This window comes from Capsicum annuum, chromosome 9, assembly GCF_002878395.1.
Source record: "Capsicum annuum cultivar UCD-10X-F1 chromosome 9, UCD10Xv1.1, whole genome shotgun sequence".
In the NCBI taxonomy this organism is placed as follows: domain Eukaryota; kingdom Viridiplantae; phylum Streptophyta; class Magnoliopsida; order Solanales; family Solanaceae; genus Capsicum; species Capsicum annuum.
The window spans coordinates 50,918,482-50,990,570 of record NC_061119.1 but is presented as its reverse complement, the minus strand read 5'-3'; the positions used below and the strand labels follow the sequence as shown (position 1 = coordinate 50,990,570).

Sequence of the window (72,089 nt, the reverse complement as noted above, 5' to 3'; positions counted from 1 at the left end):
CAAGAAATCAAATGCAACAAGGAAAAACCAAAAACCTTACACCATAATGGCACATTCCCAACTCAAGTAGGATTATTATAAACTCTCAACCAAGTAATCACATGAATTCAACATTAAACCCACAAGATTCAAGAGTCATAACCCAAAACCTAGGAGTCTCAAAAGTAGTAATACACACAAACAACATGCTTTTACACACAAAACCCACTTGCATCATGTAATCATACATATCACCAGCAAGAACATCTCACCAAACTAATATAAAAATTAAAAATTTACTCCTAAAAGGAAAAATAATATTGGGTTCAAGGGACACCCTCGTAGAAAAAAATCAAAAAGAACAACCACGGGGTAGGTGAAGTGTGCACCTACTAGACTGACCTAACTAAACAAAAAACTAAAAAGCAAAATCATTTTGTAATTTTTTCAAATTTATCAAATTTAGGGAAAAACTAGAAAAACAATTAGAAATTAAGATCCTACAACTTCACTTTAACTGAAACATGGGAATTTTCTCACCCCACACTTAAAAATCTACTTTGTTCTCAAAGTTGAATTTAAAGGCAGAGATAGAAGTACTCCTTGAGGCCTCTAGGCCTAGCAATATCTTTAAACATCAAGAGGGTCCGATGACCCTACATTTAATCTTCGCCATGCTTCTTAACTTAGGTTTTCAGTACTCAGACTTCCCATCAACCTGTGACTCAACAAAAACAAAAAACTATGTGAAGTAAAGACTAAAATACAAAAATAAAAAAACTACCTTAACTTGGGTTGCCTCCCAAGCAGCATCTGATTTAGTGTTGCGACATGACCTAACATCACGATTAATCAAATTTATTCATCCTTTTCCTTCTACTTTGAGGCCATCTTCTCACTCTTCTTTGACCTCTTAAGTGTGAACTCTCAACGTCAACAACTTTTTCAATAATATAGTGGTCTAAAAAAGCCAAGTATCTATCCCATAGAGACTTGTGTTAAGCGCGCACACACAAGCGTACGTGGTCTCACCAAGTAATATATTGGCCGCAAAGAAAGCCAAGTATCGATCCTACATAGACTAGTGTTAAGCAACTATCCCAGACTAGTCTAACTATTAAGATTAACTCAATGCTAACATAACAACAAGATTGTTTGAGAGTAAACTAAGAGTAAATTTACAAGTATGGTAAATTAAAGGTTTTTGAAACAACAATGGAGAGAAACCTAGGGTCAAGGCACTGAGAAAAATCATACTACATTATAGAACTTTATTAGTTAGGTTATTTATCTTGGTTGTTGGTTCACGAGGTCTATACCTTGATTATAGTCTTCCGAACCTCTAATCAATTATCTAACTTAGCCTCCCAACTACATCGTTAAGCGGAGATGAGAGAACTAAGTTACATGCCTTAGTATCCATCCCTTACTTGAACCAAATAGGTCACTTAAGTATATTCCTATCCTAAGTGCAAATCATAACATCCTTCTATGAAGATTACAATCCTATTTTATTCATCCCATATTCTACTCTACCATTGATCCTTTGGGGTTCATAATAGAGTTATAACATATATTTTAAGGGTCACGACTTCTTAAAATAATGATAAAAAGGGTAAATAAACAACCAAATATGATAATCAACCAAAGATGATAATCAACCAAAACCAAATCAATTCCAAACAATAGTAATCATGTTCTTGACCTTAACCCCAAAAAGGGTGTTTAGTTGCTCATAGACGTAACAAGAATCACAATGAATGAATACATGTTAGATCCATAAACACGCTAAATTCAAGGAAGAAAAAACCTAATTTATATGTTCTACAACCTCCTTTAAAGTACCAAGGTCATCCAAGATAACAACTAAGTGTCCTATTTATATATGGACACAATTGCCGATTTTCACTTAAGGGCGTGCCACACCAATATAGCACCATATAGGCAGCATGGAAGGCCAAAAATTCAGATGATCATTGAAAATTGACATGCCAAATGTTTAAAAGGGATTGACACGGCCTTATCGCGATACCTAGGTAGCGTGGTAGGCCAAGGACATCAAAACTTCCATCTTTTATCAAGCCTTATCCATTGCTTTTATCCTTTAAGTTCAAGCTTTGTGGTGTTGTTTCCATGTAATATCCAGATTGTTAGCATAATTTTATCATAATGATCAACTTACCAATCTTCCTACAACATCAAACACCACATATTAGAGCACAAAATGCATACAATTCAAGACAATGAACAAGTAAAGGCCATAAATCAAACTAAGAATGCTAGCTTTTGTTCCTTGATTCTTAACTTGGTGTTTTGACTCCTATTTCACTATGAACATTAAATTTACATAACATAACATGTGTATGCTTATTTAAAACAAGAATTACTCATTTATCACATGATAAGTTCTCCATACTAACCTAAATAAGCCGAATAACAACACTGAGGTGCATAAATCCACCTCAGATCAGTTGCCAAATCAAGGTCTTGAGTTGAGAAATTCTTTTCAAGAGGCTTGGGTTGTCTAGAGACATATGCTATAATCCTTCCATGCTACATCAATAGACAACCAAGGCCAACTCTAGAACCATCATAATAGTCCACAAACGTATCTAAACCCTCTGGTTGAGTCAAAGTTGAAGCATAGGTTAGTCGAGTCTTCAACTCTTGAAAACTCTTCTCGCATGAATTGAACCACTAAAACTTGACTTTTTTATGTTAGTCTGGACATAGGGGAAGCAATAGAGGAAAATCCCTCAACAAACCATCCATAATAACCATCTAAACCCAAAAAACACTTGATATATGATGGAGAGATAGGTCTAGTCTAATTTCTAACTGCTTTGGTCTTTTGAGGATCAACCTGAATGCCTTTATAAAAAATAATATGGCCAAGGAAGGCTACCATCTTTAACCAAAATTTACACTTGCTAAACTTATTGAATAGTCGGTGATCATTGAGAGTCTGTAATACAAACCTCAAATGATCTTTAAGTTCATCTTCACTCCAAGAATAATTGAGGATATCATCAATAAAGAAAATGATGAACATATCCAAATACTGCTTAAATAACCTATTTAGCAAGTCCATAAAGCTGCAGGAGCACTTGTTAGTTCAATTGACATAGCAATAAATTCAAAATGACCATACCAAATTCTAAAAGTTGTCTTCAGAATATCAAATTATCTAACTCTGAGCTGATGATAGCCAAATCTAAGGAATCGACACCTTGAAATTAGTCAAATAATTTATCAATCTTAGGAATGGGATACTTAATTTTTATTGTGATTTTGTTCAACTGCTGGTAGTCAATGCACATTTAGAGAGGGCCCTCTATTTTGTGTATGAAGAGAATTGGAGCACCCAATAGAGAGATATTAGGCTTTATAAAACTCTTTTGTAGAAGATCTTTTAACTATTACTTCAAATCCTTAATCTTGGTTGCATCCATTCTATAGAGTGGAAAAAAATAGGTTGGGTATCTAGAATGAGATCTATTCCGAAGTTGATTTTCCACTTGGGGGGAACTCTAAGAAAATCTTTAGGAAATACCTGTAAATCATTAACTACTCCTTAAGAGTTGGAGTCTCAAAATTTGAATCCTTAACTCAAAAAAGATGTTATATACACCTTTGAAAATTATGTTTCTACGCTAAAGGTAAGAGACAAATTGACCTATAGGCACCGAGGTACTACCTTTCCACTCTATGACCTATTCATTTAGAAACCAAAATTGGACTATTTTGTTTGTACAATCAATAGAGGTGTTGCAAGAGTGGAGACAATCCATGCCAAGAATAACATCAAAATCTATCATGTCTAACTCTACAAGATCAATTGAGGTGACTTTCTGAGAAATTGTGAATGAGAAATTTCTACATACCCATCTAGCTATGACTGAATCACAGATTAGAGTAAAGACTAAGAAGGGTTCTGAGAGGATTTTAGGACTGACACTGAAGTTTACTACTATATAGGGAGTCATGAAGAAAAGTGTGTCTCCAAAATCTAACAATGTATAGAGATAAATATGAAAGATATGTAATATACCAATAACCACATTAGGAGAACCCTCCCGATCTTGCCCAGTCTGAAGGGCAAAGAATCTACTTTGATGTTGTCCGTTAGCTATAGTAAATGAGGCACCCTGTTGAGTCAGGAGACTTACTAGAGAAATTAAAGGGTTAGATTAACTTTGCTGACGAGTATTTCTACCCCTGGACATCTCCTTAATCTATGGACTCACTTACCATACCTAAAATAAATATCACTACCATCTATATGCTCAACCTTGTGGTTCTTACCACACTTTTTGTAAATCGAGTTAGTAAGACCATTATTACACTACCCCAGGACTTAGAGCATAGTGCTCTATCCTAATTATCTTGCCTAAACTTAGGCAGTGGAGCATTAGTAGAAGATAAGTTAAAGCCAAAGATTTCTGGTGGAACCAAGAATAATTACCACCATCTTACCTCTGTTGAGAGAAATTAAAGCTACCTATTCTGTCCCTTCTACTCTTCTTTTTCTTCTCCTTGATTTTCTCTTCTTAAATTTGTTGATAATGAACCATCAACCTGGAGATGTGCATATCATTAACCAAGATTGCAGTCCTACACTCTTTGAACACATCCTTAGAAATACCAAACATAAACATACTCATATGGGCCTTAGAATCAATAACCATTATCAGCACATACTTAGCCAGTTGAGTAAGCTTGGGAGAATACTCCTTTACACTCATGTTACCCTGCTTCAAATTAATAAAATACTAAACTTTGTCTTCCCTTAACTCAAGTGGGAAGTAACTGTCCTGGAAAGCAGTTATCAAACTCATCCCACTCTACCGATCCTGTATCCGTACTTCAACATCTTTCCATTATTTATACCAAGTGTGATCAATTATTTTTTATCAATTTAGACAAAAAGCTTTCTAGAGAAAAAACTTAGAAACTAAAACCTAATACTAACTGCAACTAATAAGGCTTTAACCACCACCGATGGGGCCACCCCACCGGAGGATTTTCCAACCCTACCATCCCAAAACAATTTTAAAAAATCAATACTAGATTATCCAAACCCCATTAACACTATAGACTAGAATCATCACGCGAATATCCTTAAACCTAAACCAATTACCTCATCAATTACCAATGTACCACCAAAACCTGTTGTTATGCTAAATAGCAAGCCTAATATTACACAGATAAAGTCAAAAGTAAAATCTTTCATCATTCTAGAGAACTTACAATATGCTATTGTAAGGAAACTTTTGTATGGAAATCAGATATCAATGAACTAAGGAAAAATATTTTGGGACAATGTAGAATAAAAAATGAATGTAAGTTGGGAGTTTTGAATTCCAGGCACATATTAATCCGGCTTACTAGTTCAAAGGATTATGCGCAGATAATATCTACTGAAACGTTCTATGTTAAAGCAAAGAAAATGTAACGGCATATGAAAACACTCAAATAGGATCCCAGATATGGAAATAATAGTTAGAGTTGCATGGATTTCATTACCAGATATACCACCAAATTTTTTTGTAAAGAAGGAAATTTTCTCTATAGCATTTGCAGTAGGGAAACCACTCAGCATGGATATCACGACGAGGAATCAAACAAGGCCGAGTTGTGCAAAAGGGAAAATTAAAGTGGATTTAGTTGCAAAACTACCACAAAGGGTGAGAATCAATGAGAAAGATGATGTAATGGGAGAGATTAAGTCAAATAAATTAAAATCCAATTATTAAATGCCCAAGTATTGTAAATAATATGGCTTACAAGGGCATGATAAGAAAAGTTGTTGGAAAATCCATTCAAAGTTATTTGAAGCAAGGAAGGAGGAAGATTACAAAGAGAAAGGAGAGGATGAGATAGAAAATTACAACAATGTAGCAGTACCTAATCAAAGAAAGGTTCTATCAGGTGGGAAAATGATTGAAAGCAACCAATACAAACACGAATGGATGATCAAAGAAGAAATAATTATAGAAAGGATAAATATAGTCATATTCAGGATAAACTTAAGTACAATAATAAAAATCGTTTTGAAGTACTTAGAGAAAAGAAGAGAGCAGAATGGATAAAAAAGGGGAAACAAAAAGAATTGTCAGTCAAGGAATGGATAAAAGATTGGGTGAACCAAAGTTTTGGCAAATAAATAGCGGAAGGAGGAGGTTGATAACATAGAAAAAATATAGAAAATTAAGGACAAGAATTTGGAGAAACAAGTATAGCAGACAACAAATCAAAAATAAATTAAGCAAATCAATAATAAAGGCGACAAGAAGGAAGATGGAGCTATAGTGATATCTAAAGTGGATAACAATGAAGAACTTGCTCTGGCTGTCTAAACTAGTGACGTGTGAATATGGGTTGATGTATGGATAAGGAGGACTTGGAGCCTAATATAGATGAGATAGCCAGGGATGGAGATTTATCTCCAAAATAGATTAATAAATTGAAGAGAATCATACAAAATAGAAGAAGACGGGCAGTGTGGGAATGTCGTTAGCTCAATCAATTTTAAGACAAATAAGAAGAACAAATACCAAAATAAATAAAGTCTAATGAATGCATTGATAGAGAATATAAGATCAGTGAACACCCAAAAAGCATTCACTAGATTAGTTAACATGCAGAAGAGATATCACTTTTGTTTTATTCATCTTATGAAATCTTTCCAAGATAGACAAGAATTTGAAATATACAATAGGAAGATAGGGTTAAAATATGTAGTATCAATGTTAATAGGAAAATATAGGATTTCGTAGATGAAAGTATAGAGTTTGATATTTAAGTGATGAAGAACAACAACTTACTCACAAGGTGTATAATCAAGGTCAGGATCTAGTGGTGGTTGTTACTCAGGTGTATGCTAATGTACTCAAGGTGAGAGACTACATTTAGGGGATCCTTATATGAGTTATCCTAATTGTACAAACTTCATGATTGGTAGGAGGAGATTTTAATATAATCACTAATGAAGAAGAAAATATAGTAGGACTCCAGTTATAGAGGAGAGGTGATGGATTTTAATTATTGCATAAATATGTGTGCAGTGGATGACAAGGACTTAAGGAAGCAAGTACACCTGATGAAATGGTAGAACTGATAAAGAATGCATCTTTAAGAGGCTAGATAGAGTACTTTTGTAATGAATTGATAAAAAGTAGATTTCCAGCATTAGAGGTGAAATATTTGGTAAGAAGTAGATCAGACCATGCTAATCTCTCATAACATCAGCACTGAGAATATAATTAACAGCTTTAGATTTTTAAACTTCTGGTTGAAAGAGGGATTATTTATAGAGGTAGTCAAGTAGCATTTGCAGATTTTGAAGAAACCTGTTTAGTCTATTTTACTATAAGATAAAGAGACTAAAAATGCACTGACTTGATAAAGAAAGGCAACTTTTGGGAACATATTTTAGTAAATAGCTACTCTAGAGGAAGTAAAAAGGTACAGGAAATTCAGTTTGAAGTAGACCCTTCAAGAGACAATAGAGAGTGGTTGTATAAATTTCAAGCTAGCATGAGTGAATATCTTTATAGGAAAGAGGACTATTGGAATCAGAAAGCAGGAGTGGAATGGCTAAAAGATGGGGAAATAAATATAAAATTCTTCTATACCATTGTTAATAGAAGAAGAAGTAGATTAAGGGTGAATAAAATCCAAACTAGGGGAAAGGAGTAGTTGGAACAACAAGATGACATTGTAGAGGTAGTAATGGAATTTTACAATAATTAAATAAAAAAGCAGAATGAGTATTCAAATTTTGAAATGTTGAATGAATTGCCTACTATAAGCAACAGTGAAGAGAGTGAAGAAATGCATGGAATTCAAAGAAAGGAGAAAGTCTGGTAGGTAGTGATGGGTTTAAATAGAAGTAGTACAGAAGAACTTAATGGTATGATAGGTTCCTTTTATCAAGATACATAGAATATAATTGGTGATGATATGTATAGAATGGTGAAAACCTTCTTTTATGGTACAGATCTATAGGTTTGTAACTCATACAGATGTAGTTCCACTTTCAAAGAAGGTGATGGTGAACAATTTTCAGACTTGAGGCTTCCTTGAGCAGTTTTATGAATAAAATTTTCTCTAGGATAATACATGAGAGGATAATATCAGTGCTTCTAAGAATAATTTCCAATGAGCAGGCTAGTTTTGTGCAAGGTGGGAGTATAGCAGAAAATGTCTTGCTAGTATAGGAGATTACCATTAAAATAAGAAAGAGTGGTAAGTCACCTAAACTTGAGACTAAACTAGGCATGATTAAAAATTATGATAGGATAGAGTGGTTGTTTCTAATAAAAGCGCTAAGAAAGATCAGATTTAGTGAAAGATTAATTGATGTGGTGTATGGACTTATGGAAAACAACGGGTACTCAATATTATTGAATGGCTAGCCTAAAATCTTTTTTAGATATTCAAGAGGTATTAAACAAGGGGATCCCCTATCTCTCACTCTCTTAATATTAGTAGCAGAGGTGATGTCCGAATCTTTAAACTACTTGATGGAGAAAAATGATTTCAAAAGATTTGGGATGCTAAAAGGAAACCCTAAAATTAATTATTTGGCATTTGTAGATGATATGATAATTTTGTGTGAATCAGAAGTAAGAATAATGCAAATAATTATCGAGATATTGGAGAGGTATGAAAGGGTGTCCTAGCAGAAGTCAACAAAGAAAAAAGTGTCATATACTTGCATCATAGTGTGTCAGGAGGGATTGTTGTAGTAGCAAAGGTAGCAACTGGTATTTTAAGGAAATATTTTTCTTTCACCTACCTAGGTTGCTCTGTTTTTTATAAAAAGAAATTGTAAAGTTACTACGACCAGATGATAGAAGGAATAAGCTCTAAATTGTAGACTTGGAAAGGAAAATTACTTTCTTATTGAGAAAGCGTAATTTTGATCAAGAATGTTATACAGAGTATACCTATTCACAGCTTATCAGTAATGAATCCTCTTATAGATATGTCAAATCAGATACAAAAAATAATGCTCAATTGTTTTGGAGTAGCTGTATTGGGGGAAGTGGTAGACATTGGACCAAATAGAGCAATTTATGTCTACTAGAGGAGAAAGGAGGTTTGAAGCTTAGGCTATTACAAGATATGTCAGTAGCCTTTTTTGTAAGCTTTGTTGGAACTTCAAAATAAAGAAATCAATTTAGAACGAGTACATTTGTAGAAAAATACTACAAGAAAATAAATTGGAACTTGGTGATGTGGAAAGTAGAAAGTGAAGGATCTCAAGTATCGAAGAAAATATTACAAGAAAGGGACTTACTAGAGCACCAGATATGGTGGAATACAAGAAATGGATTAGCTTTTCTGGCATGACAATTGGTCTTGGCTGGAAGATCTTTATACTATTAGTGGAGATGAGTTTGAAGGGGATGATTCCTATGAGACAGTCAAAGAGGCAAAAAGAGAAAGGGAGTGAGATGTAGAGATATTAGAGAATTTTCTTCCACTGGAAGTAGTAGGAAATATCCCTATCCACATGAAACCTCTAAGGGCAGAAGGGGTGATGGATAACCCATGCTGAATGTTAGACAGTAAATGAGTCTTTACAATTAGATCAGCCTGGCAGTACATCAAATATAAAGAAGAGACTAACAAAATCTACAAGCAGTTATGGATTAAAGGTGTGCCTTTCAAAATGGCATTCTTCATATGGAGACTATGGAAGCTTAAAATCCCAATGGATGATAGAGTGAGAAAGTGGGGTATTGAAGGAACATCTAAATATTAGTGTTGTGATAATCCATCACAATAGACACTAGCACATGTGCTCCTAAGGTCAACTACTGCTAATAAGATTTGGTCATACTTTTTTCCTTTGCAGCTTTAAACATTGAAGGCCTCTCAATTAATAATGTTGTGGTGGGGAGTAGAAGTAAAAAAGGAGTAAAATCATACTATAAGGCTTCGCTAAGCGTAGTAGTATAAGAATTATGGAAGAGGAGAAATAACAAAAAACATGAAGGAAAGAGGAGATTTACTTAAAGAATTATTCATAGTGTGGTTAGAATAATGCACATACTACTAAGAGTAAAGAAGCCAAATATGAGTTTCTCTGGAAACTAACCAAGAATGCTAAAGGAGTTAAGAGAAATTCAATCCTGGGGTGACAGTTACTAAATTTTATGGGAACTCCCACCCCATGGAGATTTACTATATGCAAAAGATGCTAAATTGGATAATACTACAAATATATTAGCAAAAGTAACTCAATACTGGAAGCAAGTAAACATTGCAAGTAATTAAGTTATGGTTAAGTTACTATTCAAATTGATTTGATGCTTATAATGAAGGTGTTAACAGGGAAGTGTGCATGTCCATGGCATATAGCAAACATAATAGTAGAGATTAAAGCATATCTTTAGGGTAAGCAAGTTATGATATAGCATATTCTAAGAGAAGGAAACCACTTAGTTGATTACCTAGAAAATCGAGTAATAGATATAGGTAATTGCAGCTTTTTTGAATTTTCAATGCTTGGAATCAAAGGGTAGAAATATAGTCAATAGTGACCAGCTAAAGTGTCCATATTTAAGAGTATTATCTATCAAGGGATAATTGGGTAGAAAATGCTAAAGCATAAGTTTTTTCACAAGATATATATTTGCAAAAGCCATAGAGGCATCAAAAAGAGTGAAATGATATATATCCTATTCTACTTTAGTGATAAAAAAGGACTCGACAAAATGGGAGGGTCTTAAGTCGGATTGAACTATAAGGTAGAAATGTAGAGCTTCTCATATACTCTACTCTAGGTCCACCTACAAAAAATGGATGATCAGAAAATGCTTAGAGGAGGAAGAAGCAAAGAAGAAGGATATTTACCTAGTGATGAAAGCCAATATCAACAGACGATCACCCTCAGCAAAACTAAATAAGCATAGCCATCCATCAAAGAATGCAACTGAAAAAAAACAAGTGAGAGCAGGAAAAAGGGCTACTAAATCAAATAGGGAAGGTGTACTACTTACTTTTTAAAGCTGACATATTAGCAAACAAAAAAACTATGAGGACAATATTGATAATCCATATCAAGAGAAGGTAAAGGCACTAATTGATCCTCGGCGATGACATTCTTCAGATGTTTGAGGTTTTAGGAAAGGAAAGAGTAGGGGATGCAATAGGAAATCATAACATAGTTATATGTGTAATAAAAATAGATGGGCTAGGGCTTAGTCCGTTGTGGGCCGATAGAATAGTCATGTTTTGTGATTTTTATTTTAGGCTGATTGGCTTGTGTATTTTTTTTATTGATTAATAAAAAACTCAAAACTTTCCTAAAAAAACAAGTGTGATCTACTCCTTCCAATTAATAAGCAACCAAGTCAGCACTTTAAGTTAGAGTGACACCCATGATCTTAGTAACTTTCTAACTATAATCTAGCAACTATTGTGGATCCTCTTCTTACTTAGATCCAAAGAATACTAAAGAATTCATTTGAGTGAAGTCTTGAACTCTGGCTACTGTTGTATTCACTATTGGGTTGAATGGTGCCACAATCTATTGGTTATTATGGGTAGTCATAGACTGGGATAACACAGTAAAAATAACTTTGAATTCGGCATGAAAGACTTGCTCATTCAAAGAGCCTGTTGGAGCTGGTGGTACTTGATGGTTCTCGTTCCTGTTACCATTTTCATTTCTCCTTCTGTTGGCTCTTTTAGGAGGCATTTTCTATAAAGTCATAAAGCACGAGTTAGAAGAAGATTTTAATAGAGTTCACACTCTATCGCATAATATGAACATAAAAAAGTGAAACTTTTTCTATTCATAGCCTCTCACTCATAAGTATGGCACACTTCACACCCATGAACAAGACCTACTTAACGCGACTTTTAGACACCCTATGACACTTTAAACCTGAGGCTCTGATACTAAGTTTTTCATGGCCCAAAAATACCCCTAGTCACAATACGATACTTAGATTTACAAGTGACCCCAAGCTAACTCACGACTTGACATAACACTAAGAATACTGAAATAAATGATGAAATACCGAGTAAAAACTAAATTAAAATGACATAATCATAATAAAAGCAAAATCAATATGAGTGTCAAAAATAAGATTGTTTGAAATATTCAACATGCTGAAAATTTGACTATCTGTCTGAACGCCTCTAAATACGATGAGTTGCCGAGATAAGCCCTCAGATAAATCTAACTGTTTGAAACTAAAATAATAATATAATGAAAGTAATTAAATCTAGTCCTGAGATGATGAGAACTGACTAAACTCTGTTACTGATATAGGTACAAAATCGTCTAACCGCGAGCCAGATATTGAACCTTTGAACCTATATTATAAAATAATATAGTACAACAACATTTATGATTAGTACTTTGAATATACTGAGAATATGGTATATGTACTATGTTATATAAATTGAATATGCTAATGATGACATGATAAACTAAACATGGAGCTGGAATAAGTAAACTGATACTATGACTATGTAATGAACATATAACTATATAATATGCTGCATAAATGAAATACAAGGTCATGCAAAGTATGAGTCTGAATTGTGAGAGCTACTATTAACTGGCATAATCTAATTTGAGCTAACTAGGATTCAACTGTGACCCCAGCTGAAAGGGTGTTCTTCACCTTGCCAAAGGTACGAATACTGACTGACTTGGATCCACAAAACTTATGTCCAAAAGGACTAAGGTGCCAAACCTGGTCTGACCGATGACTCTTTAGAACCTATGGTGGCGTTGTTGTTCTAGGACTTAGGGACTTCTACTAAAGTTATAGCCAAACTGGTGGGTGATATTTCATTTCTGCGTTCGCTTGGTGCTAAGTACTCCTCCCAATCGAATAACAACTGATAATTGTATGGTTAATTAAGCTAAATAACTGATAAGCTCAAAATGTTGATATCTGAGACTGAAATAATAGACACTTTATCTAGAAAGCACCCTACATCATGTAAAGTTAGAGTATTGAGTATTCATTAACATATTCATGAAATCCTAGGTCATCGAATGTTCATAACTCGCCATCTTTGAAGAATGCAACTACTCATGACAATTCTCATAAATTGAATGACAAAAGGAATTCATAACTCAAGTCCAAAATCATGAATTATATGATATGTTGAGTATTCATAATTATAAGCATGTAATGATATTAAAATTCATGGTAAACATGGGTTCATGGCTCAATTATAACAAACTAAAAGATTAAAAAAATCATGATATTCATGAACCCTAGACTCTAATGAAGGAATTAAATGGAGGAATTTTGTTTACTTCGTGACTCGATGGGTGGAAGGAAACCCAAAGATGAAATTCCATATACCTGGAGATTGAAACGACTTTGTGAAACCTTTGAATTTGAAGTCTGAAGTTGAAGAACCCTGATTTTGCCTTAGAAAAAGAAAATCGCCTCTTTCTCTATTTTTTCTCTATATGTTAACTGAATTTTGAGTTAATTAATGAGAAATTTAGGGCATTTTAATCTTATATTTTAACCTTAGAATAGCTTAAACGACATAGTTTTGGTATTAAAAGGGTGAAAAAAACCAAACAACCTCTTTGAAAATGTTATAACAGTGCAAAACAGTTTTGACTGATTGTTCAGGTGACAGACCGTCAATATGAATAATCGGTACTCGAATCATCACAAAATGACCAAGTTTTGGTTTTACTGTTTAATCCTAATGATTTTCCCTGATATGTCATCACAAGTGTGACGGTTTATCACCGAACCATCACACTCTGGCAGACAGACACCCAATGGTAAATTGAACATAACAGTTTACTCTAGTATCGGATTAATGAACGGTTAGTGATGTTGGAAATAAAATTAAAAGACCTTTTATTTGGTGAGTCTTTATCCCTAAAACTCTTAATGTGATAGGATTTATAACCGTTTGAAGTTAACTATAGAAAGATTCTTCATAAGAACTCAAGCATTAAGGAAAGTTTCAACTTGGTTGTGAGCTAGGAGTTACTTGTGGCCTTAATACTTGTCTAAATCACTTCTTATACTATCAAAATATGATGCTTGGTTCTACATGTACTTGAAGCATGACTTTAATCATAACTCAATTTTTGGGGTTTTAGAGGACGTCATGAGCTCACATAGTGTATGTCGGTTGTGAGAAACTCTCCAACAGGAAACTTATTTTTCAAAAAATGATTTTGAAATTGAGGCCATAATTTTGAAAATCCTTACAGAAGTCTTATATTTAATTAAAGGCCCAAAATCATACATTATCTTTGTCTTAGACACAAAATAATACATATTCTTTCAACTAGAGCACTAATAGTCCTTTTATTTAGTTAATTGGTGCATTTTTAGTCATCACCCTAACACCATTAATTTTTTTAACAGCGGCCAATCACCTTTCTATCACACTATTTTTTTCCTCCAAAAAAACCTCACTTGTAAAATGTTACTGACAAGGGCTTGAATCAGTTTGAGTCTTGAGATTTTCTGTGTCACTAGTCACTATGATTTAGTCATAAGGGCATAAGTTCTTGGGGATCTCTTGTGTTCATGGACTGAATGTATAACCAATGAGGGAGGAAAAAATATATTCCAATAAACACAAGAACTCCGAGATCAGCCTCTTCACCAATAGCTGGCCGACGAGGACGAACCAAGTATATTTGGGTTGCACACCATAAGCAGTATAAGGAAGGAATTACTAACATTAGCTTGCCAGAGTTGATAACTCATAACTTGAGTAGTTTCAGTGGCTTCACTCCGTAAGATAGTTGCGACCCAAAAATAATATGTTATCGACAGAACAAGCAACTGAAACGAAAGTAAAATATCATTGACTAATCCATCAGTAGACAACTGTTGATGTAAATAAAGTCATCTATCAAGCAACAACATAAAACGCAAACCATAATAACAACATTTGGATTTATTGGTGTGGGACCTTCTCCACAACCTGTGCTCAATATCCAAGTGTATTGAGGGAATATCTTTTGATTTATACACATCCTGACTTCTTTTATTCTCTATTCCTAGTTCTTTCACTCTTCATTCTGTCAAATGTCCTAATTTTTAGAAACGAGTTCTTTTGCTCTTCATTCTATCAAACGTCTTTGCATATCAGGTATGTATTTTGATCCATTTGAGTTGATTCCATCTGCTCTTTTCTTGATAAGAAGCTCCCCAAATTGATCCATTCGCTTGATTCCATCTGCTCAAACTAAATTGCAACTTTTTATTAGTATAATGCTTATTGTTTAAGCATAGGAGGTCATCACTGTTTTCTTGTTAGACAAAATATTTTGTGAAGTTAATTCGTAGACTTTGTATGTCTTACTCATTTTTATACTTAATAAAGTCAAAAAGTTGTTCATTGTTAATATTTTAGGTGGCAACCTTTTACGATTATGTTCTTATCCCAAAATATCTTCAAGTGGAACATTTCAGAAATATGACATTTAATCACCTCAAAGAGTTAAGTCGAAAGATTTTGTAGTCTATGAGCCTGAGTTACAGCATATAAAGCTTCTCTTAGCCAAAATCTTCGATGTTAATGAAAATTCTAACCAACCTCTACTGACTTGTTGAAAATTCTGAAATCACCTAACGTAGAAGTTGATGTCATCTTTGATCTCCATGAGTCTTATCAGACCATGAAATTAATAGATTGAAATAATTATTGATGAAGTGATACAGAGAAGTCTGAATTATTGATACAACGTTGATACCTCAAAGCTTATTTGATGTGTTTTTGCATTGATTCCCTTTTTTTAATGGTGCTCGTATTTACCTGATATGAAGGTGAGGAGGCTTCTGTTAAAAAAATTAACGGTGTTAAGGTTGTGTCTAAAAATGCACCACTTTTTAAACAAAAAGAACTATTAGTGCACTAGTTGAAAGAATATGTATTATTTTGTGTATAAAGCAAAAGATAATGTATGATTTTCGACTTTACTCTTATAAGTTGCCTCCGCTGCTTTTCGACAAAATAAAAATTCAGTCTCAACAATAGGAACTGAAAGAGCAAAATGAAAGTTGTGAAAAGAATCCCCGAATTCAGTAATGACAAGTGAGATTTGCTCGAGTGATTAAGCATATCCGTTAGGTTAAAGATTCTGAGTCAGATAAGTAAAAGGATTCGAGTGGGTAGAAATACTATTGATTTGGTAAAGATGGTCAAAAAAATAGAGGCAGTATGAATTCCTTCGTCTCCGTCGCTAGAATTTCAATACTAAGAATGCAATAATGAGACTCAAAAATTCCTCACTTTATAGCAATGTTACCCAAAAAACTCTCCCCAAAATCTCTCTTAAAACTTCTCAAATCTGATAAAAACCCAAACACAACACTCTCCTTACAACCTGTTTGGATGGTGGTTTCCCATGGTATGGTATGGTATGGTTACTACGGGAACCATGTTTGTTTCCATGGTTTCTTAAAAATGATGGTATGGTATGGTACTATTCCATGGTTTGATAACTATGGAATGGAGCAATTTGTTGAACCACCAATTTGGTGGTATAGCATGGTTCTCCACATTTTTTTCCAACTATGCCCTTAAATAATTTTCTTTAATCCAATTTTACCCTTTTAACTTAATATATTTTGTTTCAAAGCTTTTTTGCACTCTTGTCTTCTTTTCTGCGCCTCCTTGTACCAAGTTCTTCATCCTTCCATCTTCTTTTCTCTTCTACAATTGTTCTCTCAGGTATTTCTTTAAACTTAATTACTTATTGTTTTCTCATAAAATTTATCATATTTATTTATCAAATCTGTTGTAATCTTTTTGGAAATTTGGAAAACACGCATCAACTTATAATTTGTTCTTTGTGTCTAAATTGATATTATTATAGTAGGTGCTTTTCTTTTCAAATTGAGTTTTAAAGTTATTACTGTTTGTGCTGGTGTTGATTATCATAAGTTCAAATAGTGATGACGGCATTGTAAGGAATGTAAATTAAATTGGGTTTTAACTTCATGATTTATTGATGCCTATTCTTTATTATTAAAGCAATATTAAAGTAGCAGATGTGTTTACATTTGTTTTTTTGTGCATGTATGTTTTTTTATAACTGTGTAATCTTGTAGCTAATTTTTATTCAAATATATACGTTCTTTAATCGGTTGATGCATCTTTTTTAATTTTATTATAAATGGCTGATCAAAATAATCAAGATAGTAGTGACATATTGAGACAAGTGAGCTCATTAGCGGCATATGCTGTTGTTCAAGTTGTTATTTGGTTTTGGACGTATGTTTATGAAATTGAAAATAACCGACGTATGATCACACATGATATACGGCTTGAAAGAGAGAAAATTAGAGATGAATTATTCAGCCATCTATTTTCGACGGAACTTTGTCATAGTATACTAAAATGACCCCGTCATGTTTTGCTGGTCTGTGTGAGATTTTAGTTAGAGATGGAGGTCTTAGACCAACAGTTCAAGTTACAGTTGAACAACAAGTTGCAAAAACACTATACTTGTTAGCACATAATGTGACAAATCGTGAGCTATCTTTCATCTTTCGACGATCTGGAGAGTCGGTCAATCGATATTTTCATGTTGTTCTACGAGCTATCTTGGGATTATATGAAAAAATTATCAAACAACCTAATGGCTCCCATGTTCCTTATGAAATTAGTAGCAGTCAAAGTTCTACCCATATTTTAAGGTAAACACAATTCAACATTATTCTAATTTAATCTAATATAGAGAATGTTTACAGTATTAATTGATATTATAACATCAGGATTGTATTGGTGCAATTGATGGAACACATATACGTGTTAAAGTTTCACAACATGAAGCACCAAAATATCGTGGAAAGAAAGATTATCCAATACAAAATGTACTAGCTGTATGTACATTTGATTTAAAATTCACATATGTGTTAGCTGAGTGGGAAGGTACAACGTCTGATTCAAGAATCATGAAAGAAGCACTAAATAGTCAAGATGCACTAAAAATTCTCGACGGCAAAATATTATATATATTTATCTAGATTTAGTTATATGATTAGTATATAAGTAAATCTTTTACTTTTTATGTTTAGGAAAATTCTACCTTGTTGATGCTGGACTTATGTTGAGAAGCGGGCTTATTACACCTTATCGGGGGGAGCGATAGCACTTGAAAGAGTATTCAAGAAATAATCCACCTTGAAATTCTCGTGAATTATTTAATTTGCGACATTCTTCTTTGCGTAATGCTATAGAACGCGCATTTGGGGTTCTTAAACAGAGATTTCCTATAATTTCTAGCTCAACTGAGTCATCATATGGAATTGAAACTCAAAAGTTGATTATATTTGCATGTTGTGTCTTGCACAACTATTTAAGATGTGTAGAACCAAATGATGAGTTACTCGCTCAAGTTGATGCAGAGCTTATGAATGATGATAACACTGTGCATGAAGAACCTCCAAATTCTAGAGAAACTAACGAAAAGTTTAGGAAAGGGGAGTTGATTTGAGATGGCATAACAGCTTGATTTGAGATGGCATAACAGCTGCCATGTGGGCTAATTATCAAGATTAATTTTCTAGAAAAAAACTCAACTGATAATTTGTGTCTCATTTTTTTTGTTGATTTATTTACAACTAATTTCGAGATGCTGTTGTTTTTACTACAAACATTGTGTTTTGTTGATTTACTTTATATTATATTTTTTTATTAATTTTTATGTGTGACAATATGTTCTTTTTTCAAATTGTATGAATATTTTATCGTAATTCTATAGTGGTTGATATGGTGAAAAAGGCGAAAAAATTCACTTCAAGTGATCTAAACGTACAAGATAATTCTATATGTATTTGGACAAATGCGATGGATGACACATTAGTTGATGCCTATTGTCATGAGGATGCACTTGGGCATAGGGTTGGAGGAACTTTTACTACACACGCAATGGATAACATTGTGAAGGAGCTACGATCCAAATTTCCAAATAAAGTTATTAACAAGGAAAAAATTCATAATCGGATGAAAGCAATCAAAAGACAATTCACCAAGTTTTATGATACATTTCATCAGTCGGGAATAAGCGGATTTGCATGGGATCCTATCACGCATAAGTGAGATGCTGAACCTGAAGTATGGGCTCAACTAATTCAGGTAAAGTTTCATCCCATCATGAATAAGTATGTTATATTTATAGTCATAGTTGAATTTTTATTATTGTGGTATGATTAATTTGCAGTGGTGAAATTCTTCAATAAACATGGAAAAGTCACTTTGTTCAACATTATTTTCTTCAATAATATTTTGCACTTATAATATATAGGTTAAGCCACAAGCTGCTGAGCTAAAGAACAAATCATTTCGAAATTATGAAAAGTTGGTGATGCTATATGGAAAGGACAAAGCTACTGGAAAACATGTTGAGACTGGTTTAGATATGTTAAAAAGGAACACATCTAAGAAAATCAAGTGCTGATTCATTGACTATTGATGAGATAGATGACATGGGTTTTATAAATATTGATTCATTGGAAGACATGGAGGGACATGAACAGGGCAACCAAAGTCAAGCACCTAGAGACGTGCCTACACATACTGTCTATTCAGAAGAACCAACACATTCAAGAAATAAAAAATCTAAACATGATCATCTTGAAGGCATGACTGACATGTTGAGAGGTGGGATGGACAACTTGGCTGGTGCTATTAACCGACTTTCACCCCTTCCACCTATTTCTGAGATCGAGATATGGAATATGTTGGAGGAGCTGGATTTGGAGCCTCGTGTGAATATAAAGGCTTACATATTTCTTTGTCAAAATGCAAGTGCATGTCGCATACTGATTGGATGTCTAAGGGAACAACGCAAAAATCTTTTATTAGAAATGTTGCCAAAATTAAGTTTAGCTTTTATGTTTTTTTTTTTACTTTATGGTCCTGTGTAAGAATTAACTTTGGCCAAGTGCTACTGACCTTATATGCAAATATTGTATCTTGAATGTTGAGCCAAACATGCTCTGGTATGAATGTTGTTCTGGTATGAATGTTGCTCTCTGCATTTGATTCCTCTGGTATGAAGGCTTTGATAGCCTGTTGTAATATCTTTTTCTTTTCTTTTTAATGAAATGCTTGCATTTGAATGCCTTTCACAATCTTATGCTTCACACTGCAAGCACTCATACACAACGATGTAAATCTATAGGAAATGCAGCATCCAACATGATATTGGTTGTTAATTTACTCTTTAGTTATAGGTATGTAAAACAGGTGACCGATCATCAATTGAACTCACGCCAATATACCCAAAAGTTTCCGCAACTAACCTCAAAGATACCATGCAGCTGGTGAGTAGTGTAATTATATAGGAACAAGGGTAGCCCCACTTTTAACCCGCCCATATCCGACTCAACCCGCCCGTTTGCCACCCCTAGTAACAACCAATAGTTAAGATGTGAAACTTGCGGAAATGTGGCAGCTCTAATGTGTGTTTGATCGTTAACTCAAAAGAGAAAGACGATTGGAATTTCTCAGTTGTATACCTTAATAAAGCCCTGAATCATCATGGATAAAGACCCGAAAGCCAGAATTCTGATACTCTTCAACTTGTGTTTCTTGGATAACTCTGGTTTATTTGACGACAGATTCGTTACAACGCCATACCTCAATGGACAACAGAGAAGAGATGTCTTCGAAACAAGAAGGGATCTCCTTAAGAAATTGACAGCCTTGCAAAACCAATCGTTCAAGTTGGGGAAATGCATCGTAATCGACACATCTCCATTCTTTAATTCTCTCGATTAGTTGTAGTTTCAACAATCTAAGTTGAAGGAACTCACCATTGCTCACTTTCCATTCCTCGTTCTCAAAATGAATGAGTTGTAGTCTAAGTGCCTGAAGGTTCTGGTGTTATTGCCCTCACAGAATCTCTGTATCTAGGAGGAAGGCCTGCAAGCAAATGATTGGAGTCCTAATCATCATCTATTTATCAAATGATCTTCACTTTTGTCCGTTACATGGCTATGTTGTGATTGTAGTTGAGGATAGGTGATACAAATTCTCAAGAGCATACTTAGAGATAGTAACAAAGTCGGAATTCATTTTCTTCAATTGTTGGCTAGTTGCTCTTTTAGCTTCTATAATAAAACAAAACAAAATAGCATAAAATTGCTGGTTGTTAACTAAGCAGGTTCACAAAACATAAAAACTCTGGTTATCTAATACCAAACACAATAGTAAATTTATAACAATTAGAGATAGTTTAGTAAATTTACCTGTTATTATACAGTACCGTACCATCAATTCAAACAAAAAACCTATTATTAAATCGTAGTGAACCATACCGTCTATCCAAGCATGATATTATACTATAGTATGCTGTTATTGACATAGCTTCACAACACCCAAACTACACACACGACTCCATCACCTTCCACCACTTCCTCCGCAAACTCTCCCTCTCTTCAAACCCAAAGTTCCTCCCTCACATAACCCATATTGTAAACATGATTCAAACTCAGAAATGCATATGCTCTGAAGACGTCGCGTTGACTGTTATTAAATGTTATGCGAAGAATTCCATGGTTGATAAAGATATGGGAGTTTTTCAGAATATGAAGTATGTTTTTGGATGTGTACCTGGTGTTAGGTCATTTAATACCTTGCTTAATGCATTTGTCATTTCGAATCAGGTCAGTAGAGCGGAGTTGTTTTTCAAGTATTTTCGAACAATGGATGTGTGTCCAAATTTGGAAACTTATAATGTTTTAATTAAGCTTCATTGTTGAAGGAGGCAGTTTGATAAGGCGAAAGCATTGTTGGATTGGATGTAGGAGAGTGGGAAAATGTCTGATGTGTATAGTTATGGAACTTTCATTAATGGGCTTGCGAAGGATGGCTTTTTGGGCGAGGCATTGAAGGTGTTCGATGAAATGTTTGAGAGAGAGTTGTATCCGGATGTGACGTGTTATAATATAATAATTGATGGGTTCTTGAAAAATGGCGATTATGATAGCGGGAGGAAGATTTAGGAGCGGTTGATTAGTGGAACGAATGTTTATCTTAGCATGGTTAGTTATAATGTGATGATTAATGGTTTATGTAGATGTGGTAAGTTTAATGAAGGATTGGAACTTTGGAATAGGATGAAGAGGAATGCACAAAAAATGGACTTGTTTACATGTTGTGCGTTGATTCATGGTTTGTGTGAGTTGGGTAATGTTAATGGGGCGGAGAGGATTTTTAAGAAAATGATTGAAACGGGACTATCACCTGATGTTGTTGTGTATGGTGCTTTGCTTAATGGTTATTGTAAGGTTGGGGAGATTAAAAAGTGTTTTGAGTTGTGGGAGGTGATGGGGATAGAAGATTGTCGCAATGTTACTAGTTATAATATATTAATTAGAGGTTTGTTTGAGAATCGAATGGTGGATGAAGCGATTTCTATTTGGAAGCTTATGGGTGAGAATGGCGTTGTTGCTGATTCAACATCTTAAGGAGTTCTAATTCATGGGTTGTGTAAGAATGGGTCTCTGAACAAGGCTTTGAATGTCTTGCAAGCTGAAAATGAAGGAGAAAGATGTGTGGATTTATATGCATACTCGTCTATTGTTAAGGGGTTGTGCAGAGAAGGAAGATTGGATGAAGCAACTGCAATGCTTGATTTGATGGCTAAACAGGGATGTACACTAAGTTCTCATGTTTGCAATGCACTAATCAAAGCATCTAAAGTTCAGGAGGCACTCCGATTTTTTGGTGAAATGCATAGTCAGAATTGTTCCCCAACAGTAGTAACATATAATGTGCTTATAGATGGGTTATGCAAAGCTGAAAGATTTGGTGACGCTTATGAGCTTGTGGAGGAGATGCTGAAGAAAGGGTGGACGCCGGACATGATAACATATAGCTTGTTGGTGGATGGTCTTTGCCGAAGCAAAATGGTGGACCTGGCCCTGAAGTTGTTGAATCAAATTGTTAGCAAGGGATTGAAGCCTGATGTGACCATGGTTAACATTATAATTCATGGCCTTTGCTCTGTTGGAAAACTTGAGAACACGTTGCAGATCTTTTTGAGCATGAGCCAATGGGAATGTCTCCCGAATCTCGTCACATATAACACCCTTATGGAGGGATTTTATAAAGCTAGAGACTGCAAAAATGCTTCAGCAGTTTGGGCTCTCATTTTAAGAGGTGGGTTTCAGCCTGATATTAGTTCTTATAATATTACTCTAAAGGGGCTTGCTTCTTGCCATAGAATGTCAGATGCCATATTATTCTTTAATGATGCTCGTAAAAGGAAAATCCATCCAACTGCAGTTACATGGAATATACTTGTTAGAGCAGTTATTTGTGGCTGAACTCTAAGACGATTTTCATGGAGTACACACCTAGTGGGTTTTAGATACTAATTTTCTACCCCGAGCAGGAAATTCAACTGCAATTAGTTAAATACACTTATCTGATCTCTAAGTTCATTGGTTTCAATCCCCCACTTCAAAATTATCAGGTCCGAATCTCCTTTCTCTTGCTTTTTCAGTAACCTAGATTTGCTTTCTTGCAAATGTAATCTCACAATGTACTAAGAGAAGCATATCTTCATGGTTGCAGGCCTACCATTATTACTCTCACTATCAAGCCAAGTTTCGCGGACCTGTATATGATAGTTTTTGTTTTAAGTTATAAGTATGCTCTCTACTCACATCAGGTGAGCAGATGATTTTGCATTTTTGCGAAATGGGATATCCAATTAGAAGCACCATGCTCTGCTAATCATGTGTGGTTGATACAGGTTGAATGGTAACCTATGTGATTGAGACTCTAAAATACTGGATTTTGAAGGAATTATGCCGCCAACTCAATTCTAGCTGAGTGGTAGTGAAATCTTTCCTACCTCTCCTATCTACTGATAAGCTTGATTATGCTTTTGCTTAGTAAAGTGCTAAACTTTATTCCGTATATATTTCTGGTGCAGAAAAATGAGAGGACAGTAGAGGCGACAGGGATGTCCATGCAAAAAAGTTGGGCTGCTTATTGGGATGAGATATTCTGAAGGTTAAGTTATTGCTACTGTCCTTAGATTTCTTTTGCTAACTACATACTCCCTCCCTCCATATTAGTTGTCCACCTTACTGTAAATACTTGTGCCAAATTACTTGTCCATTTACTAAATCAAGACAAGATTAATTAAAATTTTCCCAATTTAGATTTTTCAATTACTATTTTTTGAAAGCCTAATTTAGATTTTTCAATTACTATTTTTTGAAAGCCTAAACAAGTTTATGAGTTTCAAAAGGCTTCAATTTCGAAGGAGTGGATAAAGGGCAAAGTAGTAGAACTACCCATCTTATTTATGATTTTTTAAGGAGCGTGTAAAGTGGAAAGCAGCCAACTAATATGGGGTGGAGAGAATATTTGGGTAAAAGGAACAAAAATATCATCAAAAGAATTGATTATGGGTACGGTAGAATCAAGCCTATTTCCTGCCGCGAAGGGGGGCATGGGGTTATTTGTGATTGTCATAGATAAAAACAGAGATGCTTTACATTGTGAAGATGTTTACCTTGATTGTGCCACCCTATGTGTTCTGTGCAAGTAGGAAATTTTGATCAATTGGACTTCATAATGTTTCTTTTAGACCTTGGGATTCATGAGGAAAATTGTGCTTGCACTCTGCTTCACACCCAATGAATGAATTATTGGCTTCTAAGTGAATATGTGAATGAAAAATGGAGGGAAAAGTGAAGTGATTTTTCACTTTAAGAAAAGAAAGTTCTCCCACATTGGTGGGAGAAAGGAACTTTCTTATGCTTATATTGAGAAGCATTCCTTCATGTGGATGGTGAGGTAAAAATAAGACATGCCTTGCGCCTTCGCCGTTGTCGTCGCTCGGCTTCGGCTTGGGATTTGGATTTGGAAAATGATTAATCAAGAGATTATCTTTTTGGAAAAAATTTATTCGAAACTTGAAAGTAAGTGAAGTCCAAAAATCCAATAGGAAATTTTTATCCATTTGCGGACGCAGTCACAACGCACCTCGAAGGAACGCGACCCTATGAGGCAAAAGACACATTGGTTGGGGGCGTAACTGTGTGCGCGACTTGCGTCTGCAGGTTCTAGTGCAGGTGCCGTGCAGACCATACTGGAAATTGCCAAACGCCACTTGCGGGCGTAAGTCTGGAGTGGGACCAACACAGAACCAGGCAGGTCTCGTAATGTTCTAGAAAGTTGTCTCTCTTTGTGAACCATTGCTTCTTTTTTGAAGTAACACCTTTTGGCTACAAATAACTGAATTTTTCCTAGGTAAAAGTACAAAATTTGAGTTGAAAAATATTTTCTTCTTTTTCGAAAAACCCTAGTGTGATCTTTAAATCGTTGAGTATATTCGTGGTTCAGAAAATTTGAGGTACCACTACTTTTTGAAGTGAATTATTTTATTCTGGGAGGAGATATGTCATAACTTTGGGTACTTGAGGGGAATAAATTTCTTAAGTACACACCGTGAATTAGGTGGACTTGATTCTATCATTTATGTCTTCATCTTACTTTCTTTAAATTGGTTTAATTGTTTTTCCACAAAATAGTAGAAACTTCATTTTGATAGTTCATATATATTGTTTGAACTTGTGTTTGAAGTTGTTGGAACTTCATTGTAGTTCTTGAAGTTGTTCTTGAACTTACTGTTGAAGTTCATATTGTTAAACATAGATTTTATACCCGAAAAATAACAATCTTAAGGAATTTACCGTAATATGTATTTTTGGATTTCTGGAGATTAAAACTTTTTGCTTTCTACTCTGGTTGAACTTATGGGTGTGCATCGGTCGGTTCGGTTTGGTTTTATGTGTTATTGGTTCAGTTTATCAGTTTTCGATTTTTAAATATGCAAACCCAATAACCAACCATAAGATATTTTCTTATCGGTTTTTGGTTTATCGGATTTTGGTGCTTAACGGTTCGGTTTTCGGTTTAACCAATAAGAAAATACTCATAAAATAAAAATAGTAACAACTAAAATAAAAAAATGAAATCTTAGTTGTCGCCAAAATCATACGTAATGCGTTTTAGTTTACAAGAATCTTCAAACTTGAACTGAATGTTAGTTCAGAAAAAAACTAAATCCTAATTGTTGGAAGCTACTAAATGCTTCAAGCTTTCCAATACGACAATACCTGAGCTTTGTATTGTGCCTTTGTTGCCCTGAATAGGTTAATACTTTGTGAATCTCTGAATTGTGAATAAATAGGGTGTGTGTGTGTGTGTATATATATATATATATAAATTTTTATATATATAACACAGATTGGAGTAAAACAATAACTTAGTGTATCCTTATTGGGTTATCGGTTTAACCGATAACCCAATAAGCTAAACCGATAACCCAATAAGCTAAAACCAAAATCGAACCGTTTACCCAATAAATTTTTTTATAAAACCAATGAAAAATCGTTAACCCAATAACCCAATAACAATTTTATCGGTTCGGTTTATCGACCGGTTCGATTTTTGCACACCCCTAGTTGAACTTAATAGTTGAAGATATAAAAACTTCATCATGAGTTAAAGTTCATTTGGTTGACGATTAGAAGAACATAAAAACTTCATCGTTAAACTAAAAACAAGTTGTTTAAAGTTTTATAAACTTTATAGTTAGTTTTTGACATACTAAATTGGGTAGTCTCTTTGTGACAACGAAAATGACTGATTGAAAATCATGTCAATGATGGAATGACAAAGTTCAGAACCGCTTTTCCATAGCTGAGTTTGTTATATTTATTCTGTCGACTAACTAATTCTAGCTGGCATCCACTAACTTCGAATCTGATCAGGGCCATTCATCTCATATCTTGAATCTTAAATCTGAGCTGTCAAAGTGCTGAAAATAAACTCACTTGTAGAGCCACGTGCCCCCTTGACAAATATCCCCCAATTCCCATAATTGCAATCTCACTAGACATTCGTCGTTCAAAATGACCTTGTCCTCAAGGTCAAAGCTGAGACACAAAATCAGAAAAGCGACCACAAATGTACCCCCAATCATCCCACGATGCCTCTTCAAGTCCAAGGTTAGCCTATTGCACCTGAACTTTGACCACCACTGTGTTGTTAGCCTTCTCAATACGCCGTTGCAAGATAGCCACTGGTTGCATCACTACTCGACCATCTGATCCATAACTTGGTGGCTGTTGTTGCACCAAAATAGCAACCCCCACGCATCGTTTGAGCTGAGAAATGTGGAACACTGGATAGATACGGTACGCCACTGGTCCTACCCTCTCTTGAACCGTATAGGGCCCATAATACTTAGCACTCAACTTCAAATTTTTACGGATCGCAACTGAAGCTTGCCTGTAAAGCTGGAGCTTTAGATAGACCAAGTCACCTACCACTAGTCTATGGTCGGTCCTGTTGCGGTCAACAAAAAACTTCATTCGTGTCTGAACCATCTGTAAATTCTCTCTAAGATGTTGCAACATAGTTTGTCTTTGAGCCAGATTCACCCGTATTATAGTATTGAGTGGGTGTGGTAGAGATCCCATAGGAATTTTGGGAGGAGGATAACCATAAACAACCTCAAAAGGAGTAGCGTTGAGAGTCGTGTGGTAGTTGGTGTTGTGCCACCACTCTGCTAAGGGCAACCACTCCAACAAGTCTTTTGGATTAGAAAAGACCATACCATGCAAGTAAGCTTCTAAACACCTGTTAAGCCACTCTGTTTTACCATCTAATTGCGGATGATAGGCTGTAGATAAGTTGAGTTTGGTCCCCATAGTTTTGAATAACTGCTGCCAGAACTGACTAGTGAAGAGAGGATCTCTGTCGGTGACTACAGAGTGGGGAAGGCCATGTAGTCTGTAGATATCTTTGAGGAACACCTCAGCCACATCTTTGGTTGAATAGGGATGTTTCAAGGCTATGAAATGATCATATTTACTCGGCCTGTCAACCACGACAAGTATAGAATTTCTTTGGCCAGAAGGGGGAAGGCATTCAACAAAATCCATGGCTATGTCCCTCCAAGGCACTCTGGAATAGGGAGAGGATGTATCAATCCTGGGGGGGGGGGGTTGTGCGCAGTTTTGACTCTTTGATACACATCACACTCAGACACCCATTTGCAAATATCTGCCTTCATGTTTGGCTAATAAAAAATCATGCCCACTCTTTTGTAAGTACCTTACTGCCTAGAATAACCCCCTAGGGGTGACTGATGAAGGGCTTCAAAGATTTTAGACCTTAACTCAGTGTTCTTTCCCACAAAGATGTGTTGGTTGTGCCTGATTATACCTAGTACTAAAGTATAGCTTGGCCTGCTGGTGGGACTGGTAATCAGGTCAGTAATCTGCTGTAGAGCTGTGGGATCATGCTCATAACTGTCCATTATCTCTTGTATCCAGGTTGGCTAGACCGTTCAGTCTGCTTCATTGATAATGCATTTGCAACCCTATTTTCAGAACCCTTTTTATATTGAACTTCATAGTCAAGTCCAAGGAGTTTAGTGAGACCTTTTTGTTGTAGTGTCATTGTGACCCTTTGCTCCAATAGATACTTCAGGCTATTATGGTCTATTTTGATAATAAAGTGACCTCCTTGTAAATAATGCCTCCATCTATCCACAACTGCTAAAACAGCCATGAATTTCTTTTCATAAGTAGACAAGACCAAGTGCCTGGGACAAAGTGCTTTACTGAAAAAAGCAATTGGCCTATTTTCTTGCATCAACACAGCCCCCATACCAATTGTACAAGCATCTATCTCAACTATAAAGGGCTTGGTAAAATCAGCTAGTGCTAAAACTATAGTAGTAGACATAGCATTCTAAATGACCTGGAAAGCAACATCTGCTTGAGGGGACTCTATTTGAAAGCATTCTTTTTCAATAGGTTTGTCAAAGGCTTACTAAGGTTGCCATAGGACTTCACATACCTCCGATAGTACCTTGTTAGACCTAAAAATCCTCGGAGAGTCTTCAATGAAATAGGTGTAGGCCAACTAGCCATTACCTCTATTTAGAAGAATCTGTGGCCACCCCTGCTCATGAGATTACATGCCCTGGGTATTCTACTTGGGTTTGACCAAAAGAGCACTTAGAGAGTTTAGCAAACACTTGCACACCCCTCAGAATTCCTATCACTTTGCTAAGATGTTGTTTGTGGTCTAACATGGATGGACTGTAGATTAGTATATCATAAAAAAAAAAACTAGTACAAACTTTCTCAAATAAGACCTGAATACATGGTTCATGAGTGACTAGAATGTGGCAGGTGCATTTGTTAGCCCAAAAGGGCATCACTTTAAACTTATAATGCCTTAGGTGGGTTCTGAACACGGTCTTGAAGATGTCAGACTCTACCACTCTAATTTGATGATAGCCTGCTCTTAGATCAATCTTAGAGTATATGCAAGAACCATGTAGCTCATCCATTAAGTCATCTACTAGTGGTATGGGAATTTTGTCTTTGACAGTCGTTACGACTTTAGAGCTCTATAGTCAATAAAAAATCTCCAACTCCCTTCTTTATTTTTAACCAACAACACAGGTGAAGAAAAGGGGAATGACTAGGTTGAATCACCACATTTTTTAACATCTCATTCACTTGTTTTTCAATCTCAATTTTTTGAAAAAAATTGTACTTGTAAGGCCATATATTGACTGGTGCTGCATCTGGTTTCAGGGGTATGAAATGGTCATGTGTTTTTTTAGGAAGAAGTACTGTTGGCTGACATCTGGGAACTACTTTAACACCTCTTTTAATTCCTCAGGTACTACCTCTGCAAGTTGTACTTCTTCGGCTGATATAGTGAACAAGTGAGCCCACATAGACTTGCCTTTTCTAAACAATTGTTTGACTCCTTTAGCCGTCAAACTCTTCAACTCACTCTGATGATAAATTCCTCTCAACTCCACTCTTTTGCCCTTATGGGTGACTTGGACCATGTACTCAATAAAGTCTAGCAATACCGGATTATGAATCTTCACCCAGTCCCCACCTAAGATCATGTCATTGGCTCCCAAACTGACTAGTCTCACTGAGTCTTCAAACTCAATGCCCTATACCTTCATCTTGAATTTCGGACAAGAATGTTTGCTCATAATGTGATTGCCATTTGCCACGGTGACCCTTATGGGTGCAGCTCCAGTAATTCCATACCTAATTCTTTTAGCAGCTTCCATATCCAAGAAACTATGGGTACTCCCAGAGTCCAACAAGATAGTTATCTTATTTTTCTTGGACTCGCCATTAGGTACTTCTGTGCCTGACAAGGCATTCAAACTAATAGCCTCATCCATTATTAGTTCTTCTTCTTGGAGTTCAGGTATAGTGCCTTAACCTTGTACGATTACCTCTTCTACCATCTCTTCATGTTCTTCTAAGCCTTGTCCCTCCTCAGTGGCAGTGATAGCATTAATTTGTTTGGGCTTGCACGGGTGGCAAGGGAAATACTTGTCCCTACTTCTATAGCATAAACCCCCATTTCTTTTAATATAACCAGTAGATTGTACAATCCTACTATTATTAGGCCCAGTACTTGTGACGTTTGTATGGGTCCTGCACCTTTACTCCAAGCCACCTTTCCCTTTTTATTAGAATACTCAACCACTTTCTCTTGGTGTTTGGCCGTCTCCATAGCCTGACTTAGTGTAAATAGCCTAAGCATCTTCACTGTGTGTTGTATCTCCTCCTTCAACCCTTTTGCAAAGAATTCAAGGAAGAACTCTCATCTGGTATTGTGGGGTTTCTAATCAACACCCATGCTTTTTAAGTCCTCAAATTTTTTGAGGTTTTTATTAACTGTGCCTTTTTGCTCTATTTTCTTAAATTCTCCGATGAGATTGAACTTACTATTCTCCACATCTTAAATTCTTTTGCAGATCTCCTCGCAAAATTCACGCCAGGTGATGCTTCCCTTGCTGAGCTGATAGGAGAAGTACCACGCCTCTGTCTATCCATTGAGGTGAAGAATTACCTCTTCTAACTTCTGCTCTGGGTTCGTTATGTGATTGTGGTGGAAATACCTCTCGCATCTCCTCAACCACGAGCAAGGATCAAGCCCTGTCACCCCTTCAAAGTAGGGAAATTCCACTTTGGAGTTGTAACCGCCATAACTATTGTTGCTCGACAACCATCCTATGTCTGTTACCTTGCCCATCATTTTGATGATTCTCCCCTGGTGCGCTACCTAAAATTCCCGCAGTATGCGGAAGCAACCTTTCCATGAGCAGATCTATTTTACGGGACAAGTCATCCATTTTTGCTTCAGAAACTTCTGCTCTTTTACTTGATTCAGTTATGTGGTTTTGTAATTGATTTTCCAGTTTCTTCATATTATCCTCCATAGCTTTGGACCTCGTTTTTATAATCGTCATCTAGTAATGGCCAGGAGTGTCTGATACAGAGTTGTAATGAACTTTATCGAACTGAATGAATCGAGACAAAATGAGGAATTTTATTGATCAATTGAATCTGTATTAAATCTACAAAGAACACTACAATTGACTAATATGATGAACTGAATGATTGAGCTCCAAAGGCGAATGACGAAATTCCCTGTAAAATGATAAGGAATTAGGTTGGATGAAGAAGGAAGAACAGAGAAAGAGAGAATAGAGATGAATCGAAGGAAGAATGAGAGAAAGAGAGAAGATTTACCAAGTTCATAACCCTTTTCCATAGCTGAGTTTGGGATATTTATTCTATTGACTAACTAATTCCAGCTGGCATCCACTGACTCCGAATCTAATCAGGGCCATTCATCTCATATCTTGAATCTTAAATCAGAGCTGTCAAAGTGCTGAAAATAAACTCATGTGTAAAGCCACGTGCCCCCTTGACAAATATCCCTCAATTCCCCTAATTGCAATCTCACTAGACATTACAGATTACCAACCCCTCTTTCTAACTAGAACTTTAGAACAGTGACGCTTGTCACCCGCTAAAGCAATTGTCGCAACTCCAGCTGAAGCAATTGTAACTGCTCTGATGGATTTGGTTTTGGATTATGATCTATCGAGAGATTATCTTTTTGAAAAATTTGTTCGAAACTTGAAAATAAGTGAAGTTTTTAATCCAAATTCCAATAGAAAATTTTTCTCCATTTGCAGACGTTGTGCGGATGCAGTCACAATGCGCCTCGAAGGGGCGCGGCCCTTCAAGAAAAGAGACACACTAGTTGGGGTGGTAACTGTGACCTGCGCGCTCACCTGGCAACCTGCGTCCGCAGGTTCCAGCATAGGTGCCGCGCAGATCGTGCTGGAAATTGCCAAACGCCACCCGCGGGTGCAGGTCTGGCATAGGACCGACACAAGTCGCGTAATGTTCTAGAAAGTTGTCTCTCGTAAACCATTGCTTCCTTTCCAAAGCAACACCTTTTGACTATAAATACCTGAATTTTTCCTCAGGTAAAGATGCGAAATTTGAGTTGAAAAGCATTTTTTTCTTCTTTGAAAAACTCTACTGTGATCTTCAAATCGTTGAGTGAGTTCACGTTTCAAAAAATTTGAGGTGCCACTATTTTTGAAGCGAGTCATTTTATCGTGGAAGGAGATATTCCATAACCTCAGGTATTTGAGGGGAGTATATTTCTTAAGGACACAGGGTGAATTCGATGGACTTGATTCTATCATTTCTGTCTTCATCTTACTTTCTTTAAATTGATTTTACTGTTTTTCCACAAAATAGTAGAAACTTCATTTTGATAGTTCATACATATTGTTTGAAGTTGTTTGAACTTCATTGTAGTTCTTGAAGTTGTTTTTGAACTTACCGTTGAAGTTCATATTGTTAAATACTGATTTTGTACCCCGAAAATAACATGAATTGTCTGCTTGTCCTACGAGGACCAGGAGCAGTTGCTATGTAACTTTAAATGCACGTTGCTACGAGTTTTGCATCTTTCTAAGCAAGCTCAAAACTTTTCAAGTTAGAGAAAATGTGAAAGGCTTGAATGGTAAGTTAGGAAGGAGATTATTTGAGTTACATTTACGTCACTGACATTTTAAAGACAACTGCTATTAGATTGTAAAGAAAAGGATAATATTTGGGATCACTAGCTTATTCAAAAAAAAGGAAGTACTTGGGATGACTAGATCAACCTATGTTGCTCGGACTCTTCAAAAATGTCAGTGGGTGGGTGCGCGTCAGATTCTCCAAAAGTATAGTATTTTTAGAGAATTCGACACGGGTGAGGCATCGAAAGTGAAGAGTCCGCGCAACTTAGAGATCAACCATTCGATTTAGCTATATTATTGGTTAGGGGAAGAATTCACAATCCTTTTAGGGATTGGTGAATCAGGGAACCTATGATCATAGCTTTTATACTTTTGGAGATATGTTGTTAATATTCATATTTAGATTTCGGACTTGTCACCTCTAGATTCGGGTGCGCGTAATTCAGTTAAAACCATAAAAAACCGACCGAACCAAACAAATTCGGTTTAATCAGTTCAGTTTGTTTGGTTATTCGGTCAGTATCAGTTTAAAATTTCAAGAATTTCAATTTTTTGGTTCAGTTTTCGGTTTTGCAGAAACAATCAATTTTGATGAAGACGAAAAATCGAAATGCTTCACTGTTTCACTATTCCTCCAGCAATATCTGTATTATCTCTTTGAAACACCTATCTAGATTGCAGACAAAGTATTGCTTATCAGCCGCTGACAATTCTTTAGAACTATAGGTTACTTCTTCATTGTTATAGAATTGGCAGGAATGATCATTAAACAAGAAGCAAAATCCATGTTCAAAAAGACTACAGGAGTCTCATAGAGGTATGAGGTTATCACCTACTGATATATCCTCCAGTTTCCAAAACTGACAGGTTTCTATTATAAGAACTAGCCCCAGTGATGATTATACCTAATAAAAATCATATGTTCCAATTGAAAGGAGGACTCTAGACACTGTCGCCTCTTTATAAATTATCAAAAATTTAGAGGTTAACTGAAGTGTATATTAGTCAGTGAATTACTTCTTATTGGAAATGAGAAGAAAATGCTCCCACCAAGCTAGTCTTACGCATACAAATTATTTTCTTGATTTTGCCCAATTTATGTCAGTTTGACCCAGCTTCTTTTTTTTTCTTTGGAAAAAAGAATTGTCAGAACTTTTCAAATAAAAGGTCCAACTGCAAAAGTCGATCCATGTATTTTTGGTAAGGTTTGTTTTTCTCGTTCATAAATTAAAAGGTGAAATACTGAACCGACTGATGCCCACCCCCGCTGGTTTCGAGATGGGTTTCCTTGCGGGTGTGTCCACTTGTTTTCCTATTCAAGTTCTGGTTCAAATTTCAGAAAGTTCAGATTCTTATTGCCACTACTTAGCATACACTGGTTAAAAGGTTAAATAGTTCATTTTTCTTAACTTCAGATGAGTTCGACAACCATAATAGGCTCTATAACTGGATCATGCACACTAAGAACATAGCGGATTAGAGGGACAAGAGGTTCCACTCATCAAAGTGTGAGACGCAAAGCTTCTGCCTAGAAGCAAGCTACCCTCTTTGCCTGTTCATTTGCTCTGCAAGCAGAGCGGTATATTGAAAAAAAGAAGCGACATCTCTAGAAAGTAAAAGTTGGCATGTCCTATTTTGTTGATCAATATAAAGCATCCTACATTTATCCAATTTTGGTGGCTGCAGTTGCCATGAAACTTGGATATGCTGATGCTAGAGAAAAGTTCGCATGATATATCAGCCTCTAATAATAATGTTTTATTTGAGGTTATTACTCATGCTACATTGATATCTAACATTTGACTGTTTTTGTACAATCAGTAGAAGAGAGAATGATTTCACTTTTTCTCTTCTTCAGATGTCTGCTTTTGCTTTGTTTCTGTTTCTAATAACACTTTCTGCTCGTAGAAGACTTGAGAAAGCAAACCCACCAAGATTGCTCCAAGAACTGCACTCTTTCCCCAGTCAGATGGTGAAGAGATCAAAGCATTCGTAATTCCAACTACCACGAGGCCCACAAGTGCAAGGTAGATGTTCCTTCTAATATTTGACTCGGCAATTTCTTTATTGAGTTGCTTAATCTTCTCTGTTTCCTCCTTAGCTTTCGCTTTATCCACTGGTTGTTTTTTCCCTAAGGTCTTAAAGAAAAGCCCTTCATTTCTTTCCTCCTCCATTTGGCCTACAAAGTCCGCCAACTTCTGCTCGTTCTTTTCGATTTCTTGTTTGTTTAACTCCATTGATTCTTCAAAAGCTTGCATCCTGCTCTCTATATTTTCCATTATCTGCTCCAAAAAGAAAGAAAGAAAAAGACAAATGAAAAGCCGTGTATTTGGATGAATCTAAATTCCATTTTCTGTATGATTTTCAGTTGGGTTGACAGACCCTTGCACCAGCTTCGTCAAGCTCTTTGAGGGCATTTTCACCAACTTGGTCAATCTCAGTGTTGGCATCTTCAGCAAACTGTGATAGATAAGCAGATCTTTCGTCTAAATAATCAGTAAGACGAACTTTCTGTGTTTGAAGCTGGGCAATCATTGCAAGCAGCTCCTGCTGATGCGTGTCTCCTTGAGGCGGTGTAGGTGAAGGGGCGTCTGAGTCTGAATTTGAATCATTCGGTTTGCAGAGGCAGCGGACGAGGTCTTTCCTTTGGAAGTGACTTGTTCTGTTGATAAAAGCATGTTGAGTTGGTGTCATAGAGTAGTGAATTGCTTTTAGATGAATCATATTGAAGTTTTGTTCCAGTTTGTTAGGAGAATAGCCAGTGCTAAGTAGTGTGTGTTAACTATGAAAAGGGGTGGAATGGAAATGTTTGTGAACCTCTGGTTGAATGCGCCTTATCCATTTTATTAGCGGATAATTTAGAAACAAAAAGGGAAATGGGCCGTGAACTGGAGTTTACGCTTGTATGTCACGTCTTACTAGCTTCCTATTCTTTGAAGAAACTTCTCGATTACAGTTTAACCGTGTTACAACGACATTTCATGGTTTAATTTTTCTAAAAATTATACAAATACATAATTTATGTTTTCAATATTACAAAAAATTTCAACTCCCTAAACCTATTACAAAAATTCCAACATATACAGAGAATGCTAGGTATATGTTGGCTATGTTATGTATATTAATAGGGAGAGAAAGTAAAATAATTTAAAAAGTGGAAGAAAGTGTAATTACTTCCAAAAAAGTTGGTATTTATGTTATTTATACATAATTTTTTTAGAGTAGATTTTTCATGTTGTGTTTTTATAACAATGTAATACCTATAACAATAATGACATTTATCATAGCGTTACTTTTCTTTGGAAAATTACTCATCTGTAACAGCTACACTCGAATATTGTGTAGTAATAAATTGTAAGAAATATAATATATATATAAAATAAAATATTAAAATATTTATGATAATTAATATATTGCACCTAGAAAATTTCAAGTTGGAATATCTCAAAGGAAAAAAAATGTATTTATATGGTGCTTATAAATTATGGTGTCATAACTCACAAGAAAGGCTACTGATTTTTCCTTTCAAATAGTTAATAATTTAATATGAAAATCAATTTTATTCCTGATTTTGCCTTTAACAAGTATTTTTGTATTTGTTTCTCAGATGAAAAGTACAAGAAAAATTATTTTGCCTATTTTTATTTATAATAGCTAAATTAGATATAAACTTAAGTATACATATATAATAACACTCTACTATAATAATCATGAAACTTTCATATTAATGTTGCCATTATAGAGAGATTTGACTGTATAGTCTAATATATATCGACTAGGAAAAATAAATTAAGAATTAGTTAGCCATGCTTCAATTCAAACTAGTTGTAGTCATCGACATGGATATTCCATCTTTGCTCTATTCAAGTGTGTCATGATATAACACATTCATTATTTTGAGAATTCATGATAATTTGATTGTTTTAAGAATGCAATTTTATCATTGATCAATAGGCAGAATCATTAATTTATAATCTTTTATTACATAGGTATTTGTTTTGTCACTTTAATTATCTATTTGTCAACTGTAATTCAATTCAATACTTCCTTCGTTTCATTTTAATTGACCCTTTTTTCTAAAAATATTTGTTTCAATTTAGTTGTCTCCTTTGACGAAATCAAGAACATTTTATTATGTTCTCCAATACTATCCTCAACATTAAATGACTAAACAAAGTGTATTTACTCAAATTTATATTTTCAATTCATAATTAATAAGGCTAATTTGATAAAATAAATCCCTAATAAATATTTTCTTAAAGAGAGTGTCAAGTCAAAAAAGCCGAACACTATCCGTTGGAGACTTGGAATCAGCAATAAGAACCTTCAAGCTTGCTCCATAATGATATACACACTCATTATTACGAGTATTCATGACAATTTGACCAATTCATGATAATTTAACTATTTTTATTATGATAATTTAACTTATTTGTCATAATTTGATGATTTTTAAATGTCTGAATTTTCTTTTAACAAATCAAATTACTTCTAGATAATAATCTAGAAATAGCATGATCATTATTAATCGTAATTATTTCTTGAGTTGTTTTAACAACTTGCTTAAGGTTTAATTTTTCAAAAGTATACTTTTGACATATCACCTTGGATTGACCCTTTGAAATTGCCCATTTATTAATAAGATCTAAATATTATAGCATATCATATTCTTCTTTTCTATTGTTTATAAATGTAGCATGTTTCTTAATGATATTCATTAGAAAGATTGCGTTTAACATATAACACCTACCACTATCCCCAATGGCACATGGCTCTGCTGCTATAATTATTATTTTTTTCAATCTTATTCAAACATAATCAAAATGTGACCGATAAAGTCTACTATTTTAATAATTTCATCTTCTTTATAAAAGAACAACTTTTATAAAAGTTAGAATACTTTTATAAAATTTATTTATCTATTTCCTCCAATAACTTTTAGATATGGGGCTATCTTAACTTTTAACTATTTCTTTTTCTTTGTCTTTTTTTAACGTGAAAGATTCTTTCATTCTTTTTTTCACTGCGCAAATACTTTTTTATTGCGTTGGATACTTCATAATTCTCATGCTAATTAGTCCTCCTCATTATCCATGGTATGACCAATATATGTTATTGAAATGTCAGATGCATTTTCGATGTCAAGATTTCTCATTAAATCTTTCTTGACTTCTTCCATATGAAAGCTATCATTGCTGATCGAGAATACTACTTTGTTATTCACCTGAAGTCTTTTTGCTATGCTTTTGAAAGGACTAATATCCTCCTTCTGTTGTATTGATGCCAGAACATCTGTTCTTTATATTTGGCTAAGGCTATATTAATGGAGTCAATTATTTTTCGTTCATGCATATGGCATTTAGTTGTCTTCTGAGTTAACTTATTTCAGAATTTTATATAAAAAATTCTTTTGAGACAGGAGAAATTATTATGAGTGGGTTTTACCTCAATGAACCATTTCATGATTCAGGGAATAAAAAATTTTATAAAAAAAATACACTGTAAAAATACCTTTAAATTTCTAATTTTCTATTAAACTGACCTATAATTGACTGTATATTCCAATATGATATCTTGTTCATATGTGAGGAAATGATAAGATATAGTCATTTTGTAATTTTAAATAAAATAAAAACTTTTTTCAAACTCATGTTTTTTATTTTTTGAACTTCCTAGGTGTAAAAATGAGCACCCTTTCAAAATTTGACAAATAACTAAAAAGAATTTGCAATGTATCACATATATTTGATAAGAATGCAAGACGACATCAAAATTCCTACGTCATATAATATTTGATAGTGATAACAGTTTATTCATAGTCTTTTGAGATTGAAGGTCCAAAAAAATATCAAAAATCTCATTACATGTTAAGACCCAAGGACATGGTCATTTCATTATTTACTTATAAATACGTAACTCCAGATACATATTGATTTTAAGAAAGGAAAAAGTCATCGTTTTCACCCTAAACTATACTCGAAAAGTCTAAGACACACCTAAACTTAGAGTGACCTAATACACTCCTAAATTACTTAAAAGTGAAATTTTTTACTCTCTAAATCTGACGTGAAAAAAACATAATTATTTAATTTAAAAAAAGCACGTTCAAATTAAAAAATACCACAAAATAAAAAAAGAAATTAAAATATTCTCCATCACAGCCCCAACGTCCAGCATCCATCTTCATCTTCTTCTCCAAATTCGAAAATCCCCAAACTAAAAATTCCAATCCATTTTCTTCTTCTTCTCCAAATTCAAAAATCCCCAAACTAAAAATTTCAATTTCAATTCCAAGTTGCTAATTCCAATCCATCTTCTTCTTCTTCAAATTCAAAAATCCCCAACCTGAAAATTCCAATTTCAATTCCAAGTTGCTAATTTCAATCTGTCTTTTTTTTTTTTTTCCAAATTCAAAAATCCCCAAACTGAAAATTCCAATTCCAATTTCAAGTTGCTAATAATGGCTGAAATTCCTACTTCTTCTTTCCCCCCAATTCAATTCAACCATCGAACCTAATTATCGACCCCTTCGGAGCTGCAAATCAAGCAACCACCGTCGGAGCTGCATTGCCACCGATGAAATTGACGCAATTTCAATGCCTTGCCCAGTCGTGCTTGTAATCAATCCTACTGTTCTGTATTCTATCGATTCAGATCTCGGTTCAAGTGGATAACACAACTTTTGATCATGTGTTTTGGTGGCATTTGAAGCACTGGTGAGCTCTATTAATGGGAGATTGTCTCAATTTCATCTATCTTTGTTTTTGTCTTACTTGGTTTCATGGACAACTTGAAAAATGCGTACAAAAGCTTTCAAAGTTCATAATTTTCTTGTTTTTTTTAAATCAACAGATATAAAGAGGAATTGATCTTGTGTAAGCTGAAGCATCAAGTAGAATTTGGACACTGAAGAAAAAGAAAAAAATTAACCTCATAACAATGGAGATTTTGGATATTGAAGAAAAAGAAAAAAAATTAAATTAAAAAGAAAAAAGAAAAATTTATAAAGATAATAGATTTATTATTTTTTTCGTATTATGCTGACATGGCGCTGACGTGACAGGCGCGTGTAAAACACTGCATCACATGTAAGTGGTATAATGCTTTACAGAGTATAGAAAATTTCACTTTTAAGTAGTTTAGGTGTGTATTAAGTTACTCCAATAGTTTAGGTGTGTCGAGTATAGTTTAGGGTGGAAACGTGACTTTTCCCTTTCAATCAATTACTACCTTTATTTTTTTGCTACAATATTCCTGACTTCATATCTGGCTCTAAATTCATTCTACTAGTACCACTTATGACTCAAAACATCCAAACTGCACTATCTCTCAAGTGGAAACATTATCCAAAGCCTTAAAGATATCATTCGTATCAAATTTTCGAAAAAGGGTGTGAGAGCATATCCTACTGAGTAGGCTCAATGCACAATTTATATAAACAAGAGTATATGCTTTCGATTCAGTAGACACAAAATGCACCAATGAGCTCCTCAGTCCTCACAAATCCTTGTGCAATACCTTAAATTTTTAATAGCTCTATCTAAGAGAATCACATCGATAAGAATCTGAGTTTTACTGCTACTATTACCTAAAAAATGAGGCAGTTAAAGAAATTGGAGCAACACACGAGTCTCAAAAAGTTTCTTATGACACATCCCTGTTGCATGATCTAGAGTATATTAAAAAAATGAGAAAACCTTTTTTTAAAATATATGTTGTCCCTTATTTATAGAAATGGGACCCTCACAGAGATAAACGAGACTCTTTTGACACAGATTTACAGACTGTAAGACATTTGAACTCCTTAGGATACTAAGTTTATCACACCCCTAGCATACACAACAACAACAACAACAACAACAAACCCAGTGTATTCCCACCTAGTGGGGTCTGGGGGGGTAAGATGTACGCAGTCCATACCTCTACCTCTGATGAAGTAGAAAGGCTGTTTCCGAAAGACCCCCTGCTCAAGGCACGAGATACCCCACAAACACATAGTAAAGCACAGAAGCAGATTACATAACATAAATACGGCACCCATAAGGAATATAAAACAGAGGAAAGCAGAGGAAAGCACACAGATTCGTAATAAAACATGGAACACGGAATACGGAATCATAACAGGAATAAAACCCCCACCAAGTAATTCCCTACACTAGCGACCCAAACTGGCCCTAATCCTCTGCCGTAATTCGTGTCTTCCAGACCTTCCTATCTAGGGTCATGTCCTCGGTGAGCTGTAACTGTTCCATGTCCCACCTAATCACCTGACCCCAGTACTTCTTCGACCTACCCCTACCCCGCCTAAAACCATCCAACGCTAGCGTCTCACACTTACGGACCGGGGCATCCATGCCCCTCCTCTTCACATGTCCGAACCATCTCAATCGTGCTTCCCGCATCTTGTACTCCACTGAAGTCACACCAACCTTCTCCCGGACAGTCTCATTCCGAACTCTATCCCCTCTAGTCAGTCCACACATCCAGTGCAACATCCGCATTTCTGCCACCTTCATTTTTTGGATGTGGGAGTTCTTAACTGGCCAACACTCCACTCCATACAGTAAGGCCGGATGGACTACCACCCTGTAGAATTTGCCTTTAAGCTTGGGCGGCACCTTCTTATCACACAGCACCCCCGACGCAAGTTTCCACTTCATCCATCCCGCCCCAATACGGTGTGAGACATCCTCGTCAATCTCACCGTTACTCTGGATCACGGACCCGAGATACTTGAACTTATTCCTCTTACATACCTCCTGTGCTTCCAGCTTCACTACTACCTCATTCTCCCGCCTCACGTCATTAAACTTGCATTCCACATACTCTGTCTTGCTTCTGCTCACCCTGAACCCTTTAGACTCAAGAGTTTGCCTCCACACCTCTAATTTGTCATTCACACCCCCTCGAGTCTCATCTATCAGAACTACATCGTCTGCAAAAAGCATACACCACGGCACCTCCCCTTGAATACGCCGCGTCAACACCTCCATCACCAACGCAAACAAAAAGGGACTAAGAGTAGATCCCTGATGCAATCCTGTCAGGACAGTGAAATGCTCTGAGTCTCCTCCCGCCATCCTCACCTGGGTTTTCGCTCCCTCATACATATCCTTGATTACTCTGATATATGCCTGCGGTACTCCACTTACCTCCAAGCATCTCCAAAGCACCTCCCTAGGGACTTTGTCGTAAGCTTTTTCCAGGTCGATAAACACCATGTGCAGATCCTTCTTCCTTTCCCTATCTGCTCCACCAACCTCCGTACCAGGTGGATTGCCTCCGTCGTCGAGCGGCCGGGCATAAATCCGAACTGGTTTTCTGAAATAGACACTATCCGTCTCAGCCTCACCTCGACCACTCTCTCCCAGATCTTCATAGAGTGACTCAGTAACTTAATCCCCCTATAGTTATTGCAACTCTGAATGTCCCCCTTATTCTTATAGAGAGGGATCATGGTACTCCACCTCCACGCCTCGGGCATTTTTGCCGTCCTGAAGATTTCATTAAACAATCCAGTAAACCACCTTACACCAGCCTCTCCAATGAACTTCCAAAACTCCACCGGTATCTCATCCGGCCCTGTCGCCCTACCCCTTTGCATCCTGCGGACAGCCTGTCTAATCTCTTCTACCTTAAAACGTCTACAATAGCTAAAATCCCGACACTCCTCTGAGTGCTCCATTTCCCCTAACACAATAGCTCTATCCCCTTCGTCATTCAAGAGCCTATGAAAGTACGACTGCCATCTCTTCTTTATGTGGCCGTCCTCCACCAACACTCTACCGTCCTCCCCCTTAATGCACCTCACCTGATCGAGGTCATGACCCTTCCTCTCCCTAGCCTTAGCGAGTCTAAACAACTTTTTCTCCCCTCCTTTTTCCTGTAACCCTGCATATAAGCTCTCAAAAGCGGCCGTCTTAGCTGCCGTGACCGCTGACTTCGCCTCCTTCCTCGCTAGCTTGTACTCTTTCCTGTTTACCCGCTTCTCTTCTTCGTCCTTATTTTCCACCAACTTAGCATACGCCCCTTTCTTGGTCTCCACTTTCTTCTCCACCTCTTCATTCCACCACCAATCCTCCCGATGGTGCCCGGCCCGGCCCCTAGAAACACCCAACACCTCACTTGCATTCTCCCTGATGCACCTTGCCACCCTGTCTCACATACTATCCACGTCCCCCCTACACTCCCACACACCCATTCCCGCCAACCTCTCCCCTATCTCCCACGCATTTACTGGCGTTAGGCCCCCCACTTAATTCTCGGTCTACACTCCTTACTCCTCCTCTTTCTATTCTTCTTTATACCCAAATCCATAACCAAGAGCCTATGCTGGGTTGAAAGATTCTCACTCGGGATGACTTTACAGTCCTTACACAACGCCCTATCCCCTTTCCTAAGCAACAAAAAGTCAATCTGAGTCCTGGCTATCGCGCTTCGAAAGGTGATCAGCTGTTCGTCCTTCTTCGAGAAGCCCGAGTTCACCACCACCAGCCCAAAGGCCCTTGCGAACTCCAATAGGGTCGCCCCCTCTTCATTTCTCTCCCCAAAACCAAAACCACCATGCACATCACCAAAGCCTCCCGGTAGCGCCCCGATGTGCCCATTGAAATCCCCTGCTACAACAATCTTCTCCGAACTGGGCACGCCTCTCACCACCTCCTCCAAAGCCTCCCAAAACCGCATCTTCTCCTCCCCCTCCGATCCCACTTGCGGCGCATAAGCACTACACACGTTCAGTTTAAACCCCCGAATGACTAACTTAATAGTCATCAACCTATCGTTGATCCTCTTCACCTCCACTACCTGAACTCTAAGCTCTTCATCTACTAAGATGCCAACTCCATTCCTACGCCTCTCGCTCCCAGAGTACCACAGCTTGTAACCATCCACATCCCTAGCCTTAGACCCTACCCACTTGGTCTCTTGGACACACGCAATGTTGATCCTCCTCTTCCTAAGAATCTTCAGAAGCTCTATGGACTTACCCTGAAGGGTCCCTATATTCTAAGACCCAACCCTCAGCCTACCGTCACTATCCACACGCCCTCCACTACACCCCCGCGGCCAAACCTTGGTCTCCCTCCCACTCCCGCCCTCTCCTCATCCCCCGCCCCCACCACGGCCCCACGCCCCAACCTCCTCGGACATGACCCTATCCATCCATTACTGCCCACAGCCACAACTACACGAAAGTATAGGAAAATATAAAGATATACACGGTGGTAGTATCAAAGCAGCAGCAAGGAAATACAAGGCTCACACAAATTCAAAGGAATACTTCCGAAACAAAACTATACTCAATTAGGGGGCAAACACCGCTGGACTCAACACCCACAGCCCCAAATGCAGGTTCCCCGCCAATAACCCAATTCAAAGCAGTGGAAGAAACGACCACAGCAACAGCAACAACAGACAACAGACAATGTCCACAAATCCCACGCAAGTCAAGGTACAGGGGCTACTACTAGCATAATACTAAGAATGGAATATGAAATAATGAAATAAAATGCAATATGAAATAACGAAATAACAAAGGTTAGAAGTCACCGGATTTCGCTTGGAGCTGCGGCTGCTGGAGACGGCGCGGCGGGTGCAGACGGAGTTGCGGCTGAAGATTGAGCTTCGGCTGTTGGAGACCGAGTTGGCGGCTGGAGACCGGGCGGCGGCTGGCTGAAGGTCGAGGTGGGGGGGAGGGCTGGTGTACGCCGCCGGGGGGGGGGGGGGGGGGGGCCGAACCGGGCCGGGAAGGGTCGGGGGGGATGAACAGCAGGGGGGGGGGACGACTTGGAACCGGCGGTCGGCGCCAGAGGGTGGCGGGGAGCGGCGATCGGAGGTCGGAGCCGGCGGTCGGGTCGGGTCGGCGCCGAAGGTCAGCGACGGCGCCGGGGATCGGGGATCGGTACGAGAGAGATGGAGAGAGGGTAGGGAGAGAGAGAGAGAGAGAGAGCCGTTAGGGCGGCGCCGGAGGTCGGCGCCGGGGACCGAACTTCAGGACCGGAGGTCGGGTCGGGTCAGCGCCGACGGTCGGCGATGGCGACGGGGGCCGGTGACCGGTGCGGGCGAGAGAGAGGATAGGGAGGAAGAGAGAGAGCCGTTAGAGAGAGAGATAAATCTAGTTAAGAAGGAAGAATACACCCCTAGCATACACCCTAAGCATAATTGACATCCGATGTCGTTGTTGGTCCGAGCATACACTTGACCTGGTATAATGCTTAGACATGCACTAAACATAAGTGTAAACACTGAAAGGTATCTGAAGAAAATATATCTTTATTCATACATATACTTTAGAAGCAAAATATGTGTCAATACAGAATCTGAAAATATATTTTAACTTGACTAGCTGACTGTCTATCTGTCTAGAAAGCCTCTAAACTAAATCTGAACATTGACAGTAAGTATAAGACACTTAGTTTACCTTTGTTTAAACAAACATAAACTAAATTGCTAACTAAATCCTTTGAAGTAAAGCGAGCTTACTAATAGCTGAGTTGAGATAATTGAGCTGAGAGAGGAGGGGTCTAGCATGGAGTCTGAACAAGAGCTTGTGTACTTGAGTATGTATCATAAAAAGATGTCGCGCTAAATGGTATAAGTACATGAAATATATTGTATGCAAAATGGATGAATAAAATAATAACTACTTTCACATGAAATATATTGTATGTAAAATGGATGAATAAAATAATTACTTTCTGACATAACTGAACAGGTGGGACATAATAGAATATGTAATACGATTATGAAATGACTTAAGTACTGAAATATGAGATAGTGTGAAAATATGAATTATGATTTATGATATAGATTGCAAAGCTAAATTATAAAATAAGTTGAATATCTAAAATATAGCGTAAACTGCATAACTGAAACATAAGGAAGTAGTATGTCTAAATCTTGTTATAAATTGTATAAATGAGTCATAAGGTAAATTAAGTATCTGAGTCCTAAGAAAATTGAAGAGTATAGGCCCAAAATCATACATTATCTTTTGTTTTAGACACAAAACAATACATATTCTTTCAACTGGTGCACTAATAGTCCTTTTTGTTTAAAAAGTGGTGCATTTTTAGACACAATCCTAACACCGTTAATTTTTTTAACAGAAGCCTCCTCACCTTCATATCAGGTAAGTACGAGCACCATTAAATAAAGGTAATCAATGCAAAAACACATCAAATAAACCTTGAGGTATCAACGCTGTATCAATAATTCAGACTTCTCTGTATCACTGCATCAATAATTATTTCAATCTATTAATTTCATGGTCTGATAAGACTCATGAAGATCAAAGATGACATCAACTTCTACGTTAGGTGATTCCAGAATCTTCAGCAGGTCAGTAGAGGTTGGTTAGAATTTTCATTAGCATAGAAGATTTTGGCTAAGAGAATCTTTATACGCTGTAACTCAGGCTCGTAGACTACAAAATCTCTCGAGTTAACTTCTTTGAGGTGATTAAATGTCACATTTGTGAAACGTTCCACTTGAAGAGATTTTGGGATAGGAACATAATCGTAAAAGGTTGCCACCTAAACATTAACAATGAACTACTTTTCGACTTTATTAAGCATAAAAATGTGTAAGACATACAAAGTCCACTAATTAACTTCACAAAATGTTTTGTCTAACAAGAAAACAGTGATGACCTCCTATGCCTAAACAATAAGCATTATACTAACAGAAAGTTGCAATTTAGTCTGAGCAGATGGAATCAACTCGAATGAATCAATTTAGGGAGATTCTTATCAAGAAAAGAGTAGATGGAATCAACTCGAATGGATCAAAATACATACCAGATATGCAAAGACGTTTGACAGAATGAAGAGCAAAAGAACTCGTTTCTAAAGATGAGGACGTTTGACAGATTGAAGAGTGAAAGGACTAGGAATAGAGAATAAAAGAAGTCAAAACGTGTATAAATCAAAAGATGTTCCCTCAATACACTTGGATATTGAGCACAGGTTGGTGGGAAGGTCGCGCACTAATAAATCCAGATGGTGTTGTTATGGTTTGCGTTTTATGTTGTTGCTTGATAGCTAACTTTATTTACATCAAAAGGTGTTTACTGATGGATTAGTCAATGACATTTTACTTTTATTTCAGTTGCTTTCTCTGTCGTTAATGTATTATTTTTGGGTCGCAACTATTTTGCAGGGTGAAGCCACTAAAACTGCTCAAGTTATGAGTTATCAACTCTGGCAAGCCGATGTTAGTAATTGCTTCCTTATACTGCTTATGGTGTGCGACCCAAATATACTTGGTTCATCCTCGTCGGCCAGCTGTTGGTGAAGAGGCTGATCTCTGAGTTCTTGTGTTTATTTGAATATATTTTTTCCTCTCTCATTGGTTGTGCATTTAGTTCATGAACACAAGAGATCCCCAAGAACTTATGCCCTTATGACTAAATTATAGTTACTAGTGACACAGAAAATCTCAAGACTCAAACTGATTCAAGCCCTTGTCAGCAACATTTTGCAGGTGAGGTTTTTTTTGGAGGAAAGAAAGTGTGATAGAAAGGTGATTGACTGCTGTTAAAAAAATTAACGGTGTTAGGGTGATGACTAAAAATGCACCAATTAACTAAGTAAAAAGGACTGTTAGTGCTCTAGTTGAAAGAATATGTATTATTTTGTGTCTAAGGCAAAAATAATATATGATTTTTGGCTTTTACTCAACTTATAATGTCTAATGTAGAGTTGTGGTTTTGGTGACCTTCCATTTGTTTTTAGGGCTCAAATATGTAATCAACTTTGACAAAGGGCTTATTCATGATATTCGTTTAAAGTTTGGTTCATTTATATCATTATTGTTACAAAAAAGGCTTATTCATGTCTTTTTATAACAGTCTAGTTTGGTGGTTTTTGGTAAAATTATTTTGTACACGTGGTCAACAATAATTCGTCCACGTCATCAATTAAATGAGCCAAAAAAATTAAGGAAAAAAGGCTAAAATATATTATTGAACTATCAGAAATGACTCATTTATGTCATCAGTTAAAAGTTCGGCTCATTCGTGACGTCACTATTAAAAAACCAACTCATTCATGAGATTACTTTTTAACGGTAGATTTTCAAAAACAGCTTTGCCACATGCCATTTTATTAGAGGTACACATCATTAATTAAAATAAATCAATATTAATTTCAAAATATCTTAGACCCATTAAAAAGAATAATCAATTTAACATAATCCGACACACACTCATTAAAGTTTTTTTTTCTACAACAACTATTTTTTTATCAGAAAAAAAATAGTGATTAGCGTATATCTGTTGACTGTTTCTTGTTGATTCTAAATCATTATAAATGTAACGCTTAACAGAAGCCTCAAAAGTTCTATCCTATATTAACTTTTTTTTATCCTATAGTAACTGATTAGTTGTAATTCCAGAGACTCCAATATATACTTCAAAGTTGCAAGAAAAGAAGACAATGAATGATTAGGGCAAGTAAGAAAAAAAGGCGTACCAATAGAACTTCTCCATTCTCCTATCACGAATTAGGGGAGCATACATTGTTGAAAAATTATTTTCAAATAATGACTTAAAAGAAGTCCGCTATCCCAATTATTCCGCCATTTAAATGGGATAACTTATTCCTGCGCAATGGTATAAATGGTGGAACAAATAATCCCGATACTAACTAATTTCAGATATTTTGACATTAGTATGAATTTATTTTAATTAATGATATGGACCTCTAATAAAAGGCAACGTGACAAAATTATTTTTGAAAATCCACTGTTAAAAAGTAATCACATGGATGGGTTGATTTTATAACAACGATGACACAAATGAGTCGATCTTTTAACTGATGGCATAAATGAGCTATTTTTGATAGTTCAATGGTATATTTGAGTCTTTTCTCTTATTTTAATTAATGACATGGGCCTCTAATAAAAGACAACATGGCAAAGTTGTTTTAAAAATCCACCGTTAAAAAGTAATGATATAGATGAGCTGGTTTTATAATAGCGATGGCACGAACGAGCCAAACTTTTAACCAATGACATAAATGAGTCATTTGATAGCTCAATGGCACATTTGAGCCTTTTTCCTTCTTTTTAAATGAATTGCTAGTTTTTATTTAAAGAAAAAAAATTTATACCTCTACTTTGAAAAATTAGTTAAATATATCATTCGTCATATTTTGAGATCAAATTTATCTTTATTGTCATTACCTTTCTAGTTAAAAAGTTGGCTAAATATAACCTTCATCATATTTTGGGATCAAATTTATCCTTGATATTATACTTTGGGGCCATATTTATTCTCATTGTTAAGAAATTTTTTGAAAGTGTACCCTTTCTTTAATAGAAAAGTTCAAATCAATGTTAAATAATTTATTTTCTAAAAATAAAACATGCCTTAATCTAATCTGTCCAACCCGACTTGAGCCATGAAAAGACAAACAAATATAACCCCCTAGTTCTGTTGGTCGAATTTTCTCAATAAAAAAATATACTTCTCTTTTAACAAGCAATAGTGGTAGGTAGGTTGTTTACAAATAAATAAAAGATAAAATGGCATGGGATAACCCAGGAGCATGCAACTAGAGAAAATGTCTAGTACAAACTCTGCTCCTGTTCAGTTATGTTCAAATTTTAAAATTTGGTAAGCAATTCTATGTGCATCTAGATTCTAGAATCTAGTGAATAAATTTTCTGAGCAAATGACATGATGTAAAATTTGCAGATCCAAATGTATATAAAGACATAAAATTGAAAGGCCGTCACAATTAGAACATTGGGAGACCTATTAACTCAATCATCCAGAAAAATATTTGGTGGGCCTAATCTGTTGCATTTGACCGCTAAATGTCATTTTTCATGAGCTTTACACTAATGCAGATCCATGAACTAAGGAAGGGGTATATTTGTTTGTTTTTGTATTGATGTAGATCCATTTCATGAGTTATGCATGGATAAAGTCCAATGGATTAATCTTGTTTGAAAAATTTGACCAATAGAACTAAGGGAGCATATCTATTTGTATCTTTTGTGTAGCTCGAGTCGGGTCAGATGGATTAGACTAGGGCGTGTTTTGTTTTTAAAAAATGGGACATTTAACGTTGATTTGGGCTTTTCTATTAAAGAAAGGGTACATGTGAAAAGTTTCTTAATAATGAGGGTAAATTTGACCCCAGAGTATGACGTCGAGGATAAATTTGACCCCGAAGTATGACGAAGGATATATTTAGTCAAATTTTTAAAGTAGAGGGGTAAATTTGATGCCAAAGTATGGCGAATGATATATTTAACCAGTTTTTCAAAGTAGAGGAGTAAATTTAACCCCTTTTCCTTATTTAAATGGTGAGAAGATTTTACTAAGAGCTCATTTTGTAGGATGTAAGGAATAGTGCAAAATATATTGTATTAGTAATATTTGCATTAGCAATGCTAATATCAATTATATTTGTATTATTTATTTGGGTTTTTTCTTATACGGTATTTGATTTGGTGTATTAAAAATAATATGCATAACATACTTTTCTTAATAAAATCCTTATTTTACAAAAATGTCCTCCATAAATATGGTGGTAAGGATATGCAAAACTTTTAAGGAGCAATTGTGTCTTTAATCATAATAATGCATTCATTAGAATCCATTGCATTACCAATTTCATGGATTTTGAGGTATTAGTAACACACCTCAATATACAATATAGTGTATATAATGGCTAAAAAGAAGTATTAAACAAGGTACACAAGACTAATACATTCATTATTTTTGTTAATACACTTTACTAAACAACGCTTAAGTATTTTAAAATATAGAATTATGGTAGATGTTCGTGACTCCTAAGAAAAAGTTACCCATACTACTCTTCATGATGTGTTTATCATCCACTAATTCTCACTATTGTTAGATTTAACTCTCACATTCTCCAACCCCCCATAATCTTCATGGTTATTGTCATGTTTATACCTTTTATATGCCTTAATAACACTATAAATAAAAAAATATAGTTATATTGTACACGCTTGAAACACTTGATATTTGGATGAACAAAAAAACTCTCCTCTCTTGATCTCTCATTTCTGGTCTACTTTCTTCTTTCATATGGTTACTCTTTTATTTTGATTTTACAATACCTTATTATGACACTCACAAATTAAAGGTAAGATTAACTCAATAAGATGTCATCTGTAACAAAGTTCTGAGAATGAGACTAAGAGCACATCCTACTTTGGCTCAACACATGATTTATATGAAAAGATGTAGCAAAAGAGGGGCGTCAATACAATTGAATGTATTGATATGCAAGAGGAAATTGAATATATTAATAATACAGGGCTTAAAAAGAAACTGAACAACTAAGCGTGTGCTTGTATGTGTGTGTGTGTGTATATATATATATATATTAACTTAATGATAAGTCTGAGACATATGATATGAGATGATCATTTAAAATATTTGAATAAACTGGTGGCATAAATAAGCTACTATCTGAAAAGCTAAAATATATTTTAAAGCTAATATACTAACATATAGTGGGTGAATAATTGGGACTGATAAATATATAAAATAGTATGCAGATTATTTCAAAACGCTTTCTAGAAAATTGGTGGTTTGAATCCATAAATCAGTCTTTTAAAACTTACTAAAAACTGACGACTGAGTAGCTAGAAATTCTTGAAATTGAAACTTAATCTAAATAGCTGAAATACTCAATGAATAGATCATATTATCCAAAATCATAAGTTGACTCAAAATACAAAAACTTAAAGAAAGTTTAAAAGTGAAGTATTGTATACAATACTTATATTAAAACTGGAAAAAAACGATGTGCCAAAATAATCATTCTTAAAGCAAAATGACTGTTTCTGATTTGAGGAGTTTCTTGTAATCGACGTACATCATGTGAGCTCATGATGTATTATGGCTAACTCAATTGGGAGGACTTCTCTACGACTTGCCGGGACATAGAGCCTATCTATCTATTTATTTGTGGATCCACTAATGAGTCTCTTAGGATAAGAGGAGTCACCTAACTTGCGAGTGATCCATAAATCTATGGTGGTAACATAATTATGGGTCATGTGTTATCTAAACTCATGATTTCTCCATACTAAATAATTCTCCTAAAACTATTTGTATAATTATATGCTAAAAAATAATTAAATTTTTATCTATCTGAAAGTAAGCTGTAAGACTTTGCCAATAATCATTCTTTTAAAAGTATGTGCTCAAGCTTTGAAATTTATAAATACTACTGAAATCATACTTTACATCATTAAGGTTAGGAGAAGAGCATAAAAATCATGGCTATACATTGTTAAGAACCATCAAAACCAACTGAAATTGAAGTTAAGAAAATCTACAAATCTTGGGATACAAATCCTAGTTTTGAAAATCAAGATACTATAATACTTTTCAAAATCTTGGCAGGAGTATGATAGAGCTTTTCTACCTAAATTATTATGTACCTTAATTATTTTTCAATAAGTTGGGAGGAACCCTAGCTTGAGAAAAAGTTTCAAAAATTCAATTCTTGAAATCTGGATTGAAGTTTTCTTGAAACCCCCAAGGTTGTGTAATAGAATTTATTTGGAAACTCATAATTAAATAATCTAATTGACTATAATTAGAAGGAAATTCGTGATAGACTTACCTTGGTGATAGAGGATGAGGAGAGGATAGAAAACAAATTTAGGGATACTGGAAAAGACAAGTTTTGTGAGCTAGTTGTGTGATACGCATAATCATTTTTCCATTGCTCTTGAGCTCGCAAAACTTCTCAACACTACTACCTTTTAGTAAAATGACCATAACTTTTTATTTCAGAATTGAATTAATAAATAGTTAGTAACTTTGTAAAAAGACTCACAGACCTTTAATTTGGTGGGTCTTAAGCTAAAAAACTCTTATGTAATGACTCATTCTGTTGTTACTAAAAATATCTGAGGTAAATTCATAAGAACCTCATTTATCGTAGGTTACAAGATCAATTTTTTAGTATGGGACTGCATTAAGCATGAACCAAGGTTATAAAATACCCTTAGTATAAAGTTAAGTGGGAAGCATTTTTATCGATTATGTTTCGACCTAAGTTTAAACTAGGTTCAACTTCAAAGGAGCACTCCTCCTATTGTATAAATATTTGGGGGGTTCAATTCCTACCAAATTAAAAATATGAGTCTTTTTTCCAATGCCTTCAACCATTCATTCATCTACTTCGAAATAAAATGTTATGATTGTTTTACCTATGTAGAAACGTAGGATATTATAACAACAGGCGGGTTTCTGCAGCGACAAACAAATAGTAGATAACCTTATTTTTTTTTTTTACAGTTATTAGATTTTTAAACTTCATCCCAAAGTCATCTGAGCGATTTTCTAAGTCTTTGTGCTTTATTACATTGTGTGTGTTCCAAGTATTTTAGATGAACTATTACATAAATTTTATTATGAATCATGTTACTTGGGCTATAATGATCATAAGTTTTTCCTAAAGCTTAGTGGTCTGTGGTGCGAAGGCTGGTTAGGCAACTATTTTACGTTATTTATGGAACGCTGATTTTGTAAGTGTTACCGAATTATTTTAGAAGTATATGGGTGCATTTAACTTCTACCAATTTGAGAATGGTTGGTTTCGAGAATTATGCTAAAAACACTCCCTCCTGATTACCGTACCTATTAAAGGATGAATGGTAGGTAAATTAATATCTATTGTAACAACCCATTCTATCAGTACTGAAAATATTTATGGTAAAGGCATAATAACCTCATTCATCATAGTTTATAGGATTAATTCTTAGTATGAAGTGTATTAGGCATGAACTAAGGTCATACAATGCCTCCAACACAAAGTTAAGTTAGAAGTGTTCTTATCAATTAAGTTTTGGGCTAAGTTTAAACTAGAGTTAACTTCAAAGGAGCACTCCTTCTAAAATATAAATATTTATGGGTCTCAATACCAACCAAATTAAATATCTTTGAGTCTTATTTTCAACGCTTCCAATCATTTATTAATCTGCTTTTGAAGTAAAAAGTTATGACCATTTTACTGAAGATTTTTCATACAAAAAAGTTATGCTGCAGCGAGAGTTGGTCACCGCAGTGACAAAAAGATAGTACATACCCATATTTTTGGATTTTCAACTTAGAAAGTTCGTCCTACAGTCCTAGGGGCAATTTTCTAAGTCCTTGGGTAAAAATTCTTCATAGAGGTAAGTTCTCCAACATCTTCCTTATTTTTCAATCTAATAAAACCTTGAAATCATTAGAATAATCTTTAAAGGTGAAATTTCTGGGGATTAGAACCTTTAGTTCATGAGATTTTAAGAAAGGCCTATGGGTTGGAGTAATATCACCCAGAATTACTTCTAGATTATTAAATTATGATTCCTAGCATGAATTGATCATTCTAAAACATGAACTTTGATTTTTGGGAATCTTAAATGAAATAAAAATGGAATCTTTAGCTTTGACACTCCACTAATAGAGACGGGTTGAGTATAATAGAATTAATTAATGGTTAATTGACCCTTGGGGTGATGTTTCAGACCATGAATAAGGATATAATTAGTGGATTGAATTCTCAAAATAGTTATTCGAAGAGTGATTAATTAATTACTCCTATGATTATTTGATTTATAGATGATTAGGCTAATGGAGGCATGAAGAAAAGGAAAGAGTAACCTTGGTGTTGCTTGCTTGCTACAAGATTTTTGATCAAGGTTGGTTGTGGTTTAATTTATAGTATACTTGGGTTAGAAATGTATAACAACTACAATTTTGACAGAAGACTTTAAGTGTAGGCCTATAGGCACAAAGTTTAGATGGATAAAACATAGGGCTAATGTAATAAGGATCTAATTGAGTGTTCTTGTGTTTTGTATGAATTTCTTTTGGGTGTTTGCATTTATATGACTTACTTAATTATCTACAAGTTTAATATGTGAATATAAGTAATAATACATGAATTAGATTAATTTATAATCTATAAAACTAGTCTTTAATACCTTAAAAAGGGTGAATCCAATGTTGCATGTATTTATAATATAAAATATTCTTGCTGAAAGATAATAACCAGAATTGGTCATAATAAGAGGATGTGGTATCATAACTTAAGAACCTAAAGTCAAGTTTGGATAAGTGCAGAAAGTAAGAGGTGTAAAGGTGTATAACTCAAGCTAGAATTATAAGTTGAATAAAGTTGAGTGGTTGAATAATCAACTAATGAAATAGTATCTTAAACTTAGTAACATCTTGAGTGTAAGGGTTACTAGTTAGTAACCGAATTTATCCATTCTAATAGGAATAAAGACGGTTAGATTGGTGAATGAAATTGGTATATTGAATTGGAGTGTATATACCAATTTTAATAGAATGTGCACTCTCAAAATAGATACTTGATTGATTAGTCTTAGGACATACTGTAACTGATGAATATGGTTTGATAAGATCTATATTACAAGTTGTGTGAATTAGTCTTCGAGCTTACTCATGATTTTATGTGTTAGTGAATATTTTATGTGTACTTAGATTTATGAACTTGAACTTGACTAAATGTCTGGAAAGGTGTGTACTTGCATAATTGGTGCATTTCATTTCATCGTGGTTGATATTTGATGATGACATTCATATATTGTGATATTAAGATCAGGTGTCATTCAACATTATTATTTGGATCGAATGTCACACTGACACTATTATTTGAATCGTGTCTCATGCTGACACTATTATTTGGATTGGGTACCACATTGGAACTAATATATGGACTGAGTTCATCCATTGCAGGTCATAATTAAGGGTCCATACTAACCCTAGTATGCATCTACACCTTGCATTACAAATGCATTAATTGGTTGTATTTCACATGTAATTGTTTATTGATTATATTTGACATGATTGTGTAAGTGTTACTAATTTCATGTGAATAGCTTGTATTGGAATGATTAAAAATTGATAACCGGTGGTTTGTAAGTTGATGGTTGTGATTGTGCATTTCAGTAAAATGTGAATATAAGGTATGGCCTAAATTATCACGACCCAAACTAGGGCATGGACGTGACGGGTATCTCAAGTCCCACATGGACCGGAGACCATCCCCTGCACCTAACTAGGTAAACATAACATTTCCAATGTCGGATGAATTCAAAACCTATAACAAGATAGATTTTAGAATAAATAATATTCTATGATCAATATCTAACAACCCGGTCGAAATAACCGACCAATACCACCCAAGTCCACTGTAATCCAATAAAGCCTTCTAAACAAGAACCAAAACTGAACATCAATAAAGTGACAGGACATGTCCCCAACTATAGCCAAACACAAATCTAAACAATCTAAAACATAAGAAACCAAAAAATGAAATATAGTCTTTCGATGTATGAAATCTCACCACTTTAAAGTCAATTCACAAGTTGGTACCGAATCCTAATCACTGAGCAGGAGAAGTAGAAGTATTACCAGTTTTTCCATTGCGTGGGGATACAACATCCGAAAATGATTAGTGGTTAGAGTGCTAGCATGTAACTTAGGGATACAGGATAACATAATGTCATGATCAACACTTTAAAATCAATCGAGATTCTAAGAATATCATCCATCCTTCCAATGCATATACATATAGATATACATGTACATATATATATATATATATCACATGCCGAGATAGGGAACGAGGCTTAATATGCATTTTAAAACCTTAGTTTGGATTGTGTAGCTCAACCGTCATAACATACAAGACACCCACGGGCTATATGGGCCCAGCTCTTCCCCAGTTGGTAGGGCCAAGTGCGTGTTGCTGCATGAACCAGAGGGTAAACATATGCACTATGGTGACTTAAACCTCCCTGCATATCAAGGTGACATGATCACCAAATCATGTAATGAGATATAGGGGACTCAAACCTCCCAATCATATAATAATAATAATAATAGGGGGACTCGAAACACCCAGTCATATAGACCCCCACATCGGCAACCGTGGTTTCCAGCGTTGGTTTCTTAGACCTCCACTTTCATGACTCAACTGCACAATCTTCTTTAAAACCCAATTACAACAATTGTCATACAATTCCATTCATTGAGGCATAATACACATTTAGAGATACATTATTGGTAACGTTATACCAACTACACCTGCAAGGCAACATCAACATGACAAAATAATTTCATTACTTGGGGAATTCACAACCCCCCTTGGTTTAGTTATGCAATAGCTTTTGAAAACACCAACCCGTAAGGTTCAATTCAACATCTTAATGCAATAGTTCTAGAATAGTTAAATTCCCATATTTCTCATAACTAAAACAATTTCACAATATTGGGTTAGGGCCATAATTACTTCAAAAGTCACAAGTTTGGGGAAAATTATAATTCCCAAGTTCATTCACCATACCCATGCACCCACAAGTTCATAGCCATAGTTAAAAAATAAGTAGTGCACAATAAAACCATGGGAAAATAATTAATTGACCCTTCATGTCAAAACCTTTACTTTTAGTCACGTAAATACTATGTATTTTTTATGCAATAGAGATAGTAAGTTTAAGGGTAGATTCACATGCCTAAAATATCAAGTTTCACGGAGAGAATTTAACTCTAGAACCCTTAGATGTCCAACTTAATGAAACCCTAGCTTGACTTGCTTAGGGGAATTTAGAGAGCCTTTTGAAATATTTGAGAAGTTACTTGGATTTGTTTCTGAGTGCTAATAACACCCTAAAGAGATTATAAAACATGGGTTTCAATTTGGTTAAGAGAGAAAATGTCCGCCCTTAACTTAAAAGTTGAAAAAAGTATCGCCATTACCTACGGGTCAACTATTGACTCGTCGCCACTCCTTACGACTCGTCACCATGAGTTGTGACTAAGAGAGAGCCACCAAGGCACCCTACACTGTTGACCTTACGACTCAGTCAAATGACTCGTAATGGGACCCTAAGTCGTCGGGTCCTACCGTTGTCAACACAGAACCCAAATTAGGGTATACACTGGACACCCTATGATTGACACCTAACAACTCATAACATATCCTTATGTGTCTTAGTAAGCCACTCATACTCAAAGAAAAATCAAGCTACAAACTTACTAATTTGGTTACGAGTCATCCCACTAACCCATCAAGACATCCTACAACTCATAGGCCAAGTTATAACCATGGCAGTGAGTGCAAAATTCCAAAAATTTCCAAGGACCAAAAACCTGGGGCATTACATACTTCCCCCTTAGGATCATTCGGCCTCAAATGATAGAACAAGGAATACTCTAGCATGATTTAACACAAGGAACTCCTACCATTACCTTTAACAAAGACAGAAAACAAAGATACCAAGGAAATCACAATTTTTTTTAACAAAGAAAAAAATAAAATATTAAGGAATTACACATACCTCCAACACAATTATCAGGAACGGGGAACAAGAATGGATACATGGACTTTATGTCTTTCTTGGCTTCCCAAGTAGCTTCCTGAACCTTTTGGTTCTGCTAATGAACCTTCACTGATGCCATGTCCTTAGTCTAAAATCGACAGACTTGCCGATCCAAGATTTTCGCCGAAACTTCCTCATAAGATAAGAAATCAGAAATGCCCAGCTTTCCAATAGAACAATCGTGAAAGGATCATCCATGCATTTTCTCAATATTAAAACATGAAACATTGGGTGAATAGAGTCCAAACTAGAAGGCAACTCTAATTCATAAGCAACATTACCAACCTTCTTCAAAACTAAGTACGGACCGACATATCAGGGACTGAATTTCCCGTTCTTCCTAAACCGCATCACTCTCTTCATGGGAGACGCCTTTAGGAAAACCCAATCTCCCACCTTAAATTCTAATTCTCTTTGCCTCATGTCCGCATAGGACTTTTGGTAACTTTGGGTGGTTTTAAGCCTATTCCGAATCATCTTCAGCTTTTCAATCGCTCGGTAAACCAAATCCAGGCTAAACATCTCAGCCTCACCAACTTCAAACCACTCGATAGGAGATCTATATCTCCTACTATACAAGGACCCAAAAGGAGCCATACAAATGCTAGAACGATAATTATTGTTATAAGCAAACTCTATGAGTGGGAAGTGGTCAACCCTGTTACCAATATAGTCAATTAGACAAGCCCAAAACATATCATACAAAATCTAAATCGTCATTTCTACTTGCCCATCTGTCTTGTAACACCTCGTATTTTTATGCTAGAATTCTAACCATTGTACTTACGCGTATAAGCCCTAATAAAAATAATTACGATGTGAAAAGAAGTTTCATGATAAGTATCCTAGTGTGTGAAGTATCTAGTAGCTGAAGAACGTTCATAGAAATCACTTAGAGCCAAGTTGAGCTAAGAATCTTAAATTCGTCCAAAGTTTGGTGTTTGATTCTACAAGGGTCAACTTTCAAAGTGTATAAATCTGTATTTATGTACAATTTTTCATATCAAGATCCACCAAATAGTATATAATTGAATTAGTTTTCCAACGATATAAATTTTTCCTTAATCTGATACTCGAGTGAAAAATTATGCCTATTTTTATGAGAGGCAGTAAAGGTGTGCGATGGGAAGCCACCCAAATAAACTTGGGTGATGGGCAATGCGACTCAAAGCCTAGCTTGGGCGATTGACTGGGCGATGCCTAAGTCATTTCCAAGTGCCAAAAATACTCCGTTTTGACTTATATCAAGGGTGTAGAAGTCATTTCACACCCCTACACCGTCCCTAAACACTCCAAGTCATTATAAGGGGTTTTTAAATGCATTATTTACAATCCCTAAGACACAAATCAGTCAAGTTATGATCCAAATCTCTCTTCCATTCCCAAGAACAAGATTCAAGTGCTTTTCATAAGAAATGAAGGAATTGAACCTTAAAGGTCTAATCTTTTCACAATTTCATCGTCATTAAGGTTTGTGAGGTTTATGAACAAGGATACCCTTTCATCATTATGCCCAAAACTTGATTTTTATTTAAGATTTCATATTTTGCAAATTAGGGTTCATACCCAATTATCATTTTTTGAAGACTTTGATGTTACAAGTGACTTAAATATTGAATTGGATGTCTATTTTCACATATTTATGTGTGTGATATGGTTTCACAAATTTCCAATTAAGTTTTAATAATGATATTGTGAGTTTTATTTCATTACTTTGGATATTTTTGAAGTATTTTGAGAAGTATATTGAGCATGACATTTTACTATGAACTTAAAGCATGGGTTTTTACGCCCTAAGTCTAAGTATTGATATTTCAAAAAAATTATGATTTTAAGCCTCTTCTATGAGTTGTTTACAAAGATTTAAGAAAGAAATTGGTCTTTTGATCCTAAGCTAAGATAAGGAATCCACATTGTTCATACAATTTTAGATTTAAAGAAGAGAAGCATAATTGATTTTCATTACAAACCCTTGTGCTATTTTAAGATGGATTTCCTAAAGTTCTGAGCAAAAGAATGGGAGTGGTATTTAGCACCGAGTTGGGTATGTTTCCAAGGTATCATGCCCCAAAACTACCTGCCACCATAGGATTAAGATTAAGTGCCCATAGTGGGCTAAGACAATGATCACTAAGAGAAGTTTATACTCCTAAGCAAGAGTATGACACCTCTCCCCAACATGAGGTTTTCCCCTTAGGGGAACGAGACATTGGACTCCATGACGGCTCACATAGTTTATGTAGGTTAGAAGAACCTCCCAAAGTCCCTAACTCTTAATTAAAAATTTCAGAATAGTTTTGATAAAACTAAGTGTAAAGGTTCATAAATTTACTCAAACATTATTTTACTTAAGACTATAGTTATCAGATTTCAGTTTTAAGTTTTAAGATTGAGAAAAAGTGAGCCCTTTTCACTTAGCCTACATGATTTGAAGGACAGAACAAGAGTACATTTTATTAGAACTAAATGTGGTGGCTCAGAAGAATTTCTTTATGCCTTATTACTCAAGTCATATGATTTGTCAGTTTTTATTATTCAAGCTAAGGTGAGTCACTCATATTTAGCATGCAGTTTTGAAAGTTTATTTGAATTATTGAATTATTAGTTTACTTATGTATTCACCCCAATATACTCAGTACATTCAAAAAGTACTTATCTATATATACGTATGAGCTACATTGTTTAATAATGTGGGTACAAGTTGTAGAGTGCATATCAGAATCAAACAGTTGCAGCTTCCAGTCAACAGGTGATGAGTCCTTTTGATTCAAGGGCTCGAGTCAGTCAGAATTTGAGTAGTATTTTATTTTCTTTATTTATTTAGTTGTATTGATTCGAATAGTTGGGGGTCATGTATGAACTACCTATAGTCAATACCAGTAGAGGCTTTGTAGACAGTCAGTAGAGTTAATGTAGTTGATTTATGTTTTGCTTTATATAATCAGAGATGTATCATTTTAATATAGCTTTTTATTGATCATCTTTAGTAAAGATTTATCTTCCGCATTATTCTTTTAGATTTATGTATTTGTTTCAGTTGCTCATGAGTTATGTCAGTAGAAAGGGTTAGCTTGAATCACTTGCAGTCCTAAGCACCGTGTGATGACTACAGGGTAGTCTCAGGTTATTACAAACTTGGTATCAGAGCACAAAGTTCAAGTGTCGTAAGGTGTCTGCGAAGCCGTGTCTTGTAGAGTCTTGCAAAATGGTATAAAGACATCTATACTTTTCTTTGAGAGGCTACAAGGCTTTTAAGAAAAGTTTCCTTTCTTTATACTCTAGATCGTGCTTTAAAGTTATTTCCTTAGAAACTTCTATCGATTCATGTTAATCCATAGTTCTCCATCTATGCTATTGTAATACCCCAAAATCTAATTCTCGGGATGCCATACGGTGCTCCGAACTATAAGTAGTCGAGCTAACTTTGGCTGCCTTCTAATACATCTGAATCTTAACATAGGGAAATATAAGTATAAATGATGATGAAATACAGAAAACTATCTAAATATATCTAAAAGTACTAATCTCATCAATCTGATTAAACAAATGCTAAAAATTTAAATACTAACTCAAAGGTCTAAATTTGAAACCAATAATCCAACAAACCTCTACTATCTGACTCTAAAGAGTCACTGGGATAGGCCCCAACTGACTCAAATTTATGAAGTGAGTAAAGACATATCTACGAGTAACTTGGAAATCTGAATAACTAAGCCCTCGAAACTATGAGGACTCACCAACTTCAGGGATGTAGATAAGATGCTCGAAGATCAATCACACTGCTGAGAATGAGCACCTGTATCTACATTATGAGACAATATAACACATAGACATATATGTGAATCAGTACTTTGATGATGTACTGAGTATATGGGGGTGTATGCAATAAGTAAATAATATCATCACAGTTTATAAATCATTCATGCTAAACATAAATGACCCACATAGCTTGAGTAAATCTGAAATACTGAAATCTGAAATCATAAATAATAATGCATATATTTTGAATCTTGTGAGTCATTACACTTAGTTCTAAAAATCTTTATTCTCTTTTTGTTCTCAAATCATGTAAGCTAGATGAAAGTTGAAGCTCATTCTGCATAGTAAGTACTTTATCTCAAAGCTATTTTAAGAGTGGGAGACACCTATTTGGGAGGTTCTTCTAACCGACATGTACACCATGTGAGTACCCATGGTGTCCTATGACTAGCCCTCATAAGGTTAGGGCTATTCTACCCTTGCCATCATTATAGAACAATCTCATCTCAGTGATCACAATCTCAGTCATCCATGTAGAAGTGGGAATAATCTAAATCCTATGTTGACACGTAGTTTTGAGGTATGAAACCATAGTAACATACCCATCTCAGTGTTAAATACTTCTCCCAGTCTCATGCTCAAAATCTCAAGAAAATCCACTTTAAAATAATCTCATGGTTTATAATGAAACCAGTTGTAAAATCCATAATCTTAATTAGCAAAGTGGATTTCAATCTATTGTGACCAAAAGGTCAAATCTTTCTCAATAATCTCAAAACAATCTAGTCATGGGGTGCATATAGCACAAAAATTCTCAAAATAATAATATCAAATAGGGCTTAATGACCCATGATTAAATCTCATGACAAAAAATCTCAAAATTCATGCTTGATAACATAAACATTTATAATTCATCATAAAATCTGGAAGTTTCAGCAGTGTGCATAAAAATATATTCATACTCATGTAATTCAACTTTTAAAGCATTGAAAATCTCATAATCTCATGAATAGCAATGTTGGGTATAAACCCAACTTCAAATTCATAGGAAAACGTATAAAATCATGTATCTTTGTAAATAAAAACAAGTTATTGGCACAAGGACAAAAGGATTGTCTTTGTTGAAACCCCACATACCTTAGATGATGAACTAGATGCATAAGCTTGTGTTTTTTTTAGACTCTATTCATACTCTTGAATGAAGATTCTTGAAGCTCTTGGTCTAGGAATCTTAAATCTTGAATCAATTTGGAGAAAGGATGGTGGAATCTTGAGTTTCTTGGAGATGAATGTTGAAGCTTAGGGTTTTGGATGAGAGTAATTTTGATATTTAGCATATAATGCTTCTAAAAGGCTTTAATCTCGTGTTTGGATAGATTGGGGGTTGGGGAAAAGTCCAAAATACCCCCTTTAACTTCTAAATGAAACTGGAAAAATGAACAGGGCCCCCAATTTTTAGCCTTGGCACGATGCGACATAATCGCGCCAAGCCATTGGAAAATGCCAACTGGGAACTGGGCAGACTCCGCAATGTGGGGTCATCATGGTGCCCCTTTGGAACATGGCGCGATGCGCTATTATCGCGCTGGACCTCTGGAAATTGACAACTGGGAAATTTAACCTCTTTCCGATGTGCCAATATTGCGGAGGTCCACTGGAAAATGACAATTGGGATTTGACACAACTCCATGGAACACTAAGGGTCTAAATGATGGTATTTAGTGACTAGAATTTCAAATAACCATAACTTCTTACCCAGTTATCGGATTTAAGTGAATCTTATATCATTGGAAAGCTAATTCAATTTCCTACATCACAGAAGTCCAAATCTAAAGAATTCCATGTGAAGTAAACATCACTCATTCTATAAGCTACATCCTTGAAGAATGAGTTTAAGCTACATCCTTGTCGTTCTCGGGATGAGTTTAAGCTAGGAAAAATTATGGGGTATTACAATATCTCCCTCTTGGGAACATTCGTCCATGAATGTGGCTAGTTAAGCTGGAATTTCTAAGGAATTTGAGAATATAAGATTTATACACCCAAATTATACCTTTTTTACAAGAGAGTAAGCGGTCGTTGTCATATATGTAACCCATCTAGGTTGGGGTCGAATCCCACAGGGAATATGGTGTTAAATTAAGTTATTCAAAAGTCAATCAACTGATAGTTAGTAGTTTCTAGTAAATGGGGATTTTTTGAGATTAAACGGGTAGTTATTTCTCACTTCAAGTTTACCACTTGTTACCAGTATTTCAGTGTTTCACGTTAATGTTATGGAAGAAACCAGAATTGTTGTTCACTATGGGTGTTGGTGCTTAACATACATTAGTAGAGATTCAAGATTCTTGTTACAGATAAGAATAATAGATCATCTGTATTAGAGTAATGCCTAAATGTCTCTCAACCTATTTAGGCATTCAATTACCTAATCCTTTCAAACTTAGGGAATTCATATTTATGAACCAGATTTTATCAGGTTAATTAACCTTGTTACCACGTTAATTATTAAATGGAAGTTTAATTCTTCCAAGCTCCCGTAGATAATTCACTTCCCACTAGATTTGATTTCTTATTTCAAGAAAATCACTAGTTAGGCATAATCTATAGTTTGCAATCAATAGATAATGTGTACAACAAAGGAATTATCAAGAAGTCCTTAAAAGCTAACGAATCTTGACCCACTAGTGACATTACAAGACCAAACCTATAGATCCCACAATTTAGGTTAAGGAAATTAGCTACTCCTGATGTAAAAAGCAACAGTACAAATTGCATTCATAATTCGATGGATGATAACTTACAGACTAATGATTAGAAATAGTTGTTTCTCATTCATAATCATAGTAGAAATCCCAAGAAAAATATAATAATAATCTGCCAAAAAGGAATTTCAATGTTACAACCAAAAACTGGAGAGAAAACTCAAAATAGTCATGAAGTTTAATATGCCCTAGAAAACCCTCCACTCTGACTTAAATACTAAGCCTAATTTTTAAAGCAAATCACAGATCACCTCTTTTTCCCTCGCACAGGTGACGACAACATGTGATGGCTTATTAGAATATTGATAACTTATCATACATGTCATCAACTCCTCTTTCTATTTCACGTGTTGCTGCATTCGGCTGACGACAATACCTGACGACTTATCCGGATGTTGACTTCATATCAGACAATGTCATCAACTCTTCACTGTAACTCCTACACACTACCTTAGGCCTGATGGCTATTCACAAAGTTGACGACTTATAAGATAAGTTGTCAACTGTACTCTTCATGGCTGCTTACTCAAAATCTATCTCTTTTGACTCAGTTGTCATTAGTTTTCATACTTCTTAGCTCACCTGCACTATCACAGAGAAAAACAACAAAAAACCACAAAAGTTGCTTAAGAATTTACAATTATTCTGAGATAAAAGCCTTAAATGTGCTAGCATCAAGCTCGTACATCAACACCCTCAACTTAAAACAATTTTTTGTCCTCAAGCAACTAACACATTATAGTGCCACGATGTTCAACCAAGAGAATGTGCAGTATGTGCGGCAGTCAATCATCAATCTCAGTACAAAACATATTATCCACTCCAAGTTCAAGCACTTTTAAACCCAACTGTGTATCTTAATGAAGATCAACAGTGTGACACAAGTGAATTAAGATATGGCATCAAACTAGAAACAATAACCATACATATTTACAAGTTACACTTGCCCAAACAAGTTAGCAACTCGCCATATAACCAGTGTTCCCTCATAACAAAGAAGTCCCTCCTCACTCATATAAGAAATCTCGTATGTAAACATGGGGACAATCGAAAGACTCTCACTCTCAGAAAGAAGTTCCAGTCAATGTATGCCAAATACCATAAGCTTGCCTTTGTTTTTATTACCGAGGTTTTTAGACATGTGAGCTAGGATCACTATAGGTCTTTTCTTTGGCTTGTAATGTTGGCTAGGGGCTGGTATAATACTCAATGATATTTAAAATGACTAAGTCTCCTTGGCACTTACACTAACTTTTGGGGTCTCACTTATTAACATTTACCTAATCTTCTCCTTCTTGATCACAACATATTCCAGATGGGTGCGGTCTTTTTGTCAATTATTTATTTTATTTACCAATTTTTCTTTTTTTATTCTTCTTCCACCGCACCCAGCCTTTTATTCTTTTCTCTTATTTTACCTTTATTCATACTTATTTTACATCGCGTTCCCCTATTATAGCCACCCTCAACTTAGGCTATTTGCCTAAGTCAAAGTGCACAATGTCCAAGGAGGACCAAGGCTAAAACAGGTTCATTCTGATAAAAATGGGAAGGTGATAGGTGTAAAAACAAAAGAAAGAGGCATTTTGGCTCAAAATTAGGATCAAGGGATATCATTCACACAGGGAAGATTATTTAGGTGAAAAGTAGACTAACATCAACAACGGCCTATGATCCTTTCCTAACCACTATCGTACCACTAAGGCAAGACCAACCGAGTAATTTATGGATTTACACATAATGGGAACCAAGTAATATCTCACACACACATAATACCCAAGTACATCGGAAGCTATTACCTAGCCGAATCATGCAATTTGTTAGCAATGATTGTCATGTTACTAGTACTAATGCCATAACAAGATGCACAGTGGTCACACATGGATGCACATCACATAGTTATAAAACATACCATTGAAGAGATGTTTTTTTAAAAAAATCAACAATGATAACAGCCATACAAACTCTCCTAGTCAAACATAACACTGAGAAAACCACCAACACAGCCAACAAACAAATACCCCACCCCCAACAAAAAAGAGCATGCATTGTCCCCAATGGAAATCTAAAAAAAACCAAAATCATAGGGGTTAGAACATTCCTGTAGTGGCTCAAGCACGCGAATCATGGGTAGCTGATCCTGCTGCTGCATCCTCAACTGCCTCATCCCCATCGGTAGCCTCCCTCCATTCTAAAGTATCTGGCCTAGTAGTTGTTGGTGGCCTACTGGTTGAGGCACCTAAAAACCTCGCTCGTAGGTCTTTCTCCAATTTCTTATTATCCTCTTGGGACACTTGCATCACCTTTTTGGTCTTTGCTTTCTCAACTTTCTTTCTCACCTTCTTCTTTGCTTTTCTTTTTTCGTCACTATCTTGCCTCTTTCTCTTACCCTTATCTTTCTTCTCTCCCTTCTTCTTCCTTTGCTTCACTGGTTCCCCATTAAGATCAACCAAGGGAACTTTATCCTCAGATTCATCAAGAACTGGATCCACAAAAACCATAATTGGTGCTATTACAATGCCATAACATCTACTTTTACCTTGTCCAGTATTTCTATAAATAGTGTAAGATCTAGGGAAGACATTTCTATCAACCGTACATTGAAATGGTTCTCCAACTCATAAACCCAACCAGTCAAAGCCTGGAAGGGTTCAAGGGCTACCTTGATATTTTATCCATGCTTGTGTTAATCTGGTAGGAAAATTGCTGTAGCTGTTCCTCGTATCGCCTTGCTTGTTTTGCCTCTTTTCTGAAATTAAGAGCATTAAATGTCAATGGTGATACCTGAGCTGCTGCTGCGGGGTTTGCTATGTTCTCATGCACTGAATTCGCCCCTGTTGGGTGTGTTGGCTGTACAGCTTTGGAAGTTTACACCTCCACATTTGGTGCTAAGGTGGTACGCATAGAAGATGTTTGCAATTCAGGAACCCCGACTGGATCTAATAGAACTCCTACTGCCTTGTCTAGCACCAGTCTAGGGTGGTTTTCATCATATCTCATGGGGTCGTGGGTCTTTTTAGCAGGAATTTTGTCGCCTATCCCTGCAATCACTGGTACAATAGCAGCCCAACACAGCTTCGTAATGAGATAAGGGAAAGGACATGTAGTGTCGGGTCTTGATACCCAAATCTTAATTTAATCAGCAATAATTTCCCCAAAGTTTAAATGAAGCTTATCCATGAGGCTCACAACTAGCACTCCTCTATCATCACCAAGAATATTATCTCCTGTCGTAGGCATCAACTAGGTGCGTACTACACCCCACTATAACCTTGCCTCTTAAGTAAGAGAGGACTTGACTATTTTTTTATTTGGGTTGGTCAACCATTCTGGTTCTCCTTCAGCTATGATGTTGGCTAACCAAGGATGCTATTTTTCATGATCCTTTAACCGAGAGTAGAATGTTGGTTAAGTAACCTAAGGAGTGAAGTTGGGACCATGAAGGAATATATTGATGGTTCTTACTAAGAGATCTACCATTACGCCCCTCACCAAAACTTCCTCCAATAAGGGCTTATCTGCCACTTTTTCCTTTTGCTTACATATGTTTTTCAAGGTAGCCTGGTAGTTAGCGTAGAATTTGCAGACTAGTGAAGGGCCGAGCGAATTACCTTCTTTTATGGTCCATGACAAGTCGTAGTTTTGAAATGTCTGCTCCATTGAAGGATATTTTCTCAACCCAGTTGTAATGATTCTCATTTCTTTAAAAATTGGTCTTTTAATAGATCTTCTTTTAGTTTTGAGAAGCCTATCATAGAAAATTATCTTTGCCCCATGAATTTGCCATCTAGCACTTTCTCTGACACCGGGGTTCTTGCATTTGATCAGATTTCCCCATATTCGAGAATCTTCACTGGTCGGTTGCTGCTTAGAAGAAGGGTTCTCTGATGAGGGTTTTTCAGAGTTGGGCTACGCAGATAATGTATGTTCAGAGGTAGAGTTTGGTTGCTCAGAAGCTGTCTTCTCAGAGGGTGTATGTGCAGATGATGATTATTCTTCAGTCTCACTTTGTTTATTCACCTCTTCCTTAGATTATAGAGTAGGTGAAGCTACCTTTGGACTTTTCTTCTTTTTGTACCTTTTGAGCTGTGTCTCCTCTTCTTCATAGTCGGACTCATCAAAGAGCTTCCGAGGTACGCTTCCCTTAGACACCTTCTTTGCTGCTTTAGTTGATTTTCTTTTAGGTGGCATAATGAATTCCGTAACAAGAAAAAAATACTCAATACCCAGGGTTAAAGAACACATGAATGTCGATCAATTTCAAAATCTCTTGAAACGGGCTTATCAGTGCCTTTGAAGAAAGTTAGGACAACATAGTCTGATAAGCTATCATATTTGTGATAGCTTATCAGCTATGTCGTCAGCCTTAAATAGTACAGGCTTCCTTTTTCGATACTTGTGACGACATGGTCTGATAGACCATCACATTTATGATTACTTATCAGCCATATAGTCAGTTCATAACACAATCCCCAGTTCAATTTTAACATGATCATCATTCCAATTCTTTCTCAACACCCATGGAGTTACATTCTTGGGCTGAGCTTTCAGATTTTTATGCTCAATGCAGAACTGTAAACCTTAATTTCAGTTTTCACATAATGCTTTGCTACACTTTTACTTAATACCATTGAAAACCAAGGTTTAAATCATTCCCACTACTTACCAAAGAAAACAAGAGACGATCTTTGAGCGTACCTGTTAGGCAACTTAGAAACTTGGAGAATTTTAACTTTACTTCTCGAATGGGATAGAGACTTTACTTCTCGAATGGGATAGAGAAGATGTAAGGACAAGGGAGTGCTTGCTTTTGAAATCCAAATCAATGGCCAACAAGGAGAGAAATTTTCTTGTTTTAGTAGGCAACAATAAAAATAGGGAAGATAATAAACTAAAAATGGAAAAGAAATAAACTAAAGAAAAGAAAAAGAAAAGAAAAGAGGGAAGGTGAGAAACTGGCATATAGGCTGGGTCAGATTTCATTAATTAGGCCCAGGATTACATGAACCAAGGCAGAGTGTTTCTTAATTTCAAGTTTTCTGACGACAACTTCTGATGGCTTATCACAAGTGTGATAGCCCATCGCAGATGTCTTCAGCCTCATCCAGAACATACCTCATCTTTGGCTCCCTTGACGACAAAATATGATGGCTTATCATAATTGAGATAGGTCATCACTGATGTTATCATCCTTATCCAGAATGTACCTCATCTTTGGCTCCTTCGATGAAAAAATCTGATGGCTTATCATAATTGTGATAGCTCGTCACATATGTCGTCAAGATTGCTTGGCTGGCTATATCAATTTCATCTAGATCCCTGCACACCTTATCAGTACATTATGATCATCATATTTAAACCAAAAATAAACTCAATAAATGAAATTAACTTGCATTAAACATAAAAAAACTTTGGGTTGCTCCCAATAATGCCTAATTTAGTGTCACGACACTACTCAGTTATCTCAATTACTCAGACTTCATCGAGATATATAGTGGCTATAAACTTTATTGAGTCCAATGGACTGATATATAGCTTCACTCCCTGCTCATTTACCTTGAAGACACTCCCATCCTCATTCTTGAGCTCGACTACTCCAGATCAGTAGACTTGACTCACTTTGAAAGGGAAAGACCACTTTGATTTCAACTTATTAGGGAGAAGCTTCAGTCTGAAGTTGAAGAGGAGTACCAAGTCACCTTTTTGAAAGTATCTCTGTGCAATCCTTTGATCATGGTACTTTTTCAACTTCTCTTTGTAGAGATCTACTTGTTCATATGCATTGAGATGGAATTTATCCATCTCATTCAATTACCCCAGCCTTAACTCCGCTACCTCATTTTAATTCAAATTGAGTCATCTGAGTTCTCACAATGCCTTATGCTCCAATTCGATTAGTAGATGGCATGCCTTTCCATACACCAGTTGGTATGGTGACATACCGATAGGCGTCTTGAAAGCTGTTCTATATGCCCAAAGCGCGTCATCCAACTTCCTAGACCAGTCTTGCCTGCTAGCATTCACAGTTTTAGCAAGGATGGCTTTGATCTCTCTATTTAAAACCTCTACTTTCCCACTAGTCTATGGGTGGTATGGAGTTGCCATCTTGTGTTGCTTGACACCATTTTGCTAAGGCAGCTCAAAATAGTTTGTTACAGAAGTAGGACCCACCATCGCTTATAATGGTATGTGGCACACCAAATCGAGAGAAGATATTTCTCTGGAGGAATGTGACGATTCTCTTCCCTTCATTATCATCCAAAGAGATAGCCTCAACCCATTTTAAGACGTAATCTACAGCAACCAGAATATATTTCAACCTCTATGAGCTTAGAAAAGGTCCCATGAAGTCGATGCCCCACACATCAAATAGTACTACTTCCATCATCTTGGACATCGGCATCTTATGATGTTTGGAGATTGACCCTTGCCTCTGTCATTGGTCACATATACGTACAAACTCGTATGCATCCTTGTATAAAGTTATCTAGTTGTAGCTACTCTGCAATACTTTTCAAGTAGTACGGTCACCAGCATGATGACCTCCAACAGGAGAAGTATGGCATGCTACCAATATACTCAACATCTCTACCCCTGGAACACACCTCCTGATGATATTGTCCACATATCTCCGAAACAGATACGGTTTATCCCAAAAGTGATGGGTCACATCATGGATAAATTTCTTCCTTTGGTGAAAGAAAAGATTCTCCAGGATCAATTCGCTCACCACATAGTTTGCAAAATCAGCGTACCAAGGCATTTTCTCCATAACAGCCTCCAAGATCTCCTCATTAGGAAATGCATCATTTATCTCAAGTTCATCTTAGGCTGTTTGTTTGCCTTCGATCCTAGACAGATAATCCGCAACTTGGTTTTTTCAACCTTTCCTATCTTTGACTCCAAAGTCAAATTATTGTAGCAAACAACACCCATATAATCAACCTTGGTTTTATATCCTTCTTAGCTATAAAATACCTTAAGGATGCATGGTCAGTGTGGACCACCACCTTGGTCCCTAGTAGATAAGCCCTAAATTTCTCAAAAGCATAAACTATAATAAGGAGTTACTATTTGGTGATAGTGTAGTTCCTTTGACCTCTATTCAGTGCTTTGCTGGCGTAGTAGACCGAATGAAATAATTTGTCATTCTTCTGTCCTAACACAGCTCCAAGGCCAACACCGCTTGCATCACACATGATCTCAAATGATTTTAACCAATCCGGTGCAACAATGATAGGGGCCTCAACTAGCATCTTTTTAAGGCATTCAAACGCCTTCAA

At 35.8% G+C, this 72,089-nt stretch overlaps 2 protein-coding genes across 2 annotated transcripts; one reads left to right on the top strand and one right to left on the bottom strand.

Moving 5' to 3' along the window:
* The first annotated feature begins 20,502 nt into the window (after window positions 1–20,502).
* On the top strand, window positions 20,503–31,394 carry LOC107841538 (pentatricopeptide repeat-containing protein At3g09060). The gene is given in 7 exon segments (XM_047396249.1): window positions 20,503–20,703; window positions 21,312–23,443; window positions 23,545–23,641; window positions 23,726–23,808; window positions 23,909–23,988; window positions 29,610–30,252; window positions 30,809–31,394. Coding segments are annotated over 2 exon segments (2,184 nt in total). The 3' UTR covers window positions 23,295–23,443; window positions 23,545–23,641; window positions 23,726–23,808; window positions 23,909–23,988; window positions 29,610–30,252; window positions 30,809–31,394.
* A 3,097-nt stretch (window positions 31,395–34,491) lies between these two features.
* Window positions 34,492–35,839, bottom strand: LOC107842791. The gene is made up of 2 exons (XM_016686815.2): window positions 35,267–35,839; window positions 34,492–35,166 (listed from the first exon to the last, which is right to left on the bottom strand). The coding sequence occupies exons 1-2, from the start codon at window positions 35,606–35,608 to the stop codon at window positions 34,723–34,725; spliced, it is 786 nt and encodes a 261-aa protein (XP_016542301.2). The 5' UTR covers window positions 35,609–35,839; the 3' UTR covers window positions 34,492–34,722.
* Between the last annotated feature and the right edge of the window lie 36,250 nt (window positions 35,840–72,089).

Bases quoted from the DNA above. Each gene is read 5' to 3' on its own strand.
- LOC107842791 (XM_016686815.2), bottom strand. From the start codon at position 35,608: ATGATTCATCTAAAAGCAATTCACTACTCTATGACACCAACTCAACAT. The intron at 35,167-35,266 runs GTCTGTCAACCC...TTTTTGGAGCAG, and splicing joins TTGACGAAGCTGGTGCAAGG to ATAATGGAAAATATAGAGAG.